Source organism: Bufo bufo, chromosome 9, assembly GCF_905171765.1.
Source record: "Bufo bufo chromosome 9, aBufBuf1.1, whole genome shotgun sequence".
Taxonomy (NCBI): domain Eukaryota; kingdom Metazoa; phylum Chordata; class Amphibia; order Anura; family Bufonidae; genus Bufo; species Bufo bufo.
Window position 1 is genome coordinate 170164250 of NC_053397.1, and position 72089 is coordinate 170236338.

The 72089-nt window shown below is 44.7% G+C and overlaps 1 long non-coding RNA gene across 1 annotated transcript; it reads left to right on the forward strand.

The window, feature by feature from the left end:
- Positions 1-25511: 25511 nt before the first annotated feature.
- Positions 25512-40389, forward strand: LOC120978439. Its single transcript, XR_005774093.1, has 3 exons — positions 25512-25692; positions 26375-26381; positions 40378-40389. It is a non-coding gene; the product is annotated as an uncharacterized LOC120978439 (long non-coding RNA).
- Positions 40390-72089: the final 31700 nt, after the last annotated feature.

A 72089-nucleotide genomic window follows, 5' to 3' on the forward strand; every position in this document is an offset into this window, starting at 1 on the left:
TGGCCAAACAGAAGGCTTGGCTAGACATTTTTTTCCTTGTACATTTCCTTGGTTTGTTCAGCTTTGCTGTTTCCATCTGGACATCTGCAGTGATCGATCAGATCTCCCTGGGATGCAGCCGACATCTGTTGCTGCATAGGCTATAAAGTAGCTAAGACTAGGTGTTACTGTCCTTACGGAGAGATGAATGTACCCTCATAAGTAATGGAGCAGCAAAGACGTGTATCTCTAATTCCTGTGGAGGTATCTGCAAAAAGACATATAAAATCAAGATTCATATTTTCAGTAAATATTCATCAGTTTTTCTCATAGGGCAACTTCTACATTTGCTCCACAGATAACCATTTCACAGAAAATTAATTATCTCACTTGCAAGCAACAAATTCAAAATGACGCAACTCTGCATATAGTCATTTTACCGTACAAATCTTCTACAATTTTTTGTATATAGCTCCTATGCAAATATAGTCAGCAGATTTGTACCTATGAAGCTGGCTGACCTGTTACATGTGCGCTTGGCAGCTGAAGGCATCTATGTTGGTCCCATGTACCATATAATCGAGATTGTGGATCAAAACATCTAACAGTGTGCTCTACAACGCAACAACGGAACACTATTAATACACTACTGAATGCACTATAATAAGCGCATATGAAATCCTCTGGGAATTTTATGGAATAATTTTATCGAATTTTAAATCCATAAATAATCAACTCCTTTATCAAATATAGTAATGCATGTAATAATCTCTATAAACTTTTAGAAATATAGACAGACTACAGTATGATGAATATAATATACTGATTGTTTTATAGTAATTGTTATTATGTCCTATTGAATTGCATTGTCCATAGATATATTGTATTGATTGATTTTGAATAAATGTGTTGTATCTATAACGCAGTGTACCTGATGTGTAGCACCAGATATTGAGTGCCCACTATAGACTATATATTTCTGTAATCCATGTACATATGTGCCCACATTGCTCAGTTATTTTTTTTATATATATGCAAATGAGCCTCTAGGAGCAACTGGGGTGTTACTGCTACACCTAGAGGCTCTGTTCTCTCTGCACTTTGATTAATAAGGTCAGGTGTAATGTTTTCACTGCCTGGCCCTGTCAATGAAAGTGCAGAGGGCGCAGCAGTTACAGAGAGAGCAGAACCTCTAGGTGTAATGGCAAAACCCCCGTTGCTCCTGGAGGTTTATTTGCATATATTAAAACTTTATTTTTCTCTACAATGCAGACACATATGAACATGGGACCAACACAGATGCCTTCAACTGCCAAGTGCACATGTAACAGGTCAGCCAGTGTCATAGGTACAAATAAGACGTAGTTTAACACAATTATATAATGTAAACTTTTGTAGACTATTTTTGTTGCTCCAGTGCAATTGTCTCCACGGTTACAGACTACAAACCCTGTGTGTAGTCTGATCCTGCAGTTAATGAATGTGTTACTCCACTTCCTCTGCCCAACAAATGTCTGTAAATCGTCAAATGTAAATGTATAAATCCTTCTTCATTTTAGCTACATCATAGGATGTGTACTACATTACATTTACATTATTTCGCTGGCAACTATGTCAATATATTTAAAAGTCCAAAACAGTAAAGAATATTTCTCATCTTAACTGACTAGTAAATTTATAAAGGTGAAAGTATGCTTGTATCGTGTGCATCTATACCTTTTTTTTTTTTTATTCATCTGATGCCCTTACTATTTTGCAGCATAAGTTGCTACAATTCACCTTATAATTCACTAGTTCTTTTCTATCTGTACATCCTTTCTCTGATCTTATCTAAAGTTTTTAATCATTTTGAAGTTCTAGTAATTGTCCATCTTTAACACAATGTAATTTATAGAAGTTGCTGATGTTTATCTCTGTGAAAGTTACAAATCAACTGAATATACTGTACATGTGGAAAAAAAAAATTAAGAAATGTTTAATTATGGCCTTTTTGCAGAGTTACTTCATTTCAAATATCGGATGCAAAACCAAAAAAAGGTTCAAAATATAGTCATTAGCCTTTAATGATGCACTCCATGTTACAAAGCGAATGTGGATCCACTGTGTCACTTGATCAGATTTGGCTTGGGGCTTTATCTAAGTGGCCACATTGGTCTTTAATATTTAAAACCTGTACATGGATCTGGACTCCACTACAGGGGACCCACAAGCTCTTGTAGTAGTCTCTGTTAAGATGACAGGGGTCAAGATACTCTGATGCAGATAACATAGGGTCCAGGCTTTGTGCAATTCAATAAACAGTCAAAGGTCAGGCAGGGCAGCTTACAGTAAGAACAGAGATCAGGAAAATGTCAGGTAGTGAAGGTTCAAATCTTGGAAACAAGCAGAAGTTGGTACAACGGCAGACAGATGTAGACAGCACACTTTTTCAGGACACTAGCAAACTAGAACTTATTTCCCAGACACCTTCGCCCAGGGAAAGGTGCCGTAAGTATCCCAAGGTGGCCAGCCATTGAATGAGGAATATTATGGGTGGGTGGAGCCTGCCGGCGTCTCCTTCTCCCAGGCTGGAGTGCTGGCCAATCGCAGCGCTCAGCTCATAGCCTGAGAGAAAAAAAAAACTCTCAGGCTATGAGCGGAGCGCTGCGATTGGCCAGCGCTACAGCCTGGGAAAAGGAGACGCCAGCAGGTTCCACCCAGTTGAGCCGAACATATGAAGATACCGGAGCCTATACCGGGAGAACAGAGCGGCGCCCAGGGATAATAGTAAGTGCATGGAGATCCCTGGGCGCCGCTCTCCATGTCTGTATACTTAGTTTAGATTTTTTATTCTAGTGAAAGGTCCTCTTTAAAAGGTAGCCTGATGTTTATCTAACAATATAAAGCAAAAAGCTGGCAGCACTAGATCCAAGATAAAATTAACAAAATAGGTGGACTAGACAATTGCCCAGTATACAAAATAGCAAAAAGGCAGCACTCCAAAATCAATGAAAATGAAAAATATTCACCCATGTGGATACCAGACGTTTACGCTCAACCCTAGAGCCTTTCTCAAGCAGTTAAGAATGGCTCTAAGGTTGAGCCAAAAAATTGCATATCTACATGAGTGAATAAACATTTTCATTGATTTTGGAGTGCTGCCTTTTTGCTATTCTGATGTTTATCTACATATATAGAGGTGATATGAAGTTCCACATCGGAAAAATAAAGCTCCAACCGCTACAATGATTAATCAGCACTATATTTTGGACCAATTTCAGTTAAATATTGGATTGGCTTGGGAAAAGATTTCCTCTATATGCTACATACCGTATAAAGTTATCTCCCAGGGTAGACAAAGAAACCTAAAAAATCCATGAACCTTACCACTACTTCACATACAGATAGGTCCATATATATTTGGACACAGACAACATTTATCTAATTTTTGTTCTGTACATTACCACAATGGATTTTCTACAAAACAATTCAGATGCAGTTGAAGTTCAGACTTTCAGCTTTAATTCAGTGGGTTGAACAAAATGATTGAATAACAATGTGAGGAAAAAAAGCATTTTTTAAACTCAATCCCTTCATTTCAGGGGCTCAAAAGTAATTGGACAAATTAAATAATTGTAAATAAAATGTTAATGTTAACTTGGTTGAAAAACCTTTGTTGGCAATGACTGCTTGAAGATTTGAACTCATGGACATCACCAGACGCTGTGTTTCCTCCTTTTTAATGCTTGCCAGGCCTTTACTGCAGCTTTCCAGTTGCTGTTTGTTTATAGAACTTTTTGTCCGAAGTTTAGTCTATAACAAGTGAAATGCATGCTCTATTGGGTTCAGATCAGGTGACAGACTTGGCTATTCAAGAATATTCCACTTCTTTGTTTTAATAAACTCCTGGGTTGCTTTAGCTTTATGTTTTGGGTAATTGTCCATCTGTATTATGAATCAGTTTTGCTGCATTTGGCTGTATTTGTCACACAGTAATTATGGACGAACATCGACCAGGACGATTCACGAATGCAATCGCGTGAACGCAACCAAATGTTTGCGAACCACAAGTTCGCGAACCACAAGTTCGCGGAGGGCCCTATTCACTTTAATGGCAGGTGAACCTGAAAAACCCTCAGGTCATATTTGCACCCACCAAATACTTACTAGAAGTGCACAAATCTGCCCACAACATGGACAGTGACATACCAGAGGGAGATCAATGGCAAAAATTCCCACAAAAAATATGTATTTTAACCACCTCCGGACCGCCTAACGCAGGATCGCGTTCCGGAGGTGGCAGCGCTGCGCAGAGTCACGCATATACGCGTCATCTCGCGAGACGCGAGATTTCGCTCAAAGCCGGCCCGCGCATGCGCATCGCGGGCTGGCAAAAGTTAAAGAACAAGTTCGTCACCAGCCTGCCAGCAACGATCATTGGCTGGCAGGCTGGCGATTTTCAAAAAATCCAATCACAAGCCATATAACAGATCATATTAGTAAATATGATCTGTTATATGGCTTCTCTGCTCCTCTGCTGGTCCTTTTCGTCGGTTGGATCCAGCAGAGGAGCAGACTGAACTGTGAGTACACCAAACACTTCACTGTAGCCCCAGATCACCCCCCTGCACCCCAATTAACCCTTTGATCACCCCTTTGATCGCCCCTGTCAATCACTAGTGAAAGACAAAAAGTGATCAGTGTAAACTGTCACTTTTTTTTTTCACTAGTATTGGCTGTTAGGTTTTAGGGATAGTTTAGGCCCCTTGGTTAGGTAGTTAGCGTCAGTTAGCGCCCACCCCACCGCACCGCAGTCACTTTTATTCGCTGATTAGCGTATCGCTAATCAGCATTTGTACTTTTATAGTATCTGTAAGTGATCAAAACTGATCACGGTCAGATCTATAATTGTATTAGTGTCACCTTAGCTCGCCCTCCACTCAAAACGCATTGTTTGCCCGATCAGGCCTGATCGGTCGCCCACACGTGCGTTCACCCACGCCCGCCCCACCGCAGTGACAAAAAAATATTTTTTTTTGATCACTGCACATTCACTTTACACGCACTGCGGCGATAAAAAAATCAGTTTTGATATTTTTTATCAACCGCAGCGGCCTCCGTTACTTCGCTAGCCTCCCCTTTGTAAGACAGGCTTGCTTTTTTTCTTGGGTAGTCTCAGGGAATACCCCTAAATTTAGTAGTCCAAAATGTCAAACAGGGGGTATTCTTCTGAAGAGGCCTACAGGATTCTGACCCAGTCGGATGAGGAGTGGGAACCCTCATCTGACGAATCTAGCGGGTCAGAATATGAACCTGTGGAAAGCAGTGGCTCTCTGACCCAAAGTTCAGACGAGGAGGTGGAGGTCCCTGGCAGCACCAGGCGTACCCGGCCCCGTGTCGCTAGACCACAGGTTGCGCAGGATCCGCTTCAAGAGCAGCAGAGTGGGGCTGTCGCTGCCGGATCACGTGGTGAGGCATACACCAGCAGCGCAGCCCTTCCTGGACCTAGTACCAGCACTGCCATACAACCTGGTGAAGTAGCGAGCACCAGAAGGGCAGTTGAAGCTGGTACGGTGGCACGTGCAATAGTTACCCCGTCGCAGCCACCGCACAGACAGGCCCGTAGAGCCCCTAGAATCCCTGAGGTGCTGGCAAACCCTGATTGGCAGTCACCAACTTCAGCCGCACCAGTAGTTCCCCCTTTCACCGCCCAGTCTGGAGTTCGGGTTGAGACGGCTCAAATCGGTTCGGCCCTGGGATTTTTTGAGCTGTTCTTGACTGCGGAGCTCTTGGACTTAGTCGTGGCAGAGACAAACCGGTATGCCACACAATTTATAACCGCAAACCCGGGAAGCTATTATGCCCAGCCTTTCCGGTGGAAACCAGTCCAAGTTTCCGAACTTAAAATTTTTCTGGGCCTTCTCCTCAACATGGGCCTGACAAAAAAGCATGAATTGCGGTCATATTGGTCCACGCACCCGATTCATCACATGTCCATGTTCTCTGCTGCTATGTCCAGGACACGATTTGAGACCATCCTGCGTTTTCTGCATTTTAGCGACAACACCACCTCCCGTCCCAGAGGCCACCCTGCTTTTGACCGGCTCCACAAAATTCGGCCCCTCATAGACCATTTCAACCAGAAATTTGCAGATTTGTATACCCCTGAGCAAAACATCTGCGTAGACAAGTCCCTAATACATTTTACCGGGCGCCTTGGCTTCAAACAATACATCCCAAGCAAGCGTGCCCGGTATGGGGTCAAATTGTATAAGCTCTGTAAAAGGGCCACAGGCTATACCCACAAATTTCGGATCTATGAGGGAAAAGATCAGACCCTGGAGCCGGTCGGTTGCCCTGACTACCTGGGGAGCAGTGGGAAGACAGTCTGGGACTTGGTGTCACCCTTATTTGGCAAGGGGTACCATCTTTATGTGGACAATTTCTACACAAGTGTGGCCCTCTTTAGGCATTTGTTTCTAGAACGGATTTGCGCCTGTGGCACCGCGCGAACTAGTCGCGTGGGCTTCCCCCAACGGCTTGTAACCACCCGTCTTGCAAGGGGGGAGAGGGCTGCCTTGTGTAACGAAGAACTGCTCGTGGTGAAATGGAGAGACAAGCGTGACGTTTACATGCTCTCCTCCATTCACGCAGACACGACAATCCAAATTGAGCGAGCAACCCATGTCATTGAAAAGCCCCTCTGTGTCCACGACTATAATGCGCTCATGGGAGGGGTGGACTTCAATGACCAGATGTTGTCTCCGTATTTAGTTTCCCGCAGAACCAGACGCTGGTATAAGAAGGTGTCTGTATATTCAATTCAATTGGCGCTGTACAATAGTTTTGTTCTCTACAGTAAGGCTGGGAGAACGGGATCTTTCCTCAAATTCCAGGAAGAGATCATCGAGAACCTCCTTTACCCAGGAGGTTCCGTGGCCCCATCCACCAGTGCAGTTAGCCGTCTACACGAGCGACATTTCCCCAGTGTCGTTCCTGGTACCTCAACCCAACCGTCACCCCGAAAAAGATGTCGTGTCTGTAGCAGGAGTGGAATAAGGCGTGACACCCGCTATTTCTGTCCTGACTGTGCTGACCACCCTGCCCTATGCTATGGAGAGTGTTTCCGGAAGTACCACACACAGGTACACTTAACATAGGGATTGCATCTCACAGGACAGGCACACAGGGCTATTAGGGCCCTTTTACTCACAGCTGCTGCAAACCTCTCCTTTCACCTGGGATAAAGTGCAAAACGTACTTTGCCACATCTTTGGGCGATTTGCGCTTTGCACATTGTCCCATGGGGAAGGAGAGGTTTGTTCTATAAAGGTAAAAAAAACTAAACAAAAAAAAAATTACCGGTGAGTAAAAAAGTTAAAAAAGTTAAAAAAAAGTTAATATGTTCTGTTCTAAAGTTAATAAAGTTATTGCTTTGCGGCCTGGTTTTTTCTTTTTTGTTTTGTTTTTTTTTACCTTCCAGGTGGACCAACCGATCGACTAGCTGCAGCACTGATGTGCATTCGGACAGAAGCATTGCGCTGCTGTCAGATTACACGCAAGTCGGTGTATGCGGCGCTGCAAGACGAGATTTCTCCTCTGCAGTAAAAGATACGTTTGCCGAGGCATATGAGCTGAGGAGGTAGCGGTGTTCATATACTTTGGCAAACACTTTGTATATATAAAAAAAAAAATCCCGGCAATGATTTATTCATCCACATCGATTGATGTGAATGGAGAAATCTGGTTTGCCAGGGCATACGAGCTAAGTGGGTATGGATGTTGGGCGGAGCTCCTATGTCCTGGCAGACGCCTTTCCCCTCCTTTTTCTTTTTTTGGAAGAGATTTTTTCATCCACATTGATCGATGCGAATGAATAAATCTGTGCCGTTCATTTTTTTCTTTCAGCCCAAAGGCTGAACGGAAAAAAAAAATCTCATTACCTGTATGCTCAATATAAGGAGAATAGCAGAAACTCCTAATGCTGGGCATACATGTAATGATTGCGGAGACCCTCAAATGCCAGGGCAGTACAAACACCCCACAAATAACACCATTTTGGAAAGAAGACACCCCAAGGTATTCGCTGAGGGGCATATTGAGTCCATGAAAGATTGAAATTTTTGTCCCAAGTTAGCGGAAAGGGAGACTTTGTGAGAACAAAATCAAAAAAATCAATTTCCGCTAACTTGTGCCCAAAAATTTTTTTTCTATGAACTCGCCATGCCCCTCATTGAATACCTTGGGGTGTCTTCTTTCCAAAATGGGGTCACATGTGGGGTATTTATACTGCCCTGGCATTTTAGGGGCCCCAAAGCGTGAGAAGAAGTCTGGTATCCAAATGTCTAAAAATGCCCTCCTAAAAGGAATTTGGGCACCTTTGCCCACCTAGGCTGCAAAAAAGTGTCACACATGTGGTATCTCCGTATTCAGGAGAAGTTGGGGAATGTGTTTTGGGGTGTCATTTTACATATACCCATGCTGGGTGAGATAAATATCTTGGTCAAATGCCAACTTTGTATAAAAAAATGGGAAAAGTTGTCTTTTGCCAAGATATTTCTCTCACCCAGCATGGGTATATGTAAAATGACACCACAAAACACATTCCCCACCCTCTCCTGAATACGGCGATACCACATGTGTGACACTTTTTTGCAGCCTAGGTGGGCAAAGGGGCCCACATTCCAAAGAGCACCTTTCGGATTTCACAGGTCATTTACCTACTTACCACACATTAGGGCCCCTAGAAAATGCCAGGGCAGTATAACTACCCCACAAGTGACCCCATTTTGGAAAGAAGACACCCCAACTCACTATGCCCATCAGCGAATATCTTGGGGTCTCTTCTTTCCAAAATGGGGTCACTTGTGGGGTAGTTATACTGCCCTGGCATTCTAGGGGCCCAAATGTGTGGTAAGGAGTTTGAAATCAAATTCTGTAAAAAATGACCAGTGAAATCCGAAAGGTGCTCTTTGGATTATGGGCCCCTTTGCCCACCTAGGCTGCAAAAAAGTGTCACACATCTGGTATCTCTGTATTCAGGAGAAGTTGAGGAATGTGTTTTGGGGTGTCATTTTACATATACCCATGCTGGGTGAGAGAAATATCTTGGCAAAAGACAACTTTTCCCATTTTTTTATACAAAGTTGGCATTTGACCAAGATATTTATCTCACCCAGCATGGGTATATGTAAAAAGACACCCCAAAACACATTCCTCAACTTCTCCTGAATACAGAGATACCAGATGTGTGACACTTTTTTGCAGCCTAGGTGGGCAAAGGGGCCCATATTCCAAAGAGCACCTTTCGGATTTCACTAATCATTTTTTACAGAATTTGATTTCAAACTCCTTACCACACATTTGGGCCCCTAGAATGCCAGGGCAGTATAACTACCCCACAAGTGACCCCATTTTGGAAATAAGACCCCCCAAGGTATTCCGTGAGGGGCATGGCGAGTTCCTAGAATTTTTTATTTTTTGTCACAAGTTAGTGGAAAATTATGATTTTTTTTTTTTTTTTTTTCATACAAAGTCTCATATTCCACTAACTTGTGACAAAAAATAAAAACTTCCATGAACTCACTATGCCCATCAGCGAATACCTTGGGGTCTCTTCTTTCCAAAATGGGGTCACTTGTGGGGTAGTTATACTGCCCTGGCATTCTAGGGGCCCAAATGTGTGGTAAGGAGTTTGAAATCAAATTCTGTAAAAACTGACCAGTGAAATCCGAAAGGTGCTCTTTGGAATATGGGCCCCTTTGCCCACCTAGGCTGCAAAAAAGTGTCACACATCTGGTATCTCCGTACTCAGGAGAAGTTGGGGAATGTGTTTTGGGGTGTCATTTTACATATACCCATGCTGGGTGAGAGAAATATCTTGGCAAAAGACAACTTTTCCCATTTTTTTATACAAAGTTGGCATTTGACCAAGATATTTATCTCACCCAGCATGGGTATATGTAAAAAGACACCCCAAAACACATTCCTCAACTTCTCCTGAATACAGAGATACCAGATGTGTGACACTTTTTTGCAGCCTAGGTGGGCAAAGGGGCCCATATTCCAAAGAGCACCTTTCGGATTTCACTGGTCATTTTTTACAGAATTTGATTTCAAACTCCTTACCACACATTTGGGCCCCTAGAATGCCAGGGCAGTATAACTACCCCACAAGTGACCCCATTTTGGAAATAAGACACCCCAAGGTATTCCGTGAGGGGCATGGCGAGTTCCTAGAATTTTTTATTTTTTGTCACAAGTTAGTGGAAAATTATGATTTTTTTTTTTTTTTTTTCATACAAAGTCTCATATTCCACTAACTTGCGACAAAAAATAAAAACTTCCATGAACTCACTATGCCCATCAGCGAATACCTTGGGGTCTCTTCTTTCCAAAATGGGGTCACTTGTGGGGTAGTTATACTGCCCTGGCAAATGCCAACTTTGTATAAAAAAATTGGAAAAGTTGTCTTTTGCCAAGATATTTCTCTCACCCAGCATGGGTATATGTAAATCATCATTTTCCGCTAACTTGTGACAAAAAATAAAAAGTTCTATGAACTCACTATGCCCATCAGCGAATACCTTAGGGTGTGTACTTTCCGAAATGGGGTCATTTGTGGGGTGTTTGTACTGTCTGGGCATTGTAGAACCTCAGGAAACATGACAGGTGCTCAGAAAGTCAGAGCTGCTTCAAAAAGCGGAAATTCACATTTTTGTACCATAGTTTGTAAACGCTATAACTTTTACCCAAACCATTTTTTTTTTTTACCCAAACATTTTTTTTTTATCAAAGACATGTAGAACAATAAATTTAGAGCAAAATTTATATATGGATCTCGTTTTTTTTGCAAAATTTTACAACTGAAAGTGAAAAATGTCATTTTTTTGCAAAAAAATCGTTAAATTTCGATTAATAACAAAACAAAAAAAGTAAAAATGTCAGCAGCAATGAAATACCACCAAATGAAAGCTCTATTAGTGAGAAGAAAAGGAGGTAAAATTCATTTGGGTGGTAAGTTGCATGACCGAGCAATAAACGGTGAAAGTAGTGTAGGTCAGAAGTGTAAAAAGTGGCCTGGTCTTTCAGGGTGTTTAAGCACTGGGGGCTGCGGTGGTTAATCAGGGGCCATTTTTATGCATCTTAAAGGAAAACTGTCAAAAATGTGCCCTGCTGGAGCCTAGAACATTTTTATTTTAGACCACGGGAGTACAGGCCCCAAACATTAGGCATTCACTGGACAGAAAAAAAAGGGATTATGCGGCTGGAGGTATATTAGAAGGTCATTGGATATCAATTTTACTGCAGGCCAGTGGACTACAGGCCCCAAACATTCATTCACCGTACAGAAAAGGACAATTGATAATGTGGCTGGAGGTACATTAGGCGGTCACCGTATAACAATTTTGCTGTCGGACAGTTAGATTACAGGCCCCAAAAATTATGCATTCAACGTACATAAAAGATCAAGTCATTATGTGGCTGGAGGTATATTAGACGGTCATTGGATATCAATTTTACTGCAGGCCAGTACAAATACATGCCAAATATATATGTTTAAAAGAACTAAAAATATAAAATTGGATTAAAAACATGGCTAACGAAATCCCCCCTCTTGAAAAAACCCCAAATGATAATAGTTGAAATTCGATAACACGTGGTCGTCACAGGTGTTGAATTCCTCCATGAAGACAGGGACCATTCTTTGTTCTGTGTGGTGGTGGATATGTGTGGGCTGGCATGAGGAAATTCAATTAAACGTCATCACAGGTGTTGAATTCCTCTGAGATCCATGCCTCGTTAATTTTTATAAATGTGAGGTAGTCCACACTGTCGTGAGCCAGGCGAATGCACTTATCGGCCACGACCCCCTCTGCTGCGCTGAACATCCTTTCGGACAGGACACTCGACGAGGGGCAACCCAGGAGTTCCATGGCAAATTGTGCCAGCTCTGGCCACAGGTTATGCCTGCACACCCAGTAGTCAAGGGGTTCCTCGCTTCTCAGAGCGTCCACATTCCGGGGACCATCCAGTGCGGATGGTCCCCGGAATGGCCTCCGAGTCCACCAGTTTATATGGCAACAGTTGGCGGGCTGGCAGTTCTGACAAGCCGGCGGTTAGCCGTTGGGCAAGAGGGTTATCCGGCGTCAACTTTTTACGTTCGAACATTTGGGCCACGGAAGCCTGCCTTTTGCCAGATGAACGTGACGGCGGCACCGTGGAAGGTGGCCTGGAGGACAAATGGGAGGAGAGAGGAGAAGGAGAAGAGGCAGGACGTGGAGAGCCGGGAGTGTGGCTTTGTGAGTTCTGACGGTTTTGCTACCACTGGGATCAGTGATGGAAGGCCAGGTGCCTTCTTAAGGCAGTCGTCCCTAGATGAGTGTTGCGCTTACCGCGACTTATGCGTTGACAGCACAGTCTGCAGATGGCAACACTATTGTCAGCAGCTAACACGCTTAAAAATAGCCCACACTGCAGAGCCATGTGCCGGCATCCTGGGAGCGCCAGATGTGACCGTGCATGGTGGATGGCTAGCTCCAGATACATTTGCGTTTTGCTTTTTGCCTCCTGTGCACTGCGAGTTCTGCCTGCTTCTCCTCCTTCTCCTCCCTATCTACTGCTCCGTCTCTCCCTCTGAACTCCCCTCCTCTTCCTCTGTTGTGGGCCCCCACGTGACATCCATCTACACGTCCTAATCGTCACCTCCACCACTGACATTAGAGATCTCAGAGTAGGCAGCAACAGCGGGGACCACCCCCCTTGGGCTGATCTGGGTACTGTCGCCAGACCGCTGGGTGGCGGCCGTTGCTGCCTCCTCTACCTCCTCCGATGCCAAGAATGGCTGCGCATCGGTAAGGTCTGGGAATGGATGGGAAAATAATTCCTCTTACTCGAGTGGAGGGGCTATGGTGGTGTTGGTGGTGGTGGTGTCTTTCAGGGTGCACACAGCAGAGAGTGAGGAGGGTGCTGATACAGAGGATGAAGATGGTGCAGAAGCGGAAGGCTGCAACTCTGGTGCGTCCTTTGACGTAATCGCACGCACCTTCTCCAACTTCCCACTTAGGCTCCGGTCTGGTGCACCTGACCAACCCCTACCACCCCTGCGGAATCGCTTGCCTCTTCCTCTGCCTGTCATTTTCAAAATGACCCTGTGACAAAGTCCCTGTAGAAGAGCAGCATTTGTGGAAGCAGGTGTATTGCAGGCCTCAATCAATATTTGGTGGAAGCCGGTATATCAATACCCTGTATAAGTATTTTGTGGGAACAGGTATATAGAACCCAATAATGAGTATTTGCTGGAAGCCGGCAAATCAAACCCCTTAATCGATATTTGGTGGAAGCTGGTGTATCGCAGGCTTCAATCAATATTTGGTGGAAGCCGGTATATCAATACCCTGTATCAGTATTTTGTGAAAACAGGTATATAGAACCCAATAATGAGTATTTGCTGGAAGCTGATATATCTAACCCCTTAATCAATATTTGGTGGAAGCTGGTGTATCACAGGCCTCAATTTATATTTGGTGTAAGCCAGTGTACCACACCCCTCAATCAATATTTTGTGGAAGCAAGGATATCACACCCCTTTAATCTGTGTTTTTGGGGGCAACAGGTATATCATACCAGTTGCAATTAGTTATTCGAATAGTGTTTGTCTCTCTATATAGCTGCAGTATCTCAGCAGAACCAGACACAACTGCTGCACAATACAAATGCACCATAATATACTTTCTATGTTAGAAGTTATATTATACAGTAGGTATATCATACCCTTCTATCAGATTTTTTTGGGGGGGCAACAGGTATATCACACCTGTTGCAATTACTTATTTCAATAGCGTTTGTCCCTCTATCTAGCTACAGTATCGCAGCAGAACCGCACACAACTGCTGCACAATACAAATGCACTATAATATACTTTCTATGTTAGAAAGTACACTGCTCAAAAAAATAAAGGGAACACTTAAGCAACACAATGTAACTCCAAGTCAATCACACTTCTGTGAAATCAAACTGTCCACTTAGGAAGCAACACTGAGTGACAATCAATGTCACATGCTGTTGTGCAAATGGGATAGACAACAGGTGGAAATTATAGGCAATTAGCAAGACACCCCCAATAAAGGAGTGGTTCTGCAGGTGGTGACCACAGACCACTTCTCAGTTCCTATGCTTCCTGGCTGATGTTTTGGTCACTTTTGAATGCTGTCGGTGCTTTCACTCTAGTGGTAGCATGAGACAGAGTCTACAACCCACACAAGTGGCTCAGGTAGTGCAGCTTATCCAGGATGGCACATCAATGCGAGCTGTGGCAAGAAGGTTTGCTGTGTCTGTCAGCGTAGTGTCCAGAGCATGGAGGCGCTACCAGGAGACAGGCCAGTACATCAGGAGACGTGGAGGAGGCCGTAGGAGGGCAACAACCCAGCAGCAGGACCGCTACCTCCGCCTTTGTGCAAGGAGGAACAGAAGGAGCACTGCCAGAGCCGTGCAAAATGACCTCCAGCAGGCCACAAATGTGCATGTGTCTGCTCAAACGGTCAGAAACAGACTCCATGAGGGTGATATGAGGGCCCGACGTCCACAGGTGGGGGTTGTGCTTACAGCCCAACACCGTGCAGGACGTTTGGCATTTGCCAGAGAACACCAAGATTGGCAAATTCGCCACTGGCGCCCTGTGCTCTTCACAGATGAAAGCAGATTCACACTGAGCACATGTGACAGACGTGACAGAGTCTGGAGACGCCGTGGAGAACATTCTGCTGCCTGCAACATCCTCCAGCATGACCGGTTTGGCATTGGGTCAGTAATGGTGTGGGGTGGCATTTCTTTGGAGGGCCGCACAGCCCTCCATGTGCTCGCCAGAGGTAGCCTGACTGCCATTAGGTACCGAGATGAGATCCTCAGACCCCTTGTGAGACCATATGCTGGTGCGGTTGGCCCTGGGTTCCTCCTAATGCAAGACAATGCTAGACCTCATGTGGCTGGAGTGTGTCAGCAGTTCCTGCAAGACGAAGGCATTGGTGCTATGGACTGGCCCGCCCGTTCCACAGACCTGAATCCAATTGAGCACATCTGGGACATCATGTCTCGCTCTATCCACCAACGTCACGTTGCACCACAGACTGTCCAGGAGTTGGCAGATGCTTTAGTCCAGGTCTGGGAGGAGATCTCTCAGGAGACCGTCCGCCACCTCATCAGGAGCATGCACAGGCGTTTTAGGGAGGTCATACAGGCACATGGAGGCCACACACACCACTGAGCCTCATTTTGACTTGTTTTAAGGACATTACATCAAAGTTGGATCAGCCTGTAGTGTGTTTTTCCACTTTAATTTTGAATGTGACTCCAAATCCAGACCTCCATGGGTTGAAAAATTTGATTTCCTTTTTTAAATTTTTGTGTGATTTTGTTGTCAGCACATTCAACTATGTAAAGAACAAAGTATTTCAGAAGAATATTTAATTAACTCAGATCTAGGATGTGTTATTTTTGTGTTCCCTTTTTTTTTTGAGCAGTGTATATTATAAGTATATCACACCCCTCTGTATTTCACACCTATCGATAGCACACCAATACCAGTGCTTAAAATGACTTTTGTGGCCCTATTAGCTAGCATTTAGTGTCCCTAACAGTCTGTCCCTGCTCCATACAGCAACCTCTCCCTACACTGGCAAAAGACTGAATGTAAAATGGCGGCCAGATCAGGTTTATTTATAGGGTAGGGGGTATGTCCATGTACTGAAACGTCTCAATTGGCTGTCCTGTCCCACCTGATGGATGTGCCAAAGTTTTTCACAATGGTAAGAATATGGTGCCGGCGAACATTGCCATATGTTCACCTGTTTGGCGAACCACGAACGAGCAGAGTTCGCTGCGAAACGACCGCCGGGCGAACCGCAAGGCCATCTCTAGCACACAGTATGTCTCTAAAAACTCCAGAATTCATCCGGCTGCTTCTGTCCTGTGCCACATCATCAATAAGCACTAGGGACCCAGTGCCACTGGCAGCCATGCATGCCCAAGCCATCACACTGCCTCCACCATGTTTTACAGATGATGTGGTATGCTTTGGATCATGAGCTGTACCGTGCCTTCGCCATACTTTTTCCTTTCCATCATTCTGGTAGAGGTTGATCTTGGTTTCATCTGTCCAAAGAATGTTCTTCCAGAAGTGTGCTGGTTTCTTAAGATGTTTTTTTAGCAAAGTTCAATCTAGCCTTTTTATTTTTGAGGCTTATGAGTGGCTTGCACCGTGCAGTGAACCCTCTGTATTTACTTTCATGCAGTCTTCTCTTTATGGTAGATTTGGATATTGATACGCCTACAGGGAGTGCAGAATTATTAGGCAAGTTGTATTTTTGAGGATTAATTTTATTATTGAACAACAACCATGTTCTCAATGAACCCAAAAAACTCATTAATATCAAAGCTGAATATTTTTGGAAGTAGTTTTTAGTTTGTTTTTAGTTTTAGCTATTTTAGGGGGATATCTGTGTGTGCAGGTGACTATTACTGTGCATAATTATTAGGCAACTTAACAAAAAACAAATATATACCCATTTAAATTATTTATTTTTACCAGTGAAACCAATATAACATCTCAACATTCACAAATATACATTTCTGACATTCAAAAACAAAACAAAAACAAATCAGTGACCAATATAGCCACCTTTCTTTGCAAGGACACTCAAAAGCCTGCCATCCATGGATTCTGTCAGTGTTTTGATCTGTTCACCATCAACATTGCGTGCAGCAGCAACCACAGCCTCCCAGACACTGTTCAGAGAGGTGTACTGTTTTCCCTCCTTGTAAATCTCACATTTGATGATGGACCACAGGTTCTCAATGGGGTTCAGATCAGGTGAACAAGGAGGCCATGTCATTAGATTTTCTTCTTTTATACCCCTACTTGCCAGCCACGCTGTGGAGTACTTGGACGCGTGTGATGGAGCATTGTCCTGCATGAAAATCATGTTTTTCTTGAAGGATACAGACTTCTTCCTGTACCACTGCTTGAAGAAGGTGTCTTCCAGAAACTGGCAGTAGGACTGGGAGTTGAGCTTGACTCCATCCTCAACCCGAAAAGGCCCCACAAGCTCATCTTTGATGATACCAGCCCAAACCAGTACTCCACCTCCACCTTGCTGGCGTCTGAGTCGGACTGGAGCTCTCTGCCCTTTACCAATCCAGCCACGGGCCCATCCATCTGGCCCATCAAGACTCACTCTCATTTCATCAGTCCATAAAACCTTAGAAAAATCAGTCTTGAGATATTTCTTGGCCCAGTCTTGACGTTTCAGCTTGTGTGTCTTGTTCAGTGGTGGTCGTCTTTCAGCCTTTCTTACCTTGGCCATGTCTCTGAGTATTGCACACCTTGTGCTTTTGGGCACTCCAGTGATGTTGCAGCTCTGAAATATGGCCAAACTGGTGGCAAGTGGCATCTTGGCAGCTGCACGCTTGACTTTTCTCAGTTCATGGGCAGTTATTTTGCGCCTTGGTTTTTCCACACGCTTCTTGCGACCCTGTTGACTATTTTGAATGAAACGCTTGATTGTTCGATGATCACGCTTCAGAAGCTTTGCAATTTTAAGAGTGCTGCATCCCTCTGCAAGATATCTCACTATTTTTGACTTTTCTGAGCCTGTCAAGTCCTTCTTTTGACCCATTTTGCCAAAGGAAAGGAAGTTGCCTAATAATTATGCACACCTAATATAGGGTGTTGATGTCATTAGACCACACCCCTTCTCATTACAGAGATGCACATCACCTAATATGCTTAATTGGTAGTAGGCTTTCGAGCCTATACAGCTTGGAGTAAGACAACATGCATAAAGAGGATGATGTGGTCAAAATACTAATTTGCCTAATAATTCTGCACTCCCTGTATATCCTAGAGAGTGTTGTTCACTTGGCTAGCTGTTGTGAAGGGGTTTCTCTTCACCATGGTAATTATTCTGCGATCATCCACCACTGATGTCTTCCGTGGGCGTCCAGGTCTTTTTGCATTGTTGAGGTCATCAGTGCTTTCTTACTTTCTCAAGATGTACCAAACTGTAGATTTTGCCACTCCTAATAGTGTATAAATTTTTTGGATGTTTTTTTTTCTGTTTTCGCAGATGAAGGATAGCTTGTTTAACCTGCATGGAGAGCTCCATTGACCGCATGTTTACTTCTCAGCACATTCTTCAAAATGCAAGCACCACACCTCAAATAAACTCCAGGCCTTTTATGTGCTTAATTGAGAATTAAATAATTAAGGAATTGCCCACACATGCCCATGAGACAGCCTTTGTGTCAATTGTCCAATTACTTTGGGTCCCTTTAAAAACAGGGTGCCATATGTAAAGGAGCTGAAACTCCTAAACCCTTCATCAAAGTTTAATGTGGATACCCTCGAATGAAAGCTAAAAGTCTGGACTTTATGTCCATTATAAAACTATAACTTGAATATGTTTTAAATAAAAATAAACAGGTAAAAAAATTGTGTCAGTGTCCAAATATATATGGACCTAACTGTATTTGGGTATTGTAGTTTACCACCTCCATATTACTGGCATGATTTGATATGAAGATGCATCTGTCCAGCAGCAAAGTATCCAAGTAAATTACATTAGAATGTTTGGCAACTATAAATATTACTATCATTTAACAGCTGCCCTTGCCTGGTGACACAATTATTCCGCACTACTTGTGTTGCTGTGTACACACAGTTGATTGCATTAGCACTGCTGTGTCAATAAGTGGCTTTTAGCGGCTGGTATTTATTACCACACTGTAAAGTAATTCAGGTACCAACCCTAAACAGCATTACAGGATCAAGATTGTTAAATATACTTCCAAGTGATATGAGGTATATAAGCCCTGTGACATCAGAAACGTAAATTTACACATAACATCCTGGTACATTGTATTTGTATGGAAACCAGCGTAATATTCACATTAGTAGTAAACATTGATTATCTAGGTAGATAAAAAAACACAGTTCTATTGATTTCCATGCATATGAGTAGGCCCCAGCATCGAGTAGGCCCAGCCATCTGTAATGCCTCCCACATCTACTCTGCCATTTACAGTACCACGGTCTTATCATGTCCTTTTTGGATAATTCAGCCAAAAACCTAAACCAAAAGCATGGTAAGCCAAAATTTTTACAGACATATTGGAAAAATAAAAATTATTGATAAACATGAGAGATGAGCGATTCGGGTTCCATTTGGCCGAAATGGTCGACTAATCAGATTCAGGTTCAAATCGATTCTACCTGAATCAGAAGTGTTTCAGTTAGCCTGAAAGTTTTTGTCTGACACTCTGAGATCTCCTAGGGTTTGGCACTCTAACAGACCACCCATCCACCATGGTAAATTAGCAAATTCTTGCCAAATCTCACCAAACAGGTTCTGGGTTGGACTGCCAAATCTGGCTCGCTTTGCAATTGCTGTGACACCCATTCCGCATATTCAACATGGCAATCGAGATCGCCGTCATTGAGATGGTGCAGAAACTGGATCTTGTACAGGTGTCACAGGTGCTATGATGTGGACTCTTGTTGAAGGATGCCAGGACGGTCGTTGTTACATTGTCTGAGGCAGTTTGGTTCCAAGGTCGCAGGTTTCAAAATGGCCGCTGTGTTAGACACTGCCCTTTACAGATTTACCCCCTTCTCCTTAGCAACATACCACACACAGGATGGCATTCCTAACTACCGTTTTCTATTTACTTAGGAGTCTCCATACTTTTGAACCACCCTGTATGACTAACTGTAGAAAATCCTTTCTTGTACTGTCTAAATCACTTTTTCTTCACATGTAATGTCCCCTGGTCCTTTATACTGTTCTTGGAGTAAATAACTCATGTGCGAGCTCTTTGTATTGACCACACACGTATTTACACATGTAAGATCACCTCTAAGGTGTATTTTTACAAGGTTAACAACCTAAATTTTTGTAACTTTTCATATTAAAAGAGATATTTTACATCCATTTAATAACCTGGTTGCCCTCTATAGTACTCTCTCTAGCTTTCCTATAACGTTTTTAGTATGTGGAGCCCAAAACTGAATCCTGTATTTTAGATGTGGACTTACTAGGGATTTGTAGTGGGGTAATATTACATTTGGATAACAGGTATTTATCTCTGTATGAGGGTTCTCTCTTAGAAAGTGAAGACATACACCTCACCAACATAACCAAACTGATTTGAAGCAGATGTGGATCCGCTGTTTCACTCTGACATACTGTATTAGTCTTGGGGCATTATTTAGGTGACCTCCCTGGTCTTCATCCTTTTACCCTGATACAGAGATCTGGTTTCCACTGCCGGGACACCACCAGGATGCTACCTGGAGTAGTCTCTGTTCAAGTGACAGCTGACACACGGGGGCCAAGAGACACCAAGGGATCAAGAAAAACCATAGTCAGGGATAGACCAAGGTCAGGGCAGGCAGATCAGGGTCAGAATTGAGTTCAGGCAAAGCCCAGGCAGCAAGGAGTGAAGTCTGGGACATAGACAAAAGTCGGTACAGGGTAGATGAACAGAGACATCTCACCTTTGTAGGGCACTAGCGAACTACAACCAACTGCTTAGGCATCTTCCCACAGGTGGCCAGACATTGGCTGGTGAAGATTAGGGTGCACAAGCTGACCCCGTAAAAAGACAGAGGGATCGCACATGCCCTACAGACAGAGCAGGAGCAGGCCTATCCTACATGAAGGAAACTAATGACAAGAAGAAGAAGCGGGCCACAGCCTGTGAGAAAGAATTGGAGCTATTCTGGCGTCGCAGCAGGAGAGATGCCGGCATGTTCAAGTCACCAGGACTGGAGACAAGGAGCATGTAAGCAGTGTGGCGACAGCCATGGGACACCGCTATAACACAATTTTAATTTATCATGGATGAATTTTTCATGGGTAGCACCCAAAGTGTAAGCATGAGGACTGAAGATGGATTTTTCATACTCAAGCTTTCTCTTGTGTAGAGCTCTACATCTTTGTGAACAGGACTAGGTCAGTACATCTGGATGTAAAAATTAATGTTTTTATTTGCTGAGAACAGGCAGAAATCTTGGAAATGATAAAGGAATAATAAAAAATACTATACTAGAAAAAGTGCATCCATGTCCAAATTCCACATAGTGTCTTCTTGACTAATACATTACACAACATGGATCCCACGTGACAGGTATTTATAAAAAGACATTCATTTTGGGAAAGGAAAACTATTAAACAACATAATAAAAACCAACCTGAACAGCAACCTAAGAGACAACAGAATTATATAATAGATATAGAAAATAATTTAATAAACCTCTTTATGTTTTTTCACAGATGCATCAATTATCTTTTATTGCAATTTCAGTGTATTAGATATTAAAACAAGCAATCCTCTGTGGACGTCTGGTTTCCTTTTAGACACAATACTTCATAGAAAAATTACTTTACAGGATAATGATTCATTAAATAACTAAATCCAACAATATTGTTTGTCTGCAATAAAGCTATTTGTAGAGAGCAGCATGTGCCAGAGAATTATATTCAGATCATAAAACCTACATACAATATTATCCAGGGATAGTTAATAGATGAATGAGGGAAAAAGTCTATACAGTATGAACGTGTTTCAAATGTTATCTATAAGTCACTTATCTCAAAAGGTGCAAACACTGTATCTATAGGATTATGGAAGGACAATGCCCTGGCAGAAAAAGAAAAGTCTGGTGGTCAAAATTCTAAAGTGGTGAATGGTAATATGGCTGTAATTTACACAGGGTCATAGCTAGAAGGGTTGCAGATGTAGCAGTTGTATACTGGCCACTTTGCTCAACGGGGACCAAAGGCCATTCTGCCATATAACAAACACCAGTATTATAAAAAAGCACATTGTAGGTGGGGGGCCCTGTTATAGATTTTACATTCTGTGTTCACAGACTGGTGAAATGTATCAGTCAGAGTGCGGACACAGCTAGAGCAGAGTCCAGCTGGTTAGGGTCAAGCTGAGTCTATGGCAGGTAATCTATCAGAGAAATAAAGAAACAGCAGGAAAATTGTAGAATCATGGGACTGCAGAGAACAGAGAAGAACCTGAAACCACATAAATAAAATAACATAAAACACCTACACACAGGGACGGTGCAAGGATTTTTGCCAACACAAGCAAAGCTACATTTTGGCGCCCCCCCCCCCCCCCCCCCCCCGCACCACCACCACCAGACCACCAGAACTCATGGGGGTGATGTAAAAAGGAGGGGGTGATGTAACATGGAGGGGGTGATGTGACATGGAGGGGGAGAAAAGTGACATGGAGGGGGAGAAAATTGACATGGAGGGGGACGAAATGTGACATGGGGGGAGAAATGTGACATGGGGGGGAGAAATGTGACATGGGGGGAGAAATGTGACATGGGGGGATGATGTGCCATGGGGGGGAGAAAAATGACAACAAAGGGGGTGATGTAAAAAGGAGGGGGTGATGTGACATGGAGGGGGAGAAATGTGACATTGAGGGGGAGAAATGTGACATGGAGGGGGAGAAATGTAGAAATGTGACATTTCTCCCCCCCCCATGTCAAATTTTTCGCCCCATGTCAAATTTCTCTCCCTCCATGTCATATTTCCCCCCCTCCATGTCACATTTCTCCCCCCTCCATGTCACATTTCTCCCCCTCCATGTCACATTTCTCTCCCTCCATGTCACATTTCACCCCCTCCATGTCACATTTCACCCCCTCCATGTCACATTTCTCCCCCTCCATGTCACATTTCTCCCCCTCCATGGCATATTTCCCTCCCATGCCACCCCCCTCCTCTATTAATGTTGTGTAAAAAACATTATGCTCACCTGGCCCTGGTCCCATCTGCAGCAGCTCCCCTTCTCCTCTGTGTGGTCCTGGTATCTTCTCTCTGGACTCTCGACAAGTTTGAGGACCTTTCCCACTCAGCCAATCAGTGGCCGCAGCTGTGTCACGTGTCAGGCCAGTGATTGGCTCAGTGGGAAATCACTGGCCTGACAAGTGACACAGCTACGGCCACTGATTAGCTGAGTGGGAAAGGTCCTCAAAACTTTTTGGGAGTCCATAGAGAAGATACCAGGACCACACAGAGAATAGCCACGGGCACGCAAGTGATTTTTAAAAAAAAGTTAAATTTATCCGCGCCCCCATTGGCTCGGCGTCTCTGCGCACTAAGGCAGCCACTTGGTCTGCCTTATTATAGCGTCGGGCCTGCCTACACATTTGCATCCCCATGACTGTATGTATATAATAAAGTATATATATATAATAAAGTATATATATATATATATATATATATATATAGTGACACAGTGAGAGGTTTCGTCTGAGAAAACAGGTATTTTCCTCCCAGCATATGCTGCTGGGCCCACTCCACCAACACCGCAAGGTGACTTTTTGTTTGAATATGACTGCATGTTTTGTCACTTGCCTGACGTGTGAATAAAACACTGAACGGTTTGATCCAAAGAACTTGTTGTTGCCTCTACACTGCGTCCACTAATCCTGTCTACCCCACAATATATATATATATACAGGGAGTGCAGAATTATTAGGCAAGTTGTATTTTTGAGGATTAATTTTATTATTGAACAACAACCATGTTCTCAATGAACCCAAAAAACTCATTAATATCAAAGCTGAATATTTTTGGAAGTAGTTTTTAGTTTGTTTTTAGTTTTAGCTATTTTAGGGGGATATCTGTGTGTGCAGGTGACTATTACTGTGCATAATTATTAGGCAACTTAACAAAAAACAAATATATACCCATTTCAATTATTTATTTTTACCAGTGAAACCAATATAACATCTCAACATTCACAAATATACATTTCTGACATTCAAAAACAAAACAAAAACAAATCAGTGACCAATATAGCCACCTTTCTTTGCAAGGACACTCAAAAGCCTGCCATCCATGGATTCTGTCAGTGTTTTGATCTGTTCACCATCAACATTGCGTGCAGCAGCAACCACAGCCTCCCAGACACTGTTCAGAGAGGTGTACTGTTTTCCCTCCTTGTAAATCTCACATTTGATGATGGACCACAGGTTCTCAATGGGGTTCAGATCAGGTGAACAAGGAGGCCATGTCATTAGATTTTCTTCTTTTATACCCTTTCTTGCCAGCCACGCTGTGGAGTACTTGGACGCGTGTGATGGAGCATTGTCCTGCCTGAAAATCATGCTTTTCTTGAAGGATGCAGACTTCTTCCTGTACCACTGCTTGAAGAAGGTGTCTTCCAGAAACTGGCAGTAGGACTGGGAGTTGAGCTTGACTCCATCCTCAACCCGAAAAGGCCCCACAAGCTCATCTTTGATGATACCAGCCCAAACCAGTACTCCACCTCCACCTTGCTGGCGTCTGAGTCGGACTGGAGCTCTCTGCCCTTTACCAATCCAGCCACGGGCCCATCCATCTGGCCCATCAAGACTCACTCTCATTTCATCAGTCCATAAAACCTTAGAAAAAATTGTCTTGAGATATTTCTTGGCCCAGTCTTGACGTTTCAGCTTGTGTGTCTTGTTCAGTGGTGGTCGTCTTTCAGCCTTTCTTACCTTGGCCATGTCTCTGAGTATTGCACACCTTGTGCTTTTGGGCACTCCAGTGATGTTGCAGCTCTGAAATATGGCCAAACTGGTGGCAAGTGGCATCTTGGCAGCTGCACGCTTGACTTTTCTCAGTTCATGGGCAGTTATTTTGCGCCTTGGTTTTTCCACACGCTTCTTGCGACCCTGTTGACTATTTTGAATGAAACGCTTGATTGTTCGATGATCACGCTTCAGAAGCTTTGCAATTTTAAGAGTGCTGCATCCCTCTGCAAGATATCTCACTATTTTTGACTTTTCTGAGCCTGTCAAGTCCTTCTTTTGACCCATTTTGCCAAAGGAAAGGAAGTTGCCTAATAATTATGCACACCTGATATAGGGTGTTGATGTCATTAGACCACACCCCTTCTCCTTACAGAGATGCACATTACCTAATATGCTTAATTGGTAGTAGGCTTTCGAGCCTATACAGCTTGGAGTAAGACAACATGCATAAAGAGGATGATGTGGTCAAAATACTCATTTGCCTAATAATTCTGCACGCAGTGTATATATATATATATATATTGTAACAGGATTAGCTCACGGGACCGCCATCTCCTGGAATAGACGGGCGCTATAGGCACATAAAACACAGTCCAGTCCAAGCAAGTATGGTGCAACTGGCCCCAGCCAGTTTTATTGACTTTTGCAGAAAAATAAATATTAAACAAAACAGTTCAAAACAAATGAAATACCTGGCCGCCTGGCCACTACGTCTAAACAGGCAGTAGTCCTTAACTACATGAAACTGAGCCTTGTGCCCAACTCCATCAACAAAACACACTGTTGTTTTTCACTCACACAGGGTTCTTCCCAGGAGTAGAGAGAGATCAGCTAGTGAGCTGCTTGCCCTTTTATAGCACACTCAGGTTCCAAGGTGATTAGCCACAGTTACCCTGAATACCTGGAGTGGCTAATTGGAGCAGGGACCTACCCAACTCTCCCTGCTCCAAGCAGCAAGGCCCTTCTAACCATTTTTTTTTTTTAACAAGACCCTTGCAAAGAGAAAACTTAGTTTTCCTTGCTGTCAATTCCCTGGCTGCTTTTTTAGAACGTATAGGACAGGAACCTAGGTGAAATGCAGACTCCTTCTACCACATTCCCTCTGGACCTTTCACAATATATATATATATGTTGTGGGGACTCACTTTGATATTCAGAACCAGAGGACATAGTATAGAGGCAAAGACCAGTTTATAACTCAAAACGTCAGTGTTTATTCACACTTGTTGCAAGTACACAGTACAACAGTTCATTTGCAGTATTGGTGTTAGTTCACACCCAGATAGCTAAAAAAAAAGCAAAAAAGTCACCTTTGTTCCTGAGTGTTAATCCACACCCGACCGGCATAGTTCAGAACAGAGCAGTCCTCCCGGTTTCAGGCCTCCAGCCTGGCACAAGGCTCAGATCCTGGTACAGAGATTGCCAGAGCTTCAATGTCAGAGAGAAAGATACAATTCCCACACCTGACACTGCTGGCTGTTTTTAATAGGCCTGACAAAACCCGGGTGGGGAGTAGTCACCCACCCAGCACTTTGACTACTCCCAGTAAGAGCCGCACAGCATTGTGGGAGAAGCAACAATAAATAAGGAAGGTAAAATTACCACAATAGCAACACCTGGAGGCAAGAGGTGTGGCCATTGCCAGAAACAACACAGACGCCTATTGATCCACAAGGAAACCTGTCAGATCAAACCACGTGTTGCCAGTCTCACAGATCTCCTGCCACTTACTGTCGTCGGGACGTCCATATGTCTCGGTACGTCCATGACACTATGCTTGATTCTGAAAATGCAGACTATATACTGCAGTAGACAGCATGTATTCTGCTGACAGATTACCGCATTCACCAGGACACTATACAATGGAAGTAAAAACACGGACACAAAGATGTAAGGGAGGGGGCAAAAAACATTTTATGTCTAGTTATAGAAGGTTGGATTTTTATGAGGGGGAATTTTAGGGCTGAGTTGAACCAGATGAAGGTGAAAACCCCATAAGAGGAAAGAGGCAATTGTCCTCATGTACTGTATGGGGGGAAAAAATTCCTTCCCGACCCCAAATATGATGATCAGAATAAATCAGAGGATCAGAACCGTTAACTATCCGATCTGATTTCCATAGATATGATAGTAATATGAATTTTTCTTTTATAAATCTATTTTATTCCTATTTACTGTTTATTTATATGTAATATGTATTAAACTAAACCTATTTATAGACTGTTGATCCAGTGAAAAGCAAAACCCTGTTGAGTAATATGCCAATTGTCCTCAAGGGGAAAAATTCCTTCCTGAGCCCAAATATGGCAATCAGAAAAAATCCCAGGATCAAAAGTCACTACCTAACCTGCCTAGTATAAAGAAACAAATATTTTGTCTAAAACAGGCAAACAAAATGATAAATGAGAGGGGCCTGCTGGCCACACCACGGCCTCTTTTTTAGACCTTGCGTGAGCGGGGAAAACTGGCGTATATCTGATAGTAAATGAACCCCTGTGTGTCTATACCTCTATCTACGTGTCTATACTTGTACCTACATGTCTATACATGTCTCTATGTATCTATACTTGACAAAGGCCTCATTGAGTGGGCTGAAACGTTGCCTGGGAATAAATTGGGTCATATACTTGCATCTATCAATATGTGTGAAGCTTGGTGTGTGTTACTTACCAGGCCCGTGCATAGGTGTTATAAGAAATGGTTCAGGGATAACAGCCGCTCTGGTAAGATCATGCTTATCAGCCCCAGGACTACAATATGTACCACTATAGATCCTAGAATAATCTAACAGGAACACTCAAAATGTATAAATGCCTTCAAGAAGAATGAGTGAAAACTATTTCCTAATATACTAATCAATTTTTATTAATCATGATTAAAAAAACTAATCAAATGCAACATAATAGTAGGGAATCCGATAGCATAGCACCGCATGACAACACACATAATTCATATGGCGAATTATGTAGGATTAGATGCAGTGTTTTTTTTTTTGCCCTTCTGCTTAGTATCATCCATTTATCCCATTATTCACACGTGAATTACGTAATTCTGAATGTAGGTTTTTTGGCTTTTGGACGGTTGTATATTTCGCTGTACCTATACAAGACGGTTATGTGTTGTCATGCGGTGCTATTTTATCGGATTCCTACTATTATGTTGTATTTGATTTGTTTTTTTAATCATGATTAATAAAAATTTATTAGTATATTAGGAAATAGTTTTCACTCATTCTTTTTGAAGGTGGCAGGAGTACAATATGCAGCTATTTTTCCTGAACTCACCGGATGCCAGATGGAATCAAGCACAGGCCACTCTTGGGGAGTAGAGGGTCTCCAGGAGGTAGTGATGTCTGATGCCGGCCAGATATTGGAGGATGCCGAGTCAAGGTCCAGGGCAACAACATGATGGAAAATGAGCACCATAAAGATGGTAGTAAGAGGATACTGTAGTCAGTTCTGCTTTACACCAGTTGCATAAATCTACCCCATATTTTGGTAGTTTTGCTGAAATTTACACTGTAAGTCAATCCATGCTCTGCATTTGTCTTAGTCTGACCTGTCATATCCCCATTTATTTTCCATCCTTCAGTCACTTTCTTTTCAGTATTTTCCTCTCTGTCTCCTGGTCTTTTACACATCTTACAATGTTGGTTCGCCCGGCGGTTGTTTCGCGGTGAACTTTGCATGTTCGCGATTCGCTTAACATGCGAACATATGGAGATATTCGCGACCGCCATATTCTTTTACATTGTGAAGAACTTTGACCCATGACACATACATCAGGTGGTACAGGACAGCCAATTGAGACGTTGAAGCACATGGACATACCCCCTACCTTATAAATAAACCTGATCTGGCCGCCATTTTACATTCAGTCTTTTGCCAGTGTAGGGAGAGGTTGCTGTGTGGAGCAGGGACAGACTGTTAGGGACACCAAATGCTAGCTAATAGGGCCACAAAACTCCTTTTTGTGTGCCATCGATAGGTGTGATACACAGAGGGGTGCGATATACTTGTAATATAATTTTATAATGAGTCAAAAACACATAGATCTATATAGTGATCACCTGGAAGTCAGGGGCCTAGGGGCTAGGGGCTTACTAGGGCCATTTTTATATAGGGTAAGGTTCCGGACTGGGTCACTCTGATCAGGGCCAGAATAGCACCCCCCTGTAGGGCAATAACAGGGACAGTTCTTTGCCCACCCTGTCCTTCAATACCACATCATCATCTAGCCCAGGGATGGATGTTTTTTGCTTTCCCTCCGGGATTCATGGATGTGCACTGGAACCCCCCGGATTGTGGTAGGACATATGGTTTCTGATTTGGTGCCGCCGAGCACCTGATTTAGTGCCGCCGAGCACTTGTTATTGCCTACCACATCTATGCTTTTTGCTTAACTTTAATAATTTAATTTATTTTCATTTTGAGGGATATCTTTTCCATTCACACGTCCGCAAAATGGGTCAGCATCCGTTCCGCAATTTTGTGGAACGGGTGCAGACCCATTAATTTTCAATGGGGCCGGAATGTGCTGTCCGCATCCGCATTTGCGGATCCGCTTCTGCATTTGCGGATCCGCACTTCCGCATCCGTGCCTCCGTTTCCCCCAAAAAATAGAACATGTCCTATTCTTGTCCGCAATTGCAGAAAAGATTTGTCATTTTCTATTATAGTGCCGGCGATGTGCGGTCCGCAAATTGTGGAATGTACATTGCCGGTGTCCGTGTTTTGCGGATCCGCAAAACACTTACGGACGTGTGAATGGACCCTCATAGTAACATTATTTAAGGTTAGGTTTAACTTTATGTATAATCTAATGAATTGCCTTCCTTGTACAATGTTATAATATACTTTCTATGTTAGAAAGTATATTATAGTGCATTTGTATTGTGCGGTTCTGCTGCGGTACTGCAGGTATATAGAGGGACAAGCATTATTGGAACAAATAATTTATACTGGTGTGATATACCAGTCGCCCCCCCCAAAAACTGATTGAATCAGGGGTGTTATATACAAATATATTTTGTTTGTGGTCCTGGCTACGGTTGTAATCAGAGTAGATAAAACCAGGTTAGGACAAGTGACCTGAACTATCAACTATCAATGGCTGAGGTGTGCCGGAAGCCATGGCCGTGTCCGAGCTGAATAAGGGGCAAAAATCAATCGGGTAGGAAACAACTTTATTGCTGGATTCAGAGGGCTAAACTAGTAAAGGCTTTGGCAATTTCGACCTGCGGATTTGGAACATAGTGCGTGAAACAGGATGATTGCCATCTGCGAAACGAATGTCCCGAAATGGCCTTGGAATTAAAACCCAATCCGGAAGTCAAGATCCTGATGTGACGAACGAACTGTGATGCTGTGAGATGCTTGGAATTGAAAGGAAGAAGAGGGCTGCCTGCTGGCGTGGAGTTTTTTAATGCGTGGAATAACTGTTCGAGCACAGCAACTGGGCACCAATCTTTGAAGGTCTGGAAATAGAGGATTTTTACTGGCGGTCACACCTGAGAGGTTTTGGTGGAGTGAAGGAGTAGGGTGCAATGTGTCTGATGCCAGGCTAACTGATCTATGGTGGGACCCGCGCGTCCAGGAGAGCTGGTAAATTCCCCGGGCCGCAAAAACCCATAAAAACTGAGGTACATGGCTGCTTTGATCACTATGCTTTTGTATGGCCCGAAAGGATCATTGTCTAGGGAGGTGGAAAAGACCCTGAACATTGCCCCGGTGACTGGCTTTCTGCTGGATTCTGGCTTATTGCTGTTCTTTTGAATTCCTCTCAGAGTGGATTTTATGGCTTGAGAAGAAAATATGGACTGACTGCCTGGATGATCTAACGAGAAAAAATGTTGTACCCCTGCCAAGTACAACTTGATGGTGTTAAAAGATAGCCGAAGTTCTGTGTGACAGAAAGCCAGGAATGCCACGACGTAAGTGGTTCTATCCAATTCCTCTTGTGGATGCCTGAGGGAGAATTGCCTAAAGGTTTCCCACCCTGTTTATAATTCCTGGCTGTATTGAGGGACAAGGAATTATGGATGAGTGACTTTGCTGTTCTGACGTGCTTGCTTAGTCCATTATCAGTGTCTCGAGGGTGGGTGGAGGGACCCCTGATGGATCTGCGTCTGGCATTACCTGAAAGAAAACAGGGAAGTTGAAACGAGATAGGGCATCAGCAGCCGTGTTTGCTGAACCCTGTATGAATCTGCACGAAAAATGAAAATTGAACTGCAATGCAAGGCACACTAGTCTGCGGACAAAAGGCATAATTTGCGGAGAAGAGGAACGGCCTTTGTTGAGGATTTCTACCACTGCCTGATTATCTGTGACAAAAATGACTGGCTTGTTCCTCCAAAGGTTCACCCCAGACCTGTGCAGCTGCGACAATAGGATAGATTTCTAGGAGTGGAGAGGATTTGATGGAACTCTGAACTGAAGAAATCTGAAGCGACCAAGGACCTGCGAACCAGTGTTTGTTGAAAATGGCTGAAAACCCTTTTGAAGCTGCTGCGTCGGAAAAGACCGTGGGTGAATTGCGGTCCCAAGAAGGGACGAAGAGGGAGATGCCATTCCAATTTGAAAGGAAATGGTGCCACATGTGTAAGTCAGCGGTCGCTGCGGTGTCGAGATGGATCAAGGCATCCTGATCCGAGGCAGCAGGTAAAAGTTGCAGCAGTCTGGAAATGAAAGCTCGGCCCTGAGGCATGATCTTTGAGGCGAAGTTTAACATTCCCAGAAGTGACTGAAGTTCGACTTTGGCGAGGGTCCTGGCCGTGACTGATTTCCTGATGGAATCTTGGATTTTTTGGAGTTTCTCGTCAGGGAGTCTGGCTTCCATCTTACCAGTGTCCAAGATGATGCCTAGGAAAGTTATGATTAGACATGGGCCTTCAATTTTTGCCGGGGCAACCGGTACGTTCAATTTTGAAAATAAGTCGAGGAGTACCTGGAGCTGATTGGGTGCTTGATCTGAGGCTTCGATCAGCAGGAAGTCATCCAGGTAGTGAATGACCCTGGAACACCCGCCATGATTGACCAAAACCCAGTGGAGAGCTTGGGCGAATTGATCAAACAGCCAAGGGCTGCTTTTGGATCCGAATGTCAATCTATCTGAAAAATAATACAGGTCCCTCCATTTGATGCCATAAAACTTCCATAATTGAGGTGAAACTGGAAGTAATTTGAAGACATCTGCAATATCTGCCTTGGAAAGCCAAGCGCCTGGACCCAGCTGGAGAATCAACTGAATGGCTTCGTCCAAGGAAGAGTACTGCATGGAAAAGTCTTCCGAGGGAATTAAAGAATTTAAACTGGGTGTGCTGGAAGCATGAGGAGCGGGGAGGTCAAAAATCAGCCTTTTTTTATTCGAATTTTTTTTTTTTAACCAAACCAATGGGGTTGACCCTCCAAATGTCAAAGGGGGGGACAGTGAATAGGCCTAGGAGAAAACCCTTGTTAATTCCGGAGTGGATGAGAGAGTCAACTGACTCCGGATCTGCCAAGGCGGAACGGAGATTGGAGCCTTCCCATGTGGCCAGCCGGGAGGAAACCAGCCCTGTGTGGAAACCCTGCGAACATCCAGACACCAAAAATTGCACAAAGTTGGTGTCGTGATGATGCTGGAAGAGCGCAGCTAGTAACTCGGTATTGACCCCGGCTAGTCATGAATTTTTGGTTGATCTTTGCGTACAAGAAGACTGAAGAAAAAAAGCAGTCTGACCAATTGAAATTATTGCAGACCTGACTCCTGCCCAGAAAGACTATGGCCTACCCCACTTGTCAACATTCTGCCCTGAATTTGAGGACCCGGAAGGAATGGCAGAGGGCCTACCTTGAACCAGAGATCCTGAATTGGGACACCAGTCGGAGGAATGCGAGATGGATTGGCAGGTGGCACAGGTGGGCGCTTTAAGACCCGCGAAATGCCTGCAGAACAGCTCCATGTCTAGTGTGGACCAATCCGTGACGTGCTGAAACTGGGACAGAGCCGCAGCAGCTTTGGCAGAGAAGGAGCGATGATAGTCGTAAAAGGCATGTCCTCCATACTTGTGGCCCAAATCAGTTACTCTGTACAGGTAGGTATCTAGCTCTTCCCTGCGGTGTGGTTGGGCAGAGCATAAAATGTCCCGGAATAAACTGAAAGCCAGCACAAATTCTGGAATGGAGAGTTTTTTGTGCAAGCGGGCATCTTTGGACTTGAGAACCACTGACACGTCTCCACATGCAATGGTCTTATTTTCATTGGAGTCGTGAGTGGAAATGAGGATAGAAGCCAGGTTTACGTCTTTATGAGCCAAAATATCCTTCCGGATGTTGTCCGGAATGAAGTGTGACGGGGCAATGGTAAAGGAGCTGGGAGCCCTACCTGGGGTTGGAGCATAAACGGTGGAGGTGCCTGGGACAGGAGAGGTAGGTAGATCCGGCATTGATGGCCTGGTCTCCACAACCAGCAGCCTGGTCTGGATGTCGGAGACTGAACTAGAAAGACTGTTGATAGTTGAGTGAAGCTGGGCCAGCGATGTCTGGCTCAACAGGTAGAAGCCTGTACAAATCTGCTTTGCGAGCAGAGGCAGGATAACGAATGCCTCTCCTATTTAATTCAGTCATTAGCTTTGGAATGGTCCACTGCCTGAAAGAAAGATTACTTCCGTGGGCCGAACCGTGGGATTCCGGAATAGAGCGAGTGGCTGTAAAAAAAAAGACGTGAAAATGAAAATAGGGAGTGAGGAGGGTGGTAGAGCAAACCTGACGCCCTCGAGTGAACCTGCGGAACCCTTTGGACACAAAACACCGAAGCGTGACAGAGAAAGCCACCACCAAGAAAGAGGGCAAGAGGGCTGACCCACCTGGCGAGCTGGCCTAGATAACCTAAAAGAAAGGCGATATACATGATTCCGGAAATTATCCCGAAATGACGAAGTAGTGAAAACACCAAAACTTACCTGGACTTATGATACCGTGGAACTGGAATGATCAGGATGGCCAGGGACCTAAGACTAATACCACTTAAACAAAACCCGAACCGGACAGACCTCTTCGATGACCCTGGAAAACATGGGGTGAGGCTTGAGAGATGCTGAAGACAACGTAGAACCCAACGTGGATCAGGGAGCTGGAAGCCCGAGGGCGTAGAGGAAACGAACCGTACCTGATACATGTGAGGCAAGTGAGCGTTCACCTGGAGTCAGAAAATGAAATGACCTGATGCGTGTCAGGCAGGACAAGAAAACACATGTACCGGCTGCGTGGCCAGTGGCAAACTGCACCTGATGCGTATCAGGGCAAAAACCGACAGATAATGAAATAAAACTGAATGAGCATATACCTGATGCGTGTCAGGCGACCTGATGGACCTGACATGTGTCAGGCAAAAATATAACATGTACCTGCTGCGTGGCCGGCCAGTGACAAAAATGCGCCAGATGCGTATCAGGCAAAATTCCTATAGATAGTGAAAGAAACCTAAATAAGCATGTACCTGATGCGTGTCAGGCGACCCGATGGACCTGATGCGTGTCAGGCCAGATAAATGACAAGTACCTGCTGCGTGGCAGGGCAGTGACGAAAACACCTGATGCGTGTCAGGCAAAATAACAAATAAAAGAAAAAAGAAGAAAAACCTGCTGAAAAACAAGCATGTACCTGATGTGTGTCGGGCCGTTGAATGAACCTGATGTGTGTCAGGCAAAATAAAATACAATGAATCTGCTGCTTGGCAGACAAGTGACTGGATGGACCTGATGCGTGTCAGGCAAAGAAAGACATGGACCTGATGCATGTCAGGAAATGAAGCAACTTGTACCTGAAGCGTGCCTGGTCAGTGACCACTTGAATCTGATGCGTATCAGAACATAAACATGTACCAGTTTTTTTTTTTTTTTTTTTTTTTTCAAAACAAGTAACGTGATTCTGATGCGTGTCAGGAAATAGAACAAAACATGTACCTGATGTGTGTCAGGCAAACTCAGAATAGACGTAATGCATATGGCAAAAGCTGAGTTGCGCTCATGGTGTAAGGTATGGATTAAATGGAACTGCGAGGTGATAGCGAGTGGGTGTGAATTGTGCGGACCCGGTAGTTGTGAACAAACTCAGCTCAACTATGCAGGAACTATGTTTAAATGGCTTCCCTGTTGCAGACGTCACAAGGTAATGAGTATGCAACAAGCTCCTAATCTGTAGGAATTTTTATTTTTTTATTTTTTTTGCATATCCCCAGGGATTAATGAAGCGTTTTACCTAGGGGTTGGGGCTACTACTGGAGACGTCAGCAGTGGCTTACTGTGTCTGAATTAGCAGTGGAAATAAGATTTATCCCCTGCAACCATCTCTGCCTTTCTTATTCATGAGATATGCTGTACTATGCCACCTCTAATTAACTGTTTGTGCAATGGTTAACAGTCTCTGCTGCCGATCTACCTTATGTGCCGGATGACGCGCCCGGCGTTGCTCAGGAGACCAGTGCGGGAAGGCCGGGGCCCAATCTCACGGGAGGATGAGCGCCAAGGGCTGAGCGAAGCTGGAGGAGCAAGAGGAACGGGCGCCGAGGCTCCCAGAACGGGGAGCAGCTCAAGGCGCCGCGAGCTTACCGGATGGGTGGGAGGACCGATGTTCGGAGCGGTGGCGAGTTCGGAGCGGCGGCGCACCTGACCCAGAAGTAGATGGGACGTCAGGTAAGTGTTGCGCATCCACGAAAATGAACGGGGCGGCGTAAAATAAGCCTCCTTCGCCCCTCCCTAGGAAGTATTACTTTACTGAGAGAGTAGTGGATGCATGGAATAGCCTTCCTGCAGAAGTGGTAGCTGCAAATACAGTGAAGGGGTTTAAGCATGCATGGGATAGGCATAAGGCTATCCTTCATATAAGATAGGGCCAGGGACTATTCATAGTATTTAGTATATTGGGCAGACTAGATGGGCCAAATGGTTCTTATCTGCCGACACATTCTATGTTTCTATGTTTCTATGTTTCTATGTTTCTCCCACAAACGCAGGCTGAGATTCAGCCTTATCTACTTATAGTGCATTTGGGTACTGTATAGTGCATTTGCGCATGCGGGTACGCGAAAATTATATTGCCGATAATTTGCATTGGAAAAAATTATGAATGGAGATCGCAAATTCGAACAATACATCTGGTATGTCACTGTCCATGTTGTTCGACTATTTGTGCACTTCTAGTAATTATTTCTTGGCTACAAATGTGAGCTGAAGGTTTTTCAGGTTCGCCTGTCATTAAAATTAATGGGACCCGCCGCGAACTTGCGGTTCGCGAACATTTGATCGTGTTCGCGCGATCGCATTCGCGAACAATCCCGGCAGATGTTCGTCCATCACTAATGTTGATGTCCAAGTAGCTGCACAGGCTGCCGCCGGACAGATACTCGATGATGAAGTAGGCTCTCTCCTGAGACTGATGTGCGGCATGGAGGTGGCACAGGGACGGGCAGTCTCGGGCTGCCAAGACTGTCCACCACTCTCTCATTAAAGTAACTGCCTTGTCCCCTCTTTTGTTGATAATCTTGATGGCCATGTAGGTGTTTTGGTGGGAGACTGATGCCAGGAACACCTGAGGAAAACAAATAGAAGTTCTCACAGGGAAATTCTTCTACATTTATTACATGGGGGATTTATCTATTCAGCTGACAAAGCATGCATTACAGCCCAAGATTTTGTAGCGATGACGATTGAATGGTTTGCGAGTCATTAGCGATTGAATTTAGTATTATTAGACATCACAATTGTCTTTAGATACGACCGGAATAAAATCACTGTGTACTCATTTACTTTCTATGTCAGATGATTGCTCATGGAGGTATGCTAAACTCAAAAGTTTCAAACCGTATCTCCCTTGCAGTTGTTAATGAGCGGCAAATGAATTATTAGAAGTGCAGATATGTATGCGATGAGTAATATTTTTTTAACATGCTGAAAGATCACCGAGAAAGTTCAATTCTACAATTGTTTAAAACTATTAGATGTAACGATTATCACTTGATTCCAAATGATATAATTAATGTTTGTACCCTTGTCTCCTGGTGTAACAGGTCCTTTAATAAAAGGGAAGTGGTCGTCAGTCAGATAACATCCAGACCCTATACCTATGTAAAGGTAAGGATCACAAAAAAAAAACTAAAAAGGTCCATACCGGTATTGGTTACCAATTATAGGACTCTGCTGTTACACTACAATAATAGAATTATAAAGGGGAAACCATATATTTTTAACCTACTGTACATTTTAATATTTCATCCAATAAAAATGATGTACCCCAAACTTATACCACAGAAATCAAGCCCCCACAAAGCTCTGTAGAAAGAAAAATTTTAAAATTATGGGTCTTGGGATGCGACAATGCAAATGTTATGTTATTTATGCCACAAAACGTAAAAACTCATTGCCAATATTGTTGTTTTTTCCCATCTCCATCCCAGAGAGTTAATAAAAGTTAAATCGGTAAGTTATGTGTACCCCAATATAGAACCATTAAAAACTACAACTTGTCCTGCAATAAACAAGTCCTCATACAGCTACATAGACAAAATGTAAAAGTTATATCTCTTGGAAGGCGACCACGAAAAAAAAAAAAAGCTTGGTCAGTACTGGTCATTGTAGGGTTAAAAAAGCAAATAAAAGTGATGTCTTAAATATGCACATTTAGAGGCAAGTGCAAGTAATTGGCTATTTGTAGTCAGTGACTAATTGTAAATAATCAGCTCTCAGAAGCCTGACCCTGTTCATCACAAAGGGGTAGGAGACAGAGTGAAGGAACAAAGGTGCACCAAGGAATAGGTCCTGCCCTTGTCTCTGCTACCTTACACTACACTTAGTTTAAAGGGTTTCTCCGGGATTTAAGAAAATAAAAATACTTAAATATTACTTTATTATAAATATTTTCCCAAATACCTTTCATTAGTTTAATGGCTTGTTTTGTCTGAGGAGCAATCATCGGGGAAAATAAAATGGCCACTGTCCTATTAGTACATACAAAACACACAGCAGGACAAGTTACTTCACAACACTGAGATAAAGAGCTGCCTCATCCTCCTCTCTGCCCTACTTGACAGGGATTGTGATCTGCATACAATTTAATAAGATCTTCAGCTGAATCTCTGTAGGATTGGAGTTCATGAGGAGACATGAAATACAGAGAGGAGGGTAAGGATGTGGTTGATGAGCAGCATCACTTGTTTACAGTCTCCATTACCACAAACCCACATTACCACAGTCTGTTCTGTCTGTCCTCTCTGTACTTCATGTCTCCTCATGAACGCCATTCCTACAGAGACTTAACTAAAGTTCTTATCAGCTGTGTTCAGAATTATAATCCCTGACAAGTAGAGCAGAGAGGAGGATGAGGCAGCTTTTTAGCTCAGTGCTGTGAAGTAACTTGTCCTCCTGTGTGGACAGGTTTTGTGTGTACCAAATAAACATTTAGAAGAATAGGTGCACTACTGTGGTGGATGCAATCAACAAAATATGACTAAACCCTCACACTGATGCTAAAATGAGACTTTAGCCAATATGTCCTTATATGAAGGACATACCGGAGCCTGTGCACCACGTCAAGGTATCTCAGGTGGCACGGGACCTAACGCAAACCTGTGCCATATGGGCATTGATTGTGTATGAATAGAAAGAGATTAAATCCAGAGGATCAGAACAAACTAGAGGTGCCAATAGATAGGGAGCTGTTGAAAGGGATAGTATGCAGTAGGATGAAAAGGTGAAAAGGCTGCTAGTGGGTTACCATGCGGATACAATCAGCATGTACTGTAGATACAAATAGAGACAAGAACAAGATGGTTGAGGTCAGAGGGATTGGGGAATTAACCTGCTGGCTACAACCTGTTCACGCCCACTATGAAGCGCCAAGTCACTGATAACTAATAAAAGATAGTGATAGTGGGACCCTTAGTGGGAAGTGTCCTCAATAGAAATCAATGCATAAGGTATGTAGAAAAACATATATTAAGGAGTATAGAAATGTTATAGTTGCCTCCAGTGTGAAACCACACAAGCAATGGGAGGAGGGAGGAGGCTGTGAAGTCCCACCCAGAAGCTGACTGATATGATGTAAGCCTCACAGGTGCACCGATGCTGCCTATAGATGAAAATCAGGCACATCAAATTTGGAGTTTATACACCTCCAAACATACATATACAAATTACATAATATAACGTGGTCTAAAAAAGCTGGAAATGCTCAACCCCCATATGCAGTTGTGCATTATAACCGGGGGAGCAAATCCTGCACATGTGGTCTATTGCTAATGGCGATCCCCGGCAAGAAATGCCGTACAATGGAGGATACCTGCAGCGGACCACAAGTGCAACATAGACATCCTACACCAGATAGAAAAATGTGTGGATGTAATTGACTAAATCAAATAAACATTTAGAAGAATAGGTGAACTACTGTGGTGGATGCAATCAACAAAATCTGACTAAACCCTTACACTGATGTTAAAATGAGACTTTAGCCAATATAGCCTTATATGAAGGATATACCGGAGTCCGTGCACCACGTCAAGGTATCTCAGGTGGCATGGCACCTAACACTAACCTACCTGTGCCATTATGGGCAGTACCAGGGGCAGTGGGCGAATTACAGAAGCGTAAGGTCCGACTCACAGCAAACAGCTCCCAGTTGCCTCCATTGTGAAACCACACATGCAATGGGAGAAGGCTGTGAGTCCCACCCAGAGCTGACTGATATGATGCAGGCCTCACAGGTGCATAATTTGTACAGGTTTTGTGTGTACTAATATAAGACGGCAGCCATTTTATTTTTCCTAGCCAAAACGAGGCATTATAGCAAATGAAAAGTATTTGGGAATATATTTATAATAAAGTAATATACAATTTTTTTTCATTTTCTTAATTCCCAGAGAACCCCTTTTAATAAGCCAAAAGAAGGCGACAGAGCTGCACATATCCACTGCCACATTTCATTAATTCTCCTTCTTAACCAAGTGTCCAGTGACCACCTGACTAGTAGGGTCAGAGACCCACAATCTACGCCTAGAGGTGGGTTACATAGATGGGTCCTGCATTAATCATATACTGTATTTATAGCAGATACACTATTAATGTCTACATTGGAATACTTTTAATATATATAATTTTTTGGACTATAAGACGCAACTGGCCATAAGATGCACCTCAGGTTAAGACAATAAAAAAAAAAATTCTACTTTTAGTGAAGTGGATGGGTCAAGGTCACCAACCTTCAGGTGTGTATCATAGAGAGAGTTAATAGTTTTGGATCAGGGCCCCTTAACCTTAGTGTGTGATTTGCGGAAACATTGAAACAAACATCAATGGCGCACGTGGTCACATGATTAAATGTACCTATGTGCTTCCTGTCATAGCTCTATAGTGTCCTATTATTTTTTATTTGTTTTTTTCACTCTCCATGATCATGACATTATAAAAATACTTACATAGCCCTGCAGTACAAACATACACAGCAGTTCAGTACGCATGTTATATACACACAAAGCTCTGCAGCACACACATAATACATACACACAAAAGCTTTATATACACACAGCCCTGCTGCATGCACAGCTCACACATACACACAGCACTGCTGCAGGTATAGCAGAGTTAGAGTTACAACAGGGGTTTTCCGAGGGTTAAATGCTGATGAAGACCGAGGCACTTGCAGTAACACAATGTCCATCCTCTACCAAGCTTTGCTTGAACTTGATGGACATTATACATATGGATCAATTTGATAGTATGGAATGAGATTATCTCTGGAAGGTTCTAGGGAAATTCAGCCAGAGTAGTCAATTTATTTCATGAGTGTACTAATATGAAAGGTGTGACGGAAGATGTGAGATATGCACTCTATAAAATGGCCTATGCAATAAACTTCATGTGTTATGTGTTTTCACTGGAGGGCATGAATAGTTGGAGGCAGAAGGTTCTTACCGGACTATGACACGATCTGGAAAATAACACATTTAGGGTCGGACCGGCCCTACAGAGTACCAGAGGATCTTCCAGTAGACCCAAGCTCTGATGTAATAGTGGGCCCCAAAGGTCCAGAAAAAAAAAACATTTGGAGCTGCCTTTGGAGGTGATTATTGGCCACTAGGGTTTATTTATTTATTTGATTCAAAACCTATTAAACTTTTATTGATTATGATAACAGTGCTTGGGCCCCAAGAATAATTTCCTCTGGTGGATCCAAGGAGCCCTAGCCCAACACTGCAAATTTATTCTCACCTGTAGTCATCATTCGACTACAGCAGATTTATTTGTAGTGCTCTGTTACCATGGAGACACATCAATCTCCATAACAGCTGTAGACACAAAACCTTGGGTTCTAGTGAGGCATTTGGAGAGATTGAAATACAACATAACTCATCCCAATATTAAAGGGGCTGTACAGTACAAAGACATAGTGACCTATCGTCCGGTATAGGTAACCAATATCAAATGACTGGAGGTCAACTACCGCCCCCCCGCCAATCATCTTTTTCAAGAGGTAGTGGTGCTAGTGTGAGACTTGCGGCTGCTTCAAAATATTGTACCTGTGGGTCATTTCATTTGCAGCAGCGGACAATGTAGTTACACTTAATATAATTACATTGCGCAGTCTCTAGAGGCCAGACGATGTGCGGGTCATTTGGAGCATTCTGACAAGTGCAGCAACCCTTTCATACAGCTGATCGGCGGGGGGGGGGGGGAGGGAGGGCTGGAAGTCTAACCCTCGGTGAGCTGATATTGAGGATAGGTCTTCAATATATTTTCACTGCACAGTCCCTTTAATATATTCAATATAAACTAATGATAGAAATAAGACCATATTTCTAGGCTTGTAGCTGCAGACATATTACCCATGTAGTCTGAGAAATGGAGGTAATAACAGTAAGTGCACAGTATTAAATAATAGATTAGTGAGTGAAGCTGTAAACATCAGTTTATTCAACACGACTACAAGATGATGGAAGGAGCAAACAAGACTCAATGAAATAAAGATAGAAAACTGTAATTAGATAGCATTGAGGCTGCACAAGACACAATTACAGAGGTTGGAAGTCTCAATTATTACATGATTATCCATAATTATTCACATTGGAGTGTCTTGTTTCCTTCTTTAGCTGACACCTTGAGTAGCAGTACTGATGATGTCTAGCAGATAAAACTACCTTTAGGAATCATTTAGAGAAAAAAGGACATTGGCAAGGGGAAGCCAAGCACATACCTGTTTGTAGGGTACATACACAAGGTGGGATGAAGTGTAGGCGAAGGTAGGCATTTGCCTAGGGGCCCACCTTGCCAACCATCTGAGGCAAGCACCATTTTATTGTAGGAAAAAAATTGTAAACTCCTTAGTCTTGGCTCATTTCTGAAAGAGGCAACGGGAGTGATGAGCATAGCATGGATGCTGTATTATCGTGACAGTGTAATGCTCGTCGGTACGCACTATGACCTGACGTTTTGCAATGTAAGGTAATAGTGCATTGTGGACATCTGAGGCGGAGCACAGTGAAGCAGGACTGGTGGCACCCAGAGCACATGAGGGAGAGGTGAGTAATTTTTTATATTTTTTATGTTTGTCTGGTCTGAGGTCTGCTTTAGGGATAGGGGTGTGAGATTGGTTTAGGTGGGTACCAATTATTAAATCTTTTTGATAATGAAATCTTACTGTACAAATACCCACACAAAAAATCATATAAAAGTAACTAAAAGGATATAAGCACTGCAGTAAACCATTATCATTTTTAGGCTCCATTCACATGTCCGCAAAATGGGTCCGCATCCTTTCCGCAATTTTGCGGAATGGGTGCGGACCCATTCATTCTCTATGGGGACGGAATGGATGCGGACAGCACACAGTGTGCTGTCTGCAGACGCAATTGCGGAGCGCGGCCCTGATTTTGGGTCCGCAGCTCCGCAAAAAGATAGAGCATGTCCTATTCTTGTCCCGCAGCTTGCGGACAAGAATAGGCATTTCTATGGGGGGTGACGGGCTGGTGTGTTGCGGACCCGCAATTTGCGGGTCCGCAACACTTCACGGACGTGTGAATGTAGCCTTAGTATATATTATTTTGACAAATCCAATGAGAATGATCAAGTAGGTAGCATTTCACTATTAGATAAAGAATCACTGCCTATTGAGAATGCTAAAATGAAAATAACAAATACTTTACAACTTTACATGGGCTCAACTGGCATACTAGAAATTAGAGGTGGGACGAATCCAAATTTTTACGAATCCGAAAAGGTTCTCGAATATATCGAATCTTTCGAATCTCGAATCCTGCGAATCTTGTACATAAGAATTGTGTGAATGGTGTAAGAAACAAAGTGTTCCAAACACTGCTATGGGGGGGGGGGGGATCTGTGGATGGCACTGTTATGGGGGATCTGTGGATGGCACTGTTATGGGGGGAACTTGTGGATGGCACTGTTATGGGGGATCTGTGGATGGCACTGTTCTAGGGGATCTGTGGATGGCACTGTTATGGGGGATCTGTGGATGACACTGTTATGGGGGATCTGTGGATGGCACTGTTATGGGGGGATCTGTGGATGGCACTGTTATGGGGGATCTGTAGATGGCACTGTTATGGGGGATCTGTGGATGGCACTGTTATGGGGGATCTGTGGATGGCAGGGTTATGGGGATCTCTGGATGGTACTGTGATGGGGGGGATCTGTAAATTACACATATAAAGCATCTTATGCTATGTGCCATCCACAGATCCCCCTCATAACAATGTCCCTGCAGTGTAAATGACCCCCAATACAGGGGCTAGGGGCCGTCATCTGGATTAGGAATGACAGTGGGGACTCGTGCAGTCCCTGTATTCTACCGCTCACTGTTGTATAATCTTATCTAACCTGTAGACATTGTTAAAATATAATAATCATTTGTAATCCAGCTGTATTACTTACAACTAAGTTCCATAGCAGAGAGGAGGGAGGAGGCAGGCAGGAGGCAGGCAGGAGGCAGGCCGGGAGGACGGGCGGGCAACACATCAATCACTACATCACGCGCCCGCACCGCCTGCTTCATTCATAAAGTGGGCAGCGCAGGTACATGACGTAGTAAGTGATGCGCCACCGGACCGCCCTCCCGGCCTGCCTCCTCCCTCCTCCGGAACTTAGTTGCAAGCAATACAGCTGGATTACAAATGATTATTATATCTTAACAATGCCTACAGGTTAGATAAGATTATACAACCAGTGAGCGGGGCCGGTAAATACAGGACTTGCACCGGTCCCCGCTGTCATTCCTAATCCAGATGCCGGCCCCCAGCTCCTCCTCCCTCTGTTGATACACCCGCCCACCGTGCTGTGCGGCATGGCGGCGGGCGTGTATCATTAGGTAAACTAACGCAGCATTTTTGGGTCGGCCGAATCGCCATATCGCGTCGTGGGATTCGTCGGATTCGAATTTTACTAAATTGCGTCGGGATTTGAGTCCACGAATCCAACAAGATTTGAGGGATTCGTGGATTTGACGGATTTGCCGTCCCACCTCTACTAGAAATGTTTTACAGAGCAACAATCTAGATTACGATGTATAGTCTGTATGCATATCTTATGCACTCCATGCAAAGACCCCGATATCCTAAGGACATAGTTCTTGACTAGAGTTGAGTGGACACCTGGATGTTTGGGTTCGGCTGAACTTCACAAAAAAGTTTGAGTTCAGGACCCGAACTTGACCCCGAACCCCATTAACCACTTCAGCCCCCTTAGCTTAAACACCATTAATGACCAGGCCACTTTTTACACTTCTGCACTACACTACTTTCACCGTTTATTGCTCGGTCATGCAACTTACCACCCAAATTAATTTTACCTCCTTTTCTTCTCACTAATAGAGCTTTCATTTGGTGGTATTTCATTGCTGCTGACATTTTTACTTTTTTTTTGTTATTAATCGAAATTTAACGATTTTTTTTGCAAAAAAATGACATTTTTCACTTTCAGTTGTAAAATTTTGCAAAAAAAACAACATCCATATATAAAGTTTTCTCAAAATTTATTGTTCTACATGTCTTTGATGAAAAAAAAAATGTTTGGGTAAAAAAAAAATGGTTTGGGTAAAAGTTATAGCGTTTACAAACTATGGTACAAAAATGTTAATTTCCGCTTTTTGAAGCAGCTCTGACTTTCTGAGCACCTGTCATGTTTCCTGAGGTTCTACAATGGCCAGACAGTACAAACACCCCACAAATGACCCCATTTCGGAAAGTACACACCCTAAGGTATTCGCTGATGGGCATAGTGAGTTCATAGAACTTTTTATTTTTTGTCACAAGTTAGCGAAAAATGATGATTTTTCCCATTTTTAATTTTTCCACAGATATTTATCTCACCCAGCATGGGTATATGTAAAATGACACCCCAAAACACATTGCCCAACTTCTCCTGAGTACGGCAATACCACATGTGTGACACTTTTTTGCAGCCTAGGTGGGCAAAGGGGCCCACATTCCAAAGAGCACCTTTAGGATTTCACAGGTCATTTTTTACACATTTTGATTTCAAACTACTTACCACACATTAGGGCCCCTAGAATGCCAGGGCAGTATAACTACCCCACAAGTGACCCCATTTTGGAAAGAAGACACCCCAAGATATTCCGTGAGGGGCATGGCGAGTTCCTAGAATTTTTTATTTTTTGTCACAAGTTAGCGGAAAATTATGATTTTTTTTTTTTTTTTTCTTACAAAGTCTCATATTCCACTAACTTGTGACAAAAAATAAAAACTTCCATGAACTCACTATGCCCATCACGAAATACCTGGGGGTGTCTTCTTTCCAAAATGGGGGTCACTTGTGGGGTAGTTATACTGCCCCTGAAATTTTAGGGGCCCGAATGCGTGAGAAGTAGTTTGAAATCAAAATCAGTAAAAAATGGCCGGTGAAATCTGAAAGGTGCTCTTTGGAATGTGGGCCCCTTTGCCCACCTAGCCTGCAAAAAAGTGTCACACATCTGGTATTGCCGTATTTAGGAGAAGTTGAGCAATGTGTTTTGGGGTGTCATTTTACATATACCATGCTAGGTGAGATAAATATCTCGGTCAAATGCAACTTTGTATAAAAAAAAATGGGAAAAAGTTGTCTTTTGCCAAGATATTTCTCTCACCCAGCATGGGTATATGTAAAAAGACACCCCAAAACACATTGCCAACTTCTCCTGAGTACGGTGATACCAGATGTGTGGACACTTTTTTGCAGCCTAGGTGGGCAAAGGGGCCCACATTCCAAAGAGCACCTTTCGGATTTCACCGGCCATTTTTTACAGATTTTGATTTCAAACCACTTCTCACGCATTCGGGCCCCTAAAATGCCAGGGCAATATAACTACCCCACAAGTAACCCATTTGGAAAGGAAGACACCAAGGTATTCGTGATGGGCATAATGAGTTCATGGAAGTTTTTTTTTTGTCACAAGTTAGTGGAATATGAGACTTTGTAAGAAAAAATTTTTTAAATAAATAAATCATCATTTTCCGCTAACTTGTGACAAAAAATAAAAAAATCTAGGAACTCGCCATGCCCCTCACGGAATACCTTGGGGTGTCTTCTTTCCAAAATGGGGGACACATGTGGGGTATTTATACTGCCTGGCATTTTAGGGGCCCTAAAGCGTGAGAAGAAGTCTGGGATCCAATGTCTGAAAATTCCCTCCTAAAAGGAATTTGGGCCCCTTTGCGCATCTAGGCTGCAAAAAGTGTCACACATGTGGTATCGCCGTACTCAGGAGAAGTTGGGCAATGTGTTTTGGGGTGTCTTTTTACATATACTCATGCTGGGTGAGAGAAATATCTCGGCAAAAGACAACTTTTCCCATTTTTTATACAAAGTTGGCATTTGACCAAGATATTTATCTCACCCAGCATGGGTATATGTAAAATGACACCCAACAACACATTGCACACTTCTCCTGAGTACGGCAATACCACATGTGTGACACTTTTTTTGCAGCCTAGATGCGCACATTCCTTTTATGAGGGCATTTTTAGACATTCGAATCCCAGACTTCTTCTCACGCTTCAGGGCCCTAAAATGCCAGGGCAGTATAAATACCCCACATGTGACCCCATTTTGGAAAGAAGACACCCCAAGGTATTCAATGAGGGCATGGCGAGTTCATAGAAATTTTTTTTTTTGCACAAGTTAGCGGAATTTGATTTTTTATTTTTTTTTTCTCACAAAGTCTCCCTTTCCGCTAACTTGGGACAAAAATTTCAATCTTTCATGGACTCAATATACGGAATACCTTGGGGTGTCTTCTTTCCGAAATGGGGTCCCATGTGGGGTATTTATACTGCCTGGCATTTTAGGGGCCCCTAAAGTGTGAGAAGAAGTCTGGAATATAAATGTCTCAAAAATTTTACGCATTTGGATTCCGTGAGGGGTATGGTGAGTTCAGGTGAGATTTTTATTTTTTGACACAAGTTAGTGGAATATGAGACCTTTGTAAGAAAAAAAAAAAAAAAAATCCGCTAACTTGGGCCAAAAAAAAATGTCTGAATGGAGCCTTACAGGGGGGTGATCAATGACAGGGGGGGTGATCATGTCAGGGGGGTGACAGGGAGTCTATATGGGGTGATCACCCCCTGTCATTGAATCACCCCCCTGTAAGGCTCCATTCAGACGTCCGTATGTTTTTTACAGATCCACGGATACATGGATCGGATCCGCAAAACACTACGGACGTCTGAATGGAGCCTGAAAGGGGGGTGATCAATGACAGGGGGGTGAGATCAATGACAGGGGGGTGATCACAGAGTCTATATGGGTGATCACCCCCCTGTCATTGATCACCCCCCTATACGGCTCCATCAGATGTCCGTATGTGTTTTGCGGTTCCGATCCATGTATCCGTGGATCCGTAAAAAACATATGGACGTCGGAAATGGAGCCTTACAGGGGGGGGTGACCAATGACAGGGTGGTGAATCAGGAGTCTATATGGGGTGATCACCCCCCTGTAAGGCCTCCATTCCGATGTCCGTATGTTTTTTACGGATCCACGGATACATGGAATCGGATCCGCAAAACACATACGGACATCTGAATGGAGCCCTTACAGGGGGGGTGATCAATGACAGGGGGGGTGATCAATGACAGGGGGGTGATCACGGAGTCTATATGGGGTGATCACCCCCTATAAGGCTCCATTCAGATGTCCGTATGTGTTTGCGGATCCGATTCATGTATCCGTGGATCCGTAAAAAAACATACGGACGTTAGGGGGGCGGAGCCTGCACCGGAGCTGTATGGCAGCATGAAGTGAAGCTCTGCTGGTATAAGTATCCCTCACAGCCTTATTCAGGGCACTTAAAACCTCTAAAATGGTCAAAATCGGCGGCCCCAGACCCACTGAGGCACAAGGTCTGCCAGAACACAGACAAATAGCGAATCCAAGGAGAAATTTATCAAGAAAGTCGCTCAGACACTGTGGCCAGAGAAACCAAGATGGCGCCCGGAACACCGAAAGCCTCAGGGAGCGCTCCAAAAGGCAGTCCAGCTGCTGAGAGGTAAGAGAGGTCTCTCCGGGACGATACCCTGCCTATCTCACGGTCATTCCTAAAAGACGCGCTATTAGAAGCTCTGGAACCCTCAGGTCAGATTCACCCTCCATTAAAGAGGACGTGCGCCATATTGGAAGACGGGTTAGAGACGCTAGAAGAAATCAATCAGCGATTATAACTCACCAGAGCGATGTATCCTCCACCCTGTCCTGCACCAGTCGCACCTGAACTCCTTATATACGCTCTAGAAGACCAGGAGAACAGGAGTAGACGCAATAACTTGCGCTTCAGGGTATACCCGAATCCATAGCCCTGCTGACATACCGGAAGGCTGTAATGAACATTTGCTTGCATATACTTGGCCCTGATTCGGCCCATGAAATCATCATAGAGAGGGCACATAGGCTCTGAGACCCAAACCCCAACCTGCTGAACCCCAAGAGACGTTATTTGTACGTTTCTTCACTTTCCAGTTAAAGATGCAATCCTTAATAAAGCAAGAAACCTCTCTCAACTATCTTTGGAAGACAGTCCCTATTACAATATTTCAGGATCTAGCCCAATCAAACTCTGAAAAAAAGAAGAGCATTGAAACCACTTACTGACTGGCTCGCAGTAAGAAAATCTTATATAAATGGCTATTCCCTTTCGGTTATCTTTCCTAACATGAGGGACGGACGCTTATCCATCTCCTCTTATACAGATTTACCCAAAATATATGATGCCTTACAAATTAATCAGCTTCCATTGAGAACTGGGACTATATCAAAGTAATAATCCGCTACCAGACCTCCATCCGCTGATCCTTGGGAGACACCTCGTCCTGGCAAGCCACAAACAACAGAAGAGGACGTCAATCAACACCAAGACGGCTCCCACTTTCTGATTTTTGAATAGATTAGGACTAAACATAAGTTGCTTGTGTCCCCAATAGGGTTCCTGTGATCCCTATAAATATTGGATACTCATAAGTCCTGCTATGTTTTCTCTCTTTTTATATTTTGCAGGTCAAGAATTGACAATTCTTTCCTAAGTGCATACAAGCTTCTTATCTTGAGGGTACTACAATAAGTCACACTACAATGTGTATTGTATTTCCCCCTACTCACTTTTGGAGCAATTTCGCTCTTATGTTCTTCATATATGATCAATGTTATTGTTTGTTCTTAATGTTACTTTTATTTTATCTTTGGTTCCCTGACAGGTCCCACAAAGCATCAAACTTACTCACCAGGGTGGGAAGGAGACTCTGTGTAGCCTCGTTGCTCCGCCTTGGACGGCTAAGTACTATCTAAGTGCACTCACACACATTTTGCTAAAAACTTTTAGCGTTACCACACCTCAGTCATTTCAATAACAAATGGCTGACTTGTGTATGCTACCTTTAACGTTAAGGGTTTTAATGCCCCTTCGAAACGTAGCCAAATATTCTCTCATATTAAAAAAGAGAAATGTTCGATCCTGATGATACAGGAGACACATTTAAATTTAATAATACCCAGATATGTCCCGCACGACCTTTCCACAATGGTATCATTGTGGTTCAAATTCTGCTGCATCCAGAGGCGTGAGCATAGGGATCAGAGGAGTTTGCCTTTACCTACATTGCACACATTCAAGATGTAGATGGCAGATATATACTGCTGAAAGGTAAAATAGCCAACCAAATCTATACCTTTGCCAACGTATATGCTCCAAATTTAAACCAGACCTCATGGCTGATTGAGATAATTACCATTTTAGATACATTCAAAGAGGGAGTGGTAGTGTTGGGGGTGACTTAAACGTAGTGAAAATCCCTACTAGATTCTTCATCTCATAAGTCAGCAATATCGGCTAAAGCACTTAGACACCTTAAAAATAAGCTATACACTGGTGCTCTCTATGATACCCTGGCGTCTACATAATCCTTCAAAGCAGGATTACACCTTTTTTTCCCACCCTCACAACTCGTATCAAAGGCCTCGACTATTTATATATGTCAAAAGAACACCTGCAACTTTGTACCCATGCCTATATAGGCAATATATTATTATCCGACCACGCACCAGTGTTTATCAAAATTAAAACCCCCTCACTAGAACCTAGAGCCTTCAGGTGGAGACTTAATGAACAGCTAATTTCCACGGAGGAAAACAAAAAACATACTCAAGAAATTTTAAGGAATTTTTCTCTATTAACTCATGTCCAGAAATATCTCCCCATATACTGTGGGATACACATAAGGCCTACATGACAGGTCAGTTTATAAGTCTGGGGTCTAAAATCAAAAAGGAAAGAAAAAAAAAAGTAGACCAACCTTTTAGCCCAAATTCATCGATTGAAGCTGTTCATAAAAACTCCTTACTGGACTCTCACCTGAAAGAGCTCACAGAAATAAAAAACACCTTAAAAACCCTGCTTGATACAGCTTCAGCTAAGTATTATCTCCATGCGCAGTACAAACATTACGCACATGGAGATAAAGCTTCTAAATTCATGATGCAGCGTATTAAGCAGAGGAAATCCCATAACTACATTCATAGGAATAGAACCCCAAATGGGGACGAGGTCTCTTCTACTTCAGAAATTGCCAAACAATTCCAAATATTCTATCATTCATTATATAACATAGGTGATGTCTCTTCCCTACACCCCCCTAAGGACTCAGTGTCCTCATTTCTCAATTCTCTCGCAATGCCAACACTAACAGACTCCCAAGCTCAGACTTTACAAGCCCCCTTTACGATGGAGGAACTTATATTTGCAATTAAACAACTCCCTAACGGGAAGAGCCCTGGGCCTGATGGCTATCCAGCCCTGTATTATCGCAATTTTTATAAAACTTTAGGGCCATATCTTCTTTCTATATTTAATAGTTCCCTGTCTGGTGCCCCGCCTGTCCACAGACATGGACAAGGACCCACACTGATCCCGAAGGAGGGGAAAGACAGCTCCCAATGTTCTAATTATCGCCCAATATCCCTGTTAAATTTAGATTTGAAGCTATTAGCTAAGATGCTGGCCACACGTCTATCCTCCTTCCTCCCATCCCTAATCAAAGAAGATCAGGTAGGCTTTGTCCGTGGTAGGGAGGGCAGAGATAATACCGCCAAAGTGCTAAATGCCATCTACTTTGCAAAGAAACTCAAGCGGCCTCTGGTCCTCCTTAGCACGGACGCTGAAAAGGCCTTCGACAGGGTGAGTTGGGGATTATATGAAAGAAGTCCTTAAAATAATTAAATTCCCTGACCCATTTATTAATGCCATTTTCTCCCTATATACTCACGCCTCGGCATCTATCATTATCAACGATACTCTGTCACCCTCCTTCGGCATCAGGAATGGCACCAGGCAGGATTGCCCATTGTCACCTCTATTATTTGTTTTGGTAATGGAGACGTTACTACAGGCTATTAGGCTAGAAAAAGGGATAATGGGCATCAAGATAGACCAAAGAGAACATAAGGTCGCTGCCTTTGCCGACGATTTACTAATATTGAACACTACCCAGCCAAAGCCCTACCATTAATTTATAAGATACTTCAGCAGTTCAGCATATACTCAAATTTTAAAATTAACATGGGCAAATCCCATATTATCAGCATATACCTCCCTACCTCAATTACGAACACATTAAAAGCAAATTCCCCCTTTAATTGGGACACCCCATATATTACATATTTGGGAGTTAAAATTGGCCCTGACCCATCCTCTCTTTTTAGACTAAATTACATCCCTCTCCTTCAATCGATGTCTGATCAGCTAGCTGGTTTAAGGAACCCGATGCTATCATGGTTCGGTAGAAAAAATATAGCTACCTCATTAGTCCTACCAAGACTGACTTATTTGCAACAAGTACTACCAATCCCAGTCCCAAAAACGTTCTACGCTAAAGTGAAAAGTCAATTTAGCTCATTTATTTGGGCCGGGAAAAAAGCTCGACTAGCTCGTGCTGTACTATGTAGACCAAAGATTAATGGGGGAATAGGTTTACCTGACCCAGAATTGTATGGGAGAGCAGTTTTGATGTCAAGATTGATAGAATGATTCAAACATCCAAATAAAAAGCCCTGGTCTCCATAGAACAGAATGAGCTTGGTTCGTTCCCTTCAGGCCTTCTAGTGGGGGTGAAGAATTACCCAGCCCAAGACAGACCTATCAACCCAATTGTAAAATCGACATTAGATACATGGAAATGGTTCCAACAAACACAACATGCCATCCCACTACCCTCGCCATTGGTACAAGTGAAAGATATACTGGCCTATGCCCCACCCAGTTTGAGAGAATGTCCTTCCAAACCCAGTTAGGAACTCCACACTACCTCTTAGATCACTTTTGATGATAAAGGTGAAGTTCTAAAAGAGGAATATCTACTAGATATACTCCTGGAAAGTAAGAAAATCCCTTATTTGCTATCTTTTTTACGTACCTTCATTGTAAAAAAATATCCATCTGAAAGATTTATCACGTCCCCTGACCTGGTTTGAGAACTTGATATCAGACCATTCCAGACATACTAAATTGATCTCTCAAATCTATAAAAAGTACTATCACCAGTGTCCTTGATTAAACCGACGTTTATAAGGTTATGGGAAAGAGACCTGGGTGCTGACTTCTCACAGGAAACTTACCAAAAATCCTACTCACGCCACATAAAATTTCTAGGTGCGTCCGCATCCAAGAAAATGGATATAAAATAATGACAAGGTGGTACAGGACCCCGGACATTACCTGCCTTTATAGTCCGAATATGTGGACACATGCTGGCGCTGTAAGAAGGAGAGAGGTTCATTCTTCCATATTTGGTGGGAATGCCCTCTTCTACAGAAATGGTGGAAGGATATTTTCACTTATACTATAAAATATGTGGGATGAATTTTCCAATTTCCCACAAATAGCATTATTAAGTTGGTTTCCCAAAGTAACAAAAAAATCACCAATTAAGCTATTTCATACCATGTTAAGTGCTGCACGCTTTTTAATCCCAAAATTCTGGCTCTCTGAAGAAATACCTTCCATTTTCCAATGGATGGGGAAAATAGATCAATTATGCAGATTTGAAGAGTTAGCGGCTTGGGGAAGCCGTAGGATGGTTTTTATACAGAAACTTGAATACCCCATCCATTGATTCTCCATCTACCTCTCATCTTTGAGGCTTGTCTATCACTAAAAGAATTTAATAAAACCCTTATAAATATGCTAAATGTTACTAGAACGGCGTTATCCGCACTGGCCATGTTGGTGGAGTACTCGAAACAGCGCAACAAGGAACACAGGTTTTGCATGAAGGCCCAGTCATTGGTGGTGAAGTGGTGCTGTTCCGCAGAGCGACTGCAGTATTTTAAGCTTGTATTTAACAATGACAGATGCAGCTAAACGCCGCAAATTTAGTATTTTGCCCAAAAAGGGTGTTTTGTAAAACCCAGAAAATAATTGCTGTATTTCAAGCTTGAATTGCACACTGACAAATGCGGCATAGACCCCAGATGAAAGGTATTGCCAAAAATGGGTGTTTTTTAAAACCTAGAGAATTATTGCTGTATTTCAAGCTTAAATTGCACACTGACAAAACCTGCATAGGCCTCAGATGAGGGTATTCGCCAAAAAGGGGTGCTTTTTTAAACCCAGAAAATTATTGCAGTATTTTAAGCTTGTATTTAACAATGACAGATGCAGCAAACGCCGCAAATTTTGTATTTTGCCCAAAAAGGGTGTTTTGTAAAACCCAGAAAATGATTGCTGTATTTCAAGCTTGAATTGCACACTGACAAATGCGGCATAGACCCCAGATGAAGGGTATTGCCAAAAATGGGTGTTTTTAAAACCTAGAAAATTATTGCTGTATTTCAGCTTAAATTGCACACTGACAAACCCTGCATAGGCCCCAGATGGAGGGTATTGCCAAAAACTGGTGCTTTTTTAAACCCAGAAAAATTATTGCTGTATTTCAAGCTTGTATTTAACAATGAGAGATGCAGCAAGGGATGTAAAATGTTGTATTTTACCCCAAAAAGGGAGTTTTTTAAAACCCAGAAAATTAATGCTGTATTTCAAGCTTAAATTGCACACTGACAAATATGGCATAGGCCCCAGATGGAGGGTATTGCCAAAAAATTGTGTTTTTTTAAAACCCAAGAAAATTATTGCAGTATTCAAGCTTCTATTTTACTGTCACAAATGCACTAAAAAAGTTCGGGTTCAGGTCCGGGGTCCAAAAATCCTAAGTTCGGTACGAACCCGAACTTTGCAGTTCGGGTTGCTCAACCCTATTCTTGACCCAAGTGTTCATATGTTTGAAGCCAGGAATCCCAATCTTTGTACCCCAAGAGCCACATTATACACATCGAGATGGTCATGAGCAGAGATTAACATATCAATTGTAAAATAATTAAATTCGCCTTTAATTTCCCAAAATTTCAAGTTTCCAGCCATACCCAAATCTTCTGGTGATTTAGGCCTCATGCACACGACCGTTGTGTGCATCCGCGTCCATCTCCGTCATTTTTCACAGTTTAGCGGAGGTCCCATTCATTTCTATGGAGCTGTGAAAAAAAAACTGATAGTCCTCCATCTCAGAACACCCACAGGGCAGAACGTGACAGTGGGTTGCCAGCACCGGGGCAAGCCAAGTATTTTGCCCCACCCCCCCGCATGTGACACGCCCCCTTTTTTACAAATAATGCAGTAGATGTTACCTGCAGTCCTACATAACACCACAGATAACACAGTGCTAACTCTCTGAGTACAGATAATGTAGTAGATGGGTGTGAGACCCCAAATTCAGACATACCCAGTGTGACCTGAAGTATGGGGCCAGGCTTCGGCAGTGTGGCCCAAATTCTCTATATCCATTCCACCCAAAAGATATTTGGATGGACATAACATACATTGCTATGAAATATACAGGAGAATACAGCACCATACCTGTTACATCCAGTGACATATCCTGTGATGTAGACTTTCCTCAGCGTCTTTATTCTGAGATAGAACTGTAATACTTTTTTTTCAGCCGCATCTCGTCTCTGCAGAGTTTCACAGATTTTTTTTTAGATTCCTCACTTTACTATCATTCTCAGATAAAAAACAAAAACAACCATGGGTGTCAATTGCCGAATAAATATACACTACAATGGTGCGGCTATATGAACAGACTTCCCAACATTTATATGTAACTGGACAAGCTTAATAGATATAGGAAAAAACAAGAGAACTGAAGCTCATAAACGTCCAATAACGAAAAATAGTATACTTATTAGTTACAAAATCAATTAATAATAAATACCATAAAAAATGGGATAATGAGCGAGAACACCATCCCCAGCAATACAGAATCTGATATACACTCACCTAAAAGAATTATTAGAACACCTGTTCTAATTTCTCATTAATGCAATTATCTAGTCAACCAATCACATGGCAGTTGCTTCAATGCATTAGGGGTGTGGTCCTGGTCAAGACAATCTCCTGAACTCCAAACTGATGTCAGAATGGGAAAGAAAGTGATTTAAGCAATTTTGAGCGTGGCAATGGTTGTTGGTGCCAGACGGGCCGGTCGAGTATTTCACAATCTGCTCAGTTACTGGGATTTTCACGCACAACCATTTCTAGGGGTTTACAAAGAATGGTCTGAAAAGGGAAAAACATCCAGTATGCGGCAGTCCCTGTGGGCAAAAATGCCTTGTGGATGCTAGAGGTCAGAGGAGAATGGGCAACTGATTCAAGCTGATAGAAGAGCAATGTTGACTGAAATAACCACTCGATACAACCGAGGTATGCAGCAAGCATTTGTGAAGCCACAACAACGCACAAACCTTGAGGCAGATGGGCTACAACAGAATGAAGACCCCACCGGGTACCACTCATCTCCACTACAAATAGGAAAAAGAGGCTACAATTTGCACGAGCTCACCAAAATTGGACTGTTGAAGACTGGAAAAATGTTGCCTGGTCTGATGAGTCTCCATTTTGTTGAGACATTCAAATGGTAGAGTCCGAATTTAGCGTAACAGAATGAGAACATGTATCCATCCTCTGATGGCTACTTCCAGCAAGTAATGCACCATGTCACAAAGCTCGAATCCATTTCAAATGGTTTCTTGAATATGACAATGAGTTCACAGTAATAAAAATGGCCCCACAGTCACCTGATCTCAACCCAATAGAGCATATTTGGGATGTGGTGGAACGGGAGCTTCGTGCCCTGGATGTGCATCCCTCAAATCTCCATCAACTGCAAGATGCTATCCTATCAATATGGGCCAACATTTCTAAAGAATGCTATCAGCACCTTGTTGAATCAATGCATGTAGAATTAAGGCAGTTCTGAAGGAAAAAGGGCGTCCAACACCGTATTAGTATGGTGTTCCTAATAATTCTTTAGGTGAGTGTATAAACGTCACACTGACATACACAATGATTTGATAGAAGCGAGTCCTAGTGTACAAACATCATAGCTCGAATTGCCAAACAATATAGCTATAGCAGGTAGTAGGTAGTAACCCCAAGAGATGTTATACAATATAACGCAGCAAAAAGCTGCTGTGTATGCCCACTAAAGCCATGTCCTAACTATCTGTGACAGGCCATGAGTATGAAAGGAAATAGCACAGACTAACCAAACAAGTAGAAGAGACCTGAATGCCTGGATGGCGTTACCCCGAAGCGCGTTTTGGCGTACCTTCGTCAGGGGGTAACGCCATCACTGTGGGGATTGCTATTTAAACTGCCCATAGCCAATCCACGCTTTGATAATGATTTCCCTTACCTGAGCATTCGTGGGCGCGCCAAGCATGACGGCCGAAGCTCCGTAATCCCGCTCCTGGGAGTCACGCCATGGCGCGGCGGGCCACATGACCAAATTAAGTGACACGCCCGGCCGGCATAAAGACGCCATGGGGCAGGACACAGAGCGCGGCCCCGCGACACCGCGTGCACCATGTCAGATGGGGCGGTCTGCTCGGCGTGGGCAGCAAAGGAGACAGGCTGCACAGACAGGAGGAGAAAAACTGTGCAGGCCCAGAGGCGCAGAGCGTGAAGAAGCGGGGATCGATCAGCACGTGGCAGGAGTCATACACATGCACCTGTCTGGAGCATATAGCGACACCCAGGGATCCACAGCAACGCATGCAGATAGGCTTTCAACGTCTGCGATGCCTGTCCGGGATGAGACGCCAGCTACTTCTAGGAGCACAATGCCAGGATTCCGGGACCAGCAGGAGATAGGACTGCGGCAGTGGTAGTCACAGCACCCGCGGTGCCTGGTGAGACATCATGGGGTCCCATATTAGCGCAAGTTTGCTCCCCGGGTGGTGGGTTGGTCCCTGGGGAATTGGAGCGGGGTTAGGTCTGATTTTAGGGGGTTTAGCGGGTGGTTGTCTAGTTTGGGGACGTCCCCGTTGCCGGCTTGGGTGGGTAACCGGGGGCCGGGGTTGGGACTGGGGCCGGTTGGTGGCGGTTTTGGCGTCAGTTTCAGTGGAGAAGCAAGTGGGGCGGGGAGGAAGACAGGTCGAGGTTGGATGATAGGGCACGGGTGGAAGTATATGTGTGCTTTGAAGGCCCACTGGGGGCTCACTTGAAGCAAGAGCTGAAAGAAAAAATTTGGAAAGGGGAGTACGTGGAAATATTTTCGCTGCTCCCCTTACATAGTAACATAGTAACATAGTACATAAGGCCGAAAAAAGACATTTGTCCATCCAGAACTATTTAATTTGGATAGGAGTAGAAAGGAAGACGGTAAAAAGGAGGAGGAGGAGAAACGTCGCCAACTGGTTACAGGCGTTTTCTATTCTGGCAAGTGTTTTTGGCGAAAAGTCGCCGGAATGTTGCTCCACGTTATTTTGCTATCAAGATGCCATAGGGGATGCGTATCGGACTTATGGGGGAGTGGGGTGGCTTCGATACGACGAACAATTTCGTCAGCGTAAGGCGGTTAGGCCCGATATCCGGTGGGATCACAAGGATATTGGTCTTTGGTTGAGGGTCACAGCACCGATCCGGTCGACGCAGCCCTTTTGGGGGGAAGTTGGGGGGGGAAGTACGGGGGGGGGCCATGGCATTGGCCTCGGCAAAAGGATTATGCTTCCTTTTCAATGAAGGAAGCTGCAGGTTCGGGGGGAAGTGCAAGTTCAAGCACAAATGTTCTTCGTGTGGGGGCACTCACGGCCCCAATAGGTGTTTTCGGGGAGGAAAGCTGAGAAGTGGGGACTCATCTGGAAAAGGGCCAGACGCCGGTACGGGTGGAAAGGATGCAGGACTTGCTAGATAGGTACCCGAATCGGGAGGCAGCAAAGCTGTTGGGTGATGGTTTCCGTTTTGGTTTCCGGATCCCGTCAGTTATAACGGCGGGGCCGTTGGTGCATAAGAACTTACGGTCCGCGCTTGAACACCCAGGGATAGTCTCGAAAAAATTGGGGAAGGAGGTAGAGTTGGAGCGGATGGCAGGCCCGTTTAGTAAGCTGCCGTTAAACGATTTCCGGATTTCACCGCTGGAGTTGGTGCCCAAAAAGGAGCCGAACAAGTTTCGGTTAATACACCACTTATCATTCCCAAAAGGGGCATCAGTTAATGATGGCATAGATCCCGAAGTATGTTCGGTAATATATACGTCGTTCGATGCGGCGGTGGGCTGGGTGATGCGTTTGGGGCGGGGCACGTTATTAGCCAAAATTGATATTGAGGCGGCGTTTCGCTTGTTACCGGTTCACGTTGACAGTATGCGGTTGCTAGGTTATTTTTGGGAGGGGGGTTATTTTGTGGACAGATGTTTGCCCATGGGATGTTCGGTTCTTTTTTGGAATGGGTGGTAGTTGAGGTATCTGGTTTTTCGTCGGTTATCCACTATCCCGATGATTTTTTATGCCTGGGGCCCACGGGGTCCAGAGTTTGTTCGTTGTTATTACATACCTTGCGGTCTGTTTTTGCGAATTTTGGGGTCTCTTTAGCGGAAGAAAAGACGGTGGGCCCGGTGACTGAGTTATGTTTTTTGGGCATTGTAATAGATACAGTTCGAATGGAATGTCGGTTGCCCAAAGAAAAAATTGCAGTATTAAGGGAAGACGTGAATAGGGTCAAAAAGCGAGAAAAAATCACGTTGCGAGACCTACAGTCCTTGCTGGGTAAGCTGAATTTTGCATGTCGTATCTTGCCAATGGGTAGAATATATTTTGCAGACATTTGGCGGCAGCTACAGCGGGGGTTACGGCCACCATCATTTTTTGCGGCTGGGAAAAGAGTTAAAGGGTGACCTGAGGGTGTGGGCCGAATTCTTGGCCAGTTATAATGGTAGGTCGATGGTCATGGGGGAGGCATGGGACAATGTAGATTTTGACTTGTATACTGACGCAGCAGGGGGGGGTTTCGGGGCTTACTGTCAAGGGCAATGGTGCGCTGGTCGGTGGCCGGAGAGTTGGGTGACTAGAGGTTGGGTCAGGAATAGGGATGAGCGAACCCGAACTGTATTTTGGGGTGTCCGTGACACGGACCCAAACCCGAACATTTTCGTAAAAGTCCGGGTTCGGGTTCGGTGCAAAGCAGCCAATCAACAAGCGTCATACTACTTGCCCCAAGAGGCCATCACAGCCATGCCTACTATTGGCATGGCTGTGATTGGCCAGTGCAGCATGTGACCCAGCCTCTATTTAAGCTGGAGTCACGTAGCGCCGCACGTCACTCTGCTATGATCAGTTTAGGGAGAGGATGCTGCTGCTGTTAGGGAGAGATTAGGCAGGGATTTACTGAGCAAAAACACTTAATTCAGTGATCGATCTACAGCTGTGTATCATTGAACTGCTGCTATTTAATTGCTCACTGTTTTTAGGCTGCCCAGAGCGTTTTTATGTTACTTTTTTCTTGGGTGATCGGCAGCCATCTTGTGTCTTGTGGTGCGCCAGCACAAGCTGCCACCAAGTCCATTTAACCATCAATAGTGTGGTTATTTTTTTGCTATATCCTACATCAGGGGCTTGGCTGTGCTTGCTATTTTATTGAGGGGTAAAATACAATTGGCCAAAATAGCAGTACCCTAAATCTGGTGTTTCAGCTGTGGCTAGCCAATTGTAATACTGTCTGCTGTCTGCCGAAGCACAGTTTTTGTTCTGGGTTTAATACAATTCCCAATTTAGCAATCCCCTAAATATTTTTTTTCTGCTGTATCAGGCCAAGTTTAAATTGATCCATAAAAGGGTATATTAGATTGAAGGTGCGGATAGTGTCATCCTCAATAACTTCACACGCTACCATGCATTTCCAAGTTTAAATAATTGTGTCCGTAAACGTATACCTGTCACCCAGCGCCTAAATAATAGGCCTCAAATTTATATTCAGCTAAATCTATGTTTATTGCTGAGGCTGGTCAATTTATTTAGTGTCTGCCAAAGCACAGTTTTTGTTCTGGGTTGAATACAATCCCAACTTAGCAATTCCCTAAATATATTTTTTTCTGCTGTATCAGGCCAAGTTTAAATTGATCCATAAAAGGGTATATTAGATTGAAGGTGCAGATAGGGTCATTCTCAATAACTTCACACACACGCTACCGTGCATTTCCAAGTCTAATTCTGTCCGTAAACGTATACCTGTCACCCAGCGCCTAAATAATAGGCCTCAAATTTATATTCAGCTAAATCTATGTTTATTGCTGAGGCTGGTCAATTTATTTAGTGTCCGCCAAAGCACAGTTTTTGTTCTGGGTTGAATACAATTCCCAACTTAGCAATTCCCTAAATATATTTTTTTCTGCTGTATCAGGCCAAGTTTAAATTGATCCATAAAAGGGTATATTAGATTGAAGGTGCAGATAGTGTCATCCTCAATAACTTCACATGCTACCGTGCATTTCCAAGTTTAAATAATTCTGTCCGTAAACGTATATCTGTCACCCAGCGCCTAAATACTAGGCCTACAATTTATATTCAGCTAAATCTGTCGTTACTGTTGTGCCTGTATTAGTGTAATACGGTACCTAAATAGATAGCCAGATAGTGTTAGGTGCCTGTAAAAAAAGGCCTTGAATTCAATACATTGGGCCAAATAATTTTTTTCTTATTGTGGTGAACGGTAACAATGAGGAAAACATCTAGTAAGGGACGCGGACACGGACATGGTCGTGGTGGTGTTAGTGGACACTCTGGTGCTGGGAGAGGACGTGGCCGTGGCCAGAATTTACAGCAATATTTGGTGGGGGCCAATGCCGTTCTAACGATGGTAAGGCCTGAGCAGGTACAGGCATTAGTCAATTGGGTGGCCGACAGTGGATCCAGCACGTTCACATTATCTCCCACCCAGTCTTCTGCAGAAAGCGCACAGATGGCGCCTGAAAACCAAGCCCATCAGTCTGTGACATCACCCCCATGCATATCAGGGAAACTGTCTGAGCCTCAAGTTATGCAGCAGTCTCTTATTCTGTTTGAAGACTCTGCTGGCAGGGTTTCCCAAGGGCATCCACCTAGCCCTTCCCCAGGGGTGTAAGAGATAGAATGCACTAATGCACAACCAGTTATGTTTCCTAATGATGAGGACATGGGAATACCACCTCAGCACGTCTCTGATGATGACGAAACACAGGTGCCAACTGCTGCGTCTTTCTGCAGTGTGCAGACTGAACAGGGGGTCAGGGAGGAAGACTGGGTGGAAGACGATGCAAGGGACGATGAGGTCCTAGACCCCACATGGAATGAAGGTCGTGCCACTGACCTTTCAGAATTCGGAGGAAGAGGCAGTGGTGAGACCGAGCCAACAGCGTAGCAAAAGAGGGAGCAGTGGGCAAAAGCAGAACACCCGCCGCCAAGAGAGTCCGTCTGCTACTGGCCACCGCCATCTGGGACCCAGCACCCCAAAGGCAGCTTCAAGGAGTTCCCTGGCGTGGCAGTTCTTCAAACAATGTGCTGACGACAAGACCCGAGTGGTTTGCACGCTGTGCAATCAGAGCCTGAAGCGAGGCATTAACTTTCTGAACCTTAGCACAACCTGCATGACCAGGCACCTGCATGCAAAGCATGAACTGCAGTGGAGTAAACACCTTAAAAACAAGGAAGTCACTCAGGCTCCCCCTGCTACCTCTTCTGCTGTTTGCCGCCTCGGCCTCTTCCTCCGCCTCTGGAGGAACGTTGGCACCTGCCGCCCAGCAAACAGAGGATGTACCACCAACACCACCACCACCTCCGTCACCAAGCATCTCAACCATGTCACACGGCAGCGTTCAGCTCTCCATCTCACAAACATTTGAGAGAAAGCGTAAATTCCCACCTAGCCACCCTCGATCCCTGGCCCTGAATGCCAGCATTTCTAAACTACTGGCCTATGAAATGCTGTCATTTAGGCTGGTAGACACAGACAGCTTCAAACAGCTCATGTCGCTTGCTGTCCCACAGTATGTTGTTCCCAGCCGCCACTACTTCTCCAAGAGAGCCGTGCCTTCCCTGCACAACCAAGTATCTGATAAAATCAAGTGTGCACTGCGCAACGCATCTGTGGCAAGTTCCACCTAACCACAGATACGTGGACCAGTAAGCACGGCCAGGGACGCTATATCTCCCTAGCTGCACACTGGGTAAATGTAGTGGCGGCTGGGCCCCAGGCGAAGAGCTGTTTGGCGCACGTCGTTCCGCCGCCAAGGATCGCAGGGCAACATTCTTTGCCTCCCTTTTGCCTCCTCCTCCTACTCGGCTTCCTCCTCCTCTTCTCCCACCTGCTCACCCAGTCAGCCACACACCTTCACCACCAACTTCAGCACAGGTCGGGGTAAATGTCAGCAGGCCATTCTGAAACTCATATGTTTGGGGGACAGGCCCCACACCGCGCAGGAGTTGTGGCGGGGTATAGAACAACAGAACGACGAGTGGTTGCTGCCGGTGAGCCTCAAGCCCACCCTGGTGGTGTGCGATAATGGGCGAAATCTCGTTGCAGCTCTGGGACTAGCCGGTTTGACTCACATCCCTTGCCGGGAGCATGTGCTGAATTTGGTGGTGCAGAAGTTCATTCACAACTACCCCGACATGTCAGAGCTGCTGCATAAAGTGTGGGCCGTCTGTGCGCGCTTCTGGCGTTCTCATCCTGCCGCTGCTCGCCTGTCTGTGCTACAGCGTAACTTCGGCCTTCCCGCTCACCGCCTCATATGCGACGTGCCCACCAGGTGGAACTCCACCTTGCACATGCTGGAAGTGACTCAGAGGGAGGTTTTTTGCAACAGCAGAGGCCAGGTACAAATGTGGCCAGGCAGGGCCCACTAGAGGAGGACGAGGAGGAGGAGGAGGTGGAGGAGGATGAGGATGAAGCATGTTCACAGCGGGGTGGCACCCAACGCAGCTCGGGCCCATCACTGGTGCGTGGCTGGGGGGAAACGCAGGACGATGACGATACGCCTCCCACAGAGGACAGCTTGTCCTTACCTCTGGGCAGCCTGGCACACATGAGCGACTACATGCTGCAGTGCCTGCGCAACGACTGCAGAGTTGCCCACATTTTAACGTGTGCTGACTACTGGGTTGCCACCCTGCTGGATCCACGGTACAAAGACAATGTGCCCACCTTACTTCCTGCACTGGAGCGTGATAGGAAGATGCGCGAGTACAAGCGCACATTGGTAGACGCGCTACTGAGAGCATTCCCAAATGTCACAGGGGAACAAGTGGAAGCCCAAGGCGAAGGCAGAGGAGGAGCAAGAGGTCGCCAACGCAGCTGTGTCACGGCCAGCTCCTCTGAGGGCAGGGTTAGCATGGCAGAGATGTGGAAAAGTTTTGTCAACACGCCACAGCTAACTGCACCACCACCTGATACGGAACGTGTTAGCAGGAGGAAACATTTCACTAACATGGTGGAACAGTACGTGTGCACACCCCTCCACGTACTGACTGATGGTTCGGCCCCATTCAACTTCTGGGTCTCCAAATTGTCCACGTGGCCAGAGCTAGCCTTTTATGCCTTGGAGGTGCTGGCCTGCCCGGGGGCCAGCGTTTTGTCTGAACGTGTATTCAGCACGGCAGGGGGCGTCATTACAGACAAACGCAGCCGCCTGTCTACAGCCAATGTGGACAAGCTGACATTCATAAAAATGAACCAGGCATGGATCCCACAGGACCTGTCCATCCCTTGTGCAGATTAGACATTAACTACCTCCCATATATTATTGTACTCCAGGGCACTTCCTCATTCAATCCTATTTTTATTTTCATTTTACCATTATATTGCGGGGCAACCCAAAGTTGAATGAACCTCTCCTCTGTCTGGGTGCCGGGGCCTAAAAATATCTGACAGTGGCCTGTTCCAGTGTTGGGTGACGTGAAGTATGATTCTCTGCTATGACATGAAGACTGATTCTCTGCTGAGTCGCTGACATGAAGCCTGAATCTCTGTTATGGGACCTCTCTCCTCTGTCTGGGTGCCGTGGCCTAAATTATATGACAACGGACTGTTCCAATGTTGGGTGACGTGAAGCATGATTCTCTGCTATGACATGAAGACTGATTCTCTGCTGACATGAAGCCTGAATCTCTGTTATGGGACCTCTCTCCTCTGCCTGGGTGCCGGGGCCTAAATATCTGACAATGGACTGTTCCAGTGTTGGGTGACGTGAAGCCTGATTCTCTGCTATGACATGAAGACTGATTCTCTGCTGACATGAAGCCAGATTCTCTGCTATGGGACCTCTCTCCTCTGCCTGGGTGCCTGGGCCTAAATATCTGACAATGGACTGTTCCAATGGTGGGTGACGTGAAGCATGATTCTCTGCTATGACATGAAGACTGATTCTCTGCTGACATGAAGCCAGATTCTATGTTATGGGACCTCTCTCCTCTGCCTGGGTGCCGGGGCCTAAATATCTGACAATGGACTGTTACAGTGGTGGGTGACGTGAAGCCTGATTCTCTGCTATGACATGAAGACTGATTCTCTGCTGACATGAAGCCAGATTCTATGTTATGGGACCTCTCTCCTCTGCCTGGGTGCCGGGGCCTAAATATCTGACAATGGACTGTTACAGTGGTGGGTGACGTGAAGCCTGATTCTCTGCTATGACATGAAGACTGATTCTCTGCTGACATGAAGCCACATTCTCTGCTATGGGACATCTCTCCAATTGATATTGGTTAATTTTTATTTATTTTATTTTTATTTTAATTTATTTGCCTATCCACATTTGTTTGTAGGGGATTTAACTAAATTTTGCTGCCTTTTGCAGCCCTCTAGCCCTTTCCTGGGCTGTTTTACAGCCTTTTCAGTGCCGAAAAGTTTGGGTCCCCATTGACTTCAATGGACTTCGGGACGAAGTTCGGGTCGGGTTCGGATCCCGAACCCGAACATTTCCGGGAAGTTCGGCCGAACTTCTCGAACCCGAACATCCAGGTGTTCGCTCAACTCTAGTCAGGAATCTGGCACTTTTAGAATTGTTCCACATTGTCATGGCGGTGGTGTTGTGGGGTGAACGTTTCGGAAACAGGAAGGTGCGATTCTATTGCGATAATCTAGGGGTAGTTCAGGCTATTAATAGCTTATCAGCATCTTCCCCGCCAGTAGTTAAACTATTGTGCTGTTTGTCGCTTAACACTTGGGTGGTTGCGGTACATGTGGTGGGGGTGACTAATTCACTGCGGATGCTCTTTCTCGATCACAGTTGGAGCGGTTCCGGCTTCTGGCGGAAGAACGGGGTATGGACTGTCCAGTATGGGCCTGTTGCGGGGGTCGTTGAGTCCTGGGACCTGGTCGGCATATGGCAAGTCGTGGGAACGATGGGCGCAGTGGAAGACTCAGCTGAGCATGGGGGGTGATGAAGGGGAGATAGGGTTATTGTTGCTGTTAGGGCACCTTTGGGAGGAAGGGTGAATGGTCCCGCAGTTGAACAGGTTCATGGCCGGGTTGGCTTTTGGTTTTCGCATGAGGGGAGCGACTGATGTTACTAAGTCTTTCTTGGTCCGACAAGTGGTGAAGGTTTGGCGTAAGGGATACAAAGTGGCGGACAGAGGAAGGCCGGTGTCGTTCCAGTTACTTCTGGGGTTGGGAGACAAGTTTGGGGTGATTTGTAGTTCGGCATGGGAAGTTAACCCGTTCAGGGCGGCGTTCGCTTTGGCATTTTTTGGGGGGTTTAGGTTGGGGGAACTGGTGTGTGGCAGTATGACCAAGGCAGGAGGTATTAGGAATGAAGATGTAGAGTGGCGAGTTGACAGGGTGTCTGTTTGGATTCGGAGGTCAAAGACGGATCATGAGGGCAGAGGCAAACAGTTGGTTTTGTTTGCGGTTCCAGGTTGTGCCATGTGTCCGGTTCGTAGTGTAGAGTCTTATATGGGTGTGGGGGGTTGTGGTACTTCCCCTTTTTTACAGCACGAGGACGGGTCTTACCTATCACGTTTTCAGTTTCTAGCGGTGTTTAAAAAATGTTTGCAGGCAATGGGGGTATGTAATAAGGGATATTCGGGTCATTCCTTTCGGATTGGGGCTGCTACTGAGACTGCCAGATTGGGTCTAAGCGATGAGGTGATAATGCGTATTGGGCGGTGGGAATCGGTGCGTTTTAGGTCATATGTTAGACTGGGGTTGTTGTGAGTGATGTGTCACCTTTTTCTAGGTAGTTAATTTTATCTTTTGCTTGGTTACAGGTTCTTCGGCTGCTCTTGTATGGATCATGGGGCACTCTTATGTGTTTTGGGGGGCCCAGAGAGCAGAGGTTAGGCCTAATAAGAGGCAGTTGGGTTTTCGGGAGGATGTGGCGGTGCTTCAGTGGTTAGGGTTAGGGGCATGTTGTGGGGGGGCGTTATGAGGGAAGTGCACCGTTTTGTCAGGCTTGATCGGCCTCCTGATATTTTGGTGTTTCATGTCCGGGGTAACGATTTGGGTGGGCGCCCCTTTAGAGAATTGATCAGGGACGTCAAGTTTGATCTGCTGAGATTGTGGTCTTTATTACCAGGGCTGATTACAGTGTGGTCGGACATTGTCCCGAGGCAGTCTTGGAGGGGGGCCAGGTCAGTGGAACGAATTAATAAGGCCCGGATAAAGGTGAACAGGGCGATAGGGAGGTTCATGGCGAGAAATGGGGCAGTGGCGGTTCGGCATGAGGAACTAGAGAGGGGGACAGGGAATTTTTGGAGGGCTGATGGAGTCCACCTGAATGCAGTGGGGACTGACTTGTGGTCTCTTGGGATTCAGGGGGGGTGGAGATTGCACTACGGACACGCAGGCTTAAGGAAGTCAAGCTGCGCGTTTGTGGAGGTGGGGGAGGTCCTCGAAGTTGGATATAATATACTGATACGTGAGGATGGGAGGGCCCCGTGGGAGGGGATGGACTCTCATAGAGGATCGGGATTGGAGGAATTTAAGGCATCCATCAAGGTTGCCTCCGAGCTGGGTTTAACGGCTGGGGGTAAGATGGAGTCGCCGGATGGTTGTGGTTTGCTGGTTATGGTTATTTGGGGCTTCTAGGACCTCCCTCGCCAGGGGTTAATTACGGTTTTGTGTTATTTAACTGTTATGTGGTTACTTATTTATGTATTTAATTAAAAAAAATGGCTGCTGTGGCTGTTTTAAATCCGAACCGTGGTTGTTGTGGTTATTTGGTTGGGATAAGGAGTAGAGAGTTCATTGGAAGGGATTCAAGAAAAAGGTAAGCTCGAGTGAAGGTATAGCTAATACCATGGTCATGAAGCAGCAGCCATCTTCTTTACATACGCCTCTGCCTGCGGTGCAGACACCAGGCGGCATAAAACTTCTACAATAGATCTGCACAGCCTGGGGCACAATCTTACCCATTCAATTCTACATAGAAGCAACTCATTTTTGGAAAAGTTGCTAAAATATTCAAAATGGCGTTAAAGTTGCATGAGGGTCATATAGGCTGCATCCGGAAGTCAAGCAGAGCAAGCTTATTTTTGAACAAGGTTTAAGTTCCCCCCTCCCACAACATTAACCAGTCATATTCCAGCTGGCATTTCTCAGGGATATGACTTGACGCCATAGCTCAACGCCGCCATCTTTCTTGTCTCGCTATAAGGCGCTAAGGCTTTTGCAGTCACACAGAGGTTTCTCCAGCTACAGAAACCAGCGCGAGTGCGGGGCTGTATATACACGCACAGAACTGACTCTAAAAGGGAGATTTCATGCAGCATGAATAGCGGTGGAGAGCCGAGCAGTGATGTTATTGAGCAGAAAGTTATTTTTGCTCCACAGTGTCTGGAAGGTGGACGGAGCCTTTATCAGTGTGTACTGCCATGCGCTCCCTGGTGATTCATCAGGGCGCGCACTCCTTCGGCTGGAAGTTTACCGCTCCTTGCTCACTCTGCACAGTGCTAGGGAAAGTGCTAAAAAAAACGATTTACAAGTGCAGGGGAAGATTATTCAAGGTGTAGGGAAAGGATAGGGGGGAATCATTCCACAGCTTTTATGTTGAAAAGGGTTCAGTTGGGGAGGTTACAGCCTGGGTAATAGGAACATTCATATTACACCTTACAACACTGACTGGGGATCCAACTTGCCATTATACAGCTCTGTAATTCCAGAAAACCATTCTTATTAGGGTGCAAGTGCTGATAGATACAGGCATTAACAGGGTTTATTACAAGGCAATATTTCTACGTCGTATTTGCCCTTGTGCGGTGCAGTTGTAGTGTACGGGAACTGTAATACCCGTCACTACCAAAGTGTCACTTGGTGTGCTGTCGTCCCTCCTAATTATGGGGAAGTTGTTATATGTCAGTTTTATAAAATGTCATGTAATGCAATGCTATGTGTTTCCCTGTTACTATGACACTTGCATGTACAGGCCTGCTAGGGGTGTCATTCCAGCTTCTAGTCATTAGAGGGAGCTAGGGAGCCCTAGTTTATATAAGGCCCAGTCAGGGAAGTAGAAGGCAGACGGAGTCTAGTGTCTGTAATCTACAGTTGGAGATTAGACAATGTCCGAGACAAGTCCAGGCCTGAAGCCTGCTGTCCAGGAGAAGATTCCCTCCTGAATTCCCATATGCAGAAACAGGAATATGTTAGCTCAAGAGCCTGAGGAAGTTTCCAGAAGCTGAGAGAGACAGAGGAAAAGATCAGGAAAGCAAGAGGTACTCAGAAAGACAGAGGAGGTACTTATTAAAGCTATAGCCAAGGATATAAAGCCAGAACTAGGTTAATGGGCCTTGGTGAAGATATGCTATATTCCAGGATCAGACAGAATTAGAGTGCAAGCTCCTGTGCTGCAAGTCCTGTGTTCAACACTCTGTAATTACCCTGCTGTAACTGAATTGCCTGCATCGACTGAATTGCAAAATCGACTGTATGCTAAGGAACTGCATTTCCATTATTGTCTCTGCTTGGAAAACTACTAAAGTTGGAGTTCTGTTTTAATACTACGTTTCCTCAATTTATTCCTGCTATCCGCAAACGGCGTGCCACCGTTTACTTGGCACTGGCGTCACGAACTATTTCTACCTATACCTGCTCTTGCAGAGAGTCAGCTGTACCAGGTTAGTGTATATTGCACTACATCACCCAGAAACACCTACTACACACAACTTGAGTACGCTGCACTTCTCTTTTGGCGTCACGAACAGGATACGCACGCTTTCTAGTGCAAGAAGCGTGAACTTTGTGCCTTATACCGTTGCCCTGTGACCAAAGTGACAATTTTCCTGTTTTATTCAAGTGGACTTTGTGGACTAAAAATTCTACCCAAAGTGTACCAAAAACCTCTAAAAAGCGCTGTGCAGTGTTGCGCTACCAAGAGGAAGAAAATCGCCGCATTGGAGTGTGGTTTTGTGGACTTTTTACAATCCTGCTTGCTGTCAGTGAATGGACAGCGTTTTGCTAAAGATGGCCGCTGAGCTTGCTGAATTTACTGCTGCGTCACCTTCATCCCGAAAAGGCGGGAAAAATTGGCGCCTTTCTGAGGAAAAAGCGGGAAGAAGGTCAAGGGCAGGCGCCACGGCTTATCTGGACATTTGCATGTCTGCCAGCATGGACACCGCCTTCCATATACTGGAATACCTAGGGGGCGGCTCCCCAGTGCAGTGGGAGGAGCTGGCTGCTGTAATTGAGGCGACTCTATCGCTCTCCTCAGAAGGATCGAGCATGTTGGATTGTGAGCAGAGTGTTGCTACAGCGTCCGCACCTGCAATTGCAAAGATGTCTGATGTTGGTGTAGAGCCAGAGGAGGCTCCACCGGCCTACGCTCCGGGACCGGAGTAACCCGCCTGCCGCCCAAGGGAGAAAGAACCCGAGCCCTGCTATGGCTCGTGGAGGGACTTTTTCCAACCATCTTTCAAATGGTCCTCCCTGATGGCGGAGATCCGAGAGGCCGCTATAAAGCGGAATACAAAGACTAAAATCATCTATGAGGAACTAACCAAGACAATACATGAGAAGCATACGCACACCCAACCCCGCCTGGAAAGGAGAAAGGTGCTGTAATTTGACAAACCCCGTGGCTACGGGTTTATTCAGGATTATCTAACTGGCAGAGACCTCTATGTTAATCGAAGGTCTGTCAAAAGAGACTACCTCCCTTCGTACCAGCACAGCCTCCGCGAGGGAGAGGAAGTGGAGTACACCCCTGCCGAGAACCTGCGAGGCCCTTATGCGACTGCTGTGACCCGTCCCAAGCGAGCACCTGAGGACTGGGAGGCAGAAGAAGGAGAAGACTACACTGGCTGCGAGCGGGAACCGGAACGCTCTCCAGAGCCGGCCCATCACGCCTTTCAGGAGCGGAGCTCCTTCATTGGGCCAAACGTCTTCTGGCAGCCAACCGTGTTGGAAAAATGGGTGAGCCCCTATCCTTCCCCCGAGCTGCCTCGTCGGGAGAAGACCATATCAGAGCTGGAACAGTTAAAAGGACTTAGTGCTACCTTTAAGAACATCCGGATGGGTCGGAGACCAGACGCATCGCCCGAACCTGCAGAGGCCGAGTCCGCGCCATCGTTGACTGTACCTGCGCCGGCGGCGCCAGCAGAGGACAGCGACTCCGACACAGAGAGCATCGGTGAGCAGATCGTCCGGCTGGAGGAGAAGTTGCGGGAGTTGCGCAAGAGATACACCGCCAGGATCCAGACACCGCCGAGGAAGGATGAGGTAAGGGTGCCTGTCACCACCCGTAGACCGCCTTCTGTTGCCACCGCTCCGTCAGTGCCCCAGACCGGACCCGCGATTGCCGTAAACTGCTGCACCCAGAGCACCGGACCGCTTGCTGCGGCGGTGCCAAGCGCATTACACCCTGCAGTGATCATGCAAGGACCGGCACGGTCCACCAGAGGGTTCACCCCTAGGCCTAATGGGCCAATACCTATTAGGGGCCCCTTTACCCTACAGCTGCCCCCTGATACAGTTATGTGGACACACCCTCCTGTAGAAGAATACTATAGACGATACCTGCCAGCGGAGCCAAGTGGATATGATATGCCACTGTGATCAGCCTGCTAGGCCTGTGATTTACTTCACTGCAGAAGTTTGATGTTAACCCTTCCAGGACAGGAGTCCTATGTTTCTGGTCCTTTGTTGCGGCTGCCAGTTTGTCCACGGCTCAGTGGTAGGTGTTGACCAGTGAAATAACAAAGCTAACAAGGCCACGTTTGTTTCCAGGATCTCCTGCCTGCTTTTGCTACCCCACACCAAGTTGTGCCTGTTCCTTTGTTGCACCTTTTACCCTTCACCCCCTTTTCAGGTTGATCAGGGGTATTACAGCACTTGTTTTTGCTGTCCTTTTATTGTGCAATTTGATACTAAGGAACCGTGCCCGGAGACAGACTCAAAAGTACCTGAGCCTCTGAGATTTTTGCTCTTTTAAAAAGGAAATGTGCCCAGAGATGGACTCCACCGCATGAGAGCCTCTGTGATTTAATAGAAAAATAACCTGGGTACGGACTCATGTTTGTTCTTTGAGCCTCCAAGAACTTTTATACGGTTTTATCCATTTTGCTGTTCTATCATAGACTTATTCATTGTCATGGACTATCCTGGTTATAATGTTACGCTGTGCCAGGTCAGCGCCCCCGTTCCATTCACTATCCTGAGAGAAGAGAACGACGCCCCTTGTCACTACCCTTCATCTTTTGCCAATTGGACCTGAT